General features: G+C 39.9%; 2 protein-coding genes across 16 annotated transcripts in view; both read left to right on the top strand.

The window, feature by feature from the left end:
- Positions 1-16,450, top strand: part of FAM135A (family with sequence similarity 135 member A) — a 146,123-nt gene extending 129,673 nt beyond the window's left edge. For 8 of the 15 annotated variants that reach the window (XM_032275587.1, XM_032275596.1, XM_032275588.1 and 5 more), the window contains 2 exons: positions 12,361-12,474; positions 15,007-16,448. In XM_032275587.1, coding sequence (XP_032131478.1) covers positions 12,361-12,474; positions 15,007-15,212 — 320 coding nt within the window. In that variant the 3' untranslated portion in view covers positions 15,213-16,448. Of the gene's footprint in view, positions 1-2,623; positions 5,254-12,360; positions 12,475-15,006 lie in introns of those variants that run through there. The other 7 variants (XM_032275593.1, XM_032275586.1, XM_032275591.1 and 4 more) reach the window with 2 other exon arrangements.
- Positions 16,451-22,180: 5,730 nt separating this feature from the next.
- On the top strand, positions 22,181-47,366 carry SDHAF4 (succinate dehydrogenase complex assembly factor 4). Its single transcript, XM_032275585.1, has 3 exons — positions 22,181-22,281; positions 38,245-38,397; positions 46,642-47,366. The coding sequence occupies exons 1-3, from the start codon at positions 22,218-22,220 to the stop codon at positions 46,749-46,751; spliced, it is 327 nt and encodes a 108-aa protein (XP_032131476.1). The 5' UTR covers positions 22,181-22,217; the 3' UTR covers positions 46,752-47,366.
- Positions 47,367-72,089: the final 24,723 nt, after the last annotated feature.

Below are 72,089 nucleotides of genomic sequence, written 5' to 3'. Positions count from 1 at the left end.
CACTCATTCTCCATCCAGCCTTGTTCCCTTGCTGGTGAGGAGTTGTGATCCCTTGTAGGAGGAGAGGCATTCTGGTTTTGGGTGTTTTCACCCTTTTTGTGCTGGTTTCTTCCCATCTTTGTGGATTTATCCACCTGTCGTTTTTGTAGTTGTTGACTTTCAGATTGGGTCTCTGAGTGGACATCCAGTTTGTTGATGATGAAGTTATTTCTTTCTTAGTTTTCCTTCTAACAGTCAGGCCCCTCTGCTTTAGGACTGCTGAGGTCCACTCCAGGCCCTGCTTGCCTGGGGATCACCTGCAGCAGCTGCAGAACAGTAAGGGTTGCTGCCAGTTTCTTCTTTTGCTATCTTTGTCCCGAAAGGATACCCACCAGATTTCAGTCTGAGCTCTCCTTTATAAGGTGACTATTTGAATATTCAGGGGGTCAGGGAGCTGCTTGAGGAGACAGTCTGTCCTTTATAGAAGCTCAAGTGCTGAGCTGTGAGCTCCGTTGTTCATTCAGAGCTGCTGGGCAGGTAGGTTTAAGTCTGCTGCAGCAGAACTCATAAACCACCCCCCGTTTTTTTCCCCCAGGTGCTCTGTCCCAGGGAGTTAGGGTTTTATTTATGAGTTTCTGTTGTGCTGCTGCCTTTTTTCAGGACTGCCCTGCCCATTAAGGAGGCAGCCTAGTCATTGTTGCCTGCAGAGGCTTTGCCGAGCTGCTGTGGGCTCTGCCCAGCTGCCATGTGAACTTCCCTGTAGTCCTGTTTATACGGGTGTAGTTAGAACTGCCTCGGCAGTGGTGGCCCACCTCTATAATGGTGTATTCTTTGTAATGGCAGGCTGCCTCAGCAATGGCAAACTACCTCCATAGTGGTGGACTGCCTCGGTAATGGTGGATGCCCCTCCCCAACAGAGCTGGAGCGTCGGAAGTTCAGCTGTGCTTGCTGTGAAACTCTCAATCCAGAGCACTTCCGATTGCTGTTTTTTTGTGGGGGTGGGACCAGCCGAGCCTGATCACCTGGCTCCCTGCCTCAGAGCCCCTTTTTTTTTTTTTGGTTGAACGGTTGTCTCTGTCTCCCAGGTGTTCCAGTCACCTGTTGAACAGGCACCGGGATCTGCTTGATTTCCCGTGCGGCGACCCACTGTGCCGGCTGAAACAGACACAGGGAGATTCATGGCACTTTTTTGCCCAGGAATCTCCTGGCCTGGCTCCCTGTTTCTGTCCCCTTTTTTATCAGTTGAATGGGTGACTCTGTCCCCCAGGAGCTCCAATCGCCAGCTAAAACTGCGCCCGGACTTATGTATTTTGTATGGAGAACCGCCACCCCGGGGTACCAGCAAAACAGCCATGCCAGCAGAAACAGCCGCGCTGGCTAAAACAGCCATTCTGTCGACCCGTAGGGATCCTCCACCTGGGAATCTCCTGGTCTGTGGGCAATAAGAATCCGTCTGGAAATGCGGCGTCCACTCACCCTCAGCGCTTTTGCTGGGAGCTGCAATCTTAAGCTGCTCCTAATTGGCCATCTTGGAACCTCTCAGGAAATTTTTTTAACGGAACTTTTATGTAAATGCTGATATCAGCTATAAAAATTATTTGAGTTACTTAAAATTGTTTTTATGTTTTAAGATTTCTATTTGTACTTATGAGTTTATTAGTTTACTCCTGAATTGAATTAATATCCATTTTGGAAAAAAACATTAAATAGTACTGTTTTCTGGCTGAGTGCAGTGGCTTATGCCTGTAATCCCAGCACTTTGAGAGGTTGAGGTGGGTGGATCACCTGAAGTCAGGAGTTTGAGATCAGTCTGGCCAACATGGTGAAACCGTGTCTCTACTAAAAATACAAAACATTAGGCAGGTATGGTGGGGCACACCTGTAATCCCACTTACTCAGCAGCCTGAGGCAGGAGGATCGCTTGAACCCAGGAGTTGGAGGCTACAGTGAGCTGAGATGCCACTATACTCCAGCCTTGTCGACAGAGCAAGACTCCATCTCAAAAAGCAAAAGGGTACTATTTTTAAATTGTGACAGATGCATTGGTTAATACTGAAATATTGGAAAAATAACAGCTAATACACATGTAACATTTACCATGTTCTAGGTACAATTTAAACACATAGACATATTAGCTTATTTTAACTCACTGGGGTAGGAATATCGTCCCCATTTTGCAGGTGAGGACACCAAAGCACAGAGAGATTGAATGACTTGCCTGAGGTCGCTTAACTTTATGGAAAGTTAGTAAGCATTTTGTGCATGATTCACACTGTATCATGTTCAACCAATAATGTACATTTTCAAGAACTTAAGAAGGTACTTCTAATTGTACTTTTAAATAACAAGTATTTCAATTTATTTTAAAATTATAATGTAGAAATTGAAACAGTTCTCTATTTCATGTGGGGTGTTTGAGTTTTTGGGGAGGTTTTGGGAGGCCATCATCTAGTGAATTGTGAGAAATTAGTAGTCCATCCCTAGAAAGTTGCTATTCCTTTATATTTACATATAATTACTTTATTCACAAAATAGAATCTATAGGTTCACATCAAACAAGTTAAATAAAACAGGAAAACATAGAACAAAGGAAAAGCATATTTAACCAATATGCTCTTCTCAAGTGTTTTAAAACAATAAAAAGTGATTATTTCTTTTTTATATTTTATTCTTTTAAAGCTACATTCTTAGATGCTCTGGTTTGATTATTGCTTCAGTTTCTTCTGAACAGTGAATTTTCCATTCTTTTGAAAAAGCCTAAAATTACTTGTCTAAATCAAAATCCAGCCTTTTTCTCTTTTGCCTTTTTTATTTAAGCAAGGCCTCCTCTGTGGGTCTTCCTTTTAAAACAGTACTTTTCTGTGCAACATATTATTAGTGAATAGCTTTCCTTTATTGAAAGCTGTTCACTATTTTAAAATGAAGAAAGCTTTTTAAAACCTTAAAATAATTTGTAAAACAATTGATAAATACTATATTTTTTAGAAAAATCATAAATTTTTTGGGTGAGAAATTACCTTTTCGGGAACACAATAGAACTGGTAAAGCGTTACAGAAATGTTGCTTTTAAAGGGAAATCATCTGTGTTGATTAAGGAATTACAATTATAAACATTCATTAAATTTTTATAGCAACTTTTGACAAAACCTGTGGTATTCTTCAGATTGGTAATAGAATATGTAAATAATTTGCAGATGGCATATAAGCATCTCAGCATTGAATAGAAGGGGAAAGAAAGATGAAGGAGCTAGAGCAATGTAGAAAGTCAAATAAATGTATAATATGTTGACATTAGATGACACCAGTGTCGAAGTAGTCGAGCTATATTACTAAAGCAGAGAGAGGAATCATGGGCACTCTGGCATTCTGTTGTAAGGACTCAAAATAGCCAAATAAGAATCTATTCATTGTTGGAATTTCAAAAACAAAATATCCTTATTTTAAGACCTTCCTAAAAACACCTGCTTAGAGTCTTTTTGCCAGCTGTTGAATTCTGACAAATAAAGTATAACAATTAAAGAAAGCTCCTGCTGTCCTACTGTGGCACGAAGTACTCTTTGTATCCAGAAGATTACAGAGGGATTTAATCATAGGTGTCACTTTTGATTTGTAAATAATATGTATATTTTGTTTCTGAAAGTGTGGGAAAGAACCAGCATCAGCTAACATTATTTTAGGAAGAAAATTCATTCAAATTTATTTAAAATGAGTAAAAGAATAGTTTAATATTGTTTAGAATATGTTAGTTTTAAAAGCACAGAGTTTTCTTAGCTTCAACACTACTGACATTCTGGGCTGGAGAATTCTATTTTCAGGGGATGTCGTGAACATTGCAGCATGCTTGGCAGCATCTCTGGCCTCTGCCCACTAGATGCCAGTAGCACGTACACCTTTCTACCCTCAGTGGTGACAACCAAAAATAATCTTCAGATGCTGCAGAATATTCCTTGGGGGAAAATCACCAGTTTAGAACCACTGCTCTTGCCAGTTCCACAGGGTAAATACCAAATGACTCAATGTGAATTTCATTAAAACTCTGAAGTTTTAGAACAAATGAGTAGCCAGAAGAATTGGAAAGACTTAAGATTATGAAGATGAAAGTTGCAATTAAGGTGTTCATGTACCAATCATGTTATTATATAGTCCAGAGCGATATGGAGGATTTATTTTAATCTTTTTCTTGGTAAAAAGTAGCAATATAATTACAAATTTTTCTGGTTAAACCATGTCATCCTATAAATGGGGAAATCGTGTCACTTTCTGAAATTAAAGATAACATTCAACAAATAATTATGCACTTCAGGGGCTCAGTAAAGTTAACCCACAACCTAGTTAACTAGGTTGTCTTTGAGAAGCTAGAATCAAGGTAAGTGTAGAAAAGATGAACCTAGAATATTAGCTCCCAAAATAAAGACTTCAAACATTTTTGTTGGCTGAACTTAATTCAGATGAAGTACTACCATAACTCCTACCAGCACTGCCACTCTAGAGTCAGCTGTGCTTCACTTTGAGTTTCTGCCTTCTGTAGCCAACACTGCTAGACAAGAAATTGAAACCAGAAGATTCAAAAAGGGCCATATTATATTTAACTAACTTGGTTCTTTGCTAATATAAAAAGCAAACTTGTGCGAAAGCACAATATTAGTAGTAATAACATTTGTTGAATGACTAGAAAACTGATAACCAAGTTTAAAATGCATTTTTAAAGTACAGTACTGATGTAAGAATCACATTTAGAAGTATAACAACATAGTGTATTTAATCAGTATTAGAATTTTTAAATTTATTTTATGATCATGAAATCTAAGAGTGAATGGGTATCTTTGAAATCCTCTGAATAATCTTTACTGATTTTGCCTACTTCCACTGAGCTGCATGAACATGAGGAGCCATAGACATTTCTTCCAGGGATCTCAGTGTAAATCAGTAATTTCTAACCTTAGTGTTGTTTTTCTGGAGAAATACATCAGAATCTCTATAAAGAGCTATTTTGAAAAATTCTTTAATACAATTTTATTGAGAAAAATATAATGCCTTTTATTCTTACAAATATAGAAATAAAGCTTTTAAAAATCTTGATCAGTGGGAAATATGTGAGGAAGTTTTAATGATCATGTAATTTGGCAAATATATAATTAATTCACAGAGCACACATCTAGAGGTGGTGACATGTAATATTGTTTATGCCTGAGTATTATAATGTGTACTGCTGTTTGTAATACATAACAACCCAACAGAGTTAAAAAAAAAAAAAAAGAGCAAAAGAGAAAAGAGGTCAGCCGAGGTGGCTCACACTTGTAATCACAGCACTTTGGGAGGCTGAGATGGGCAGATCACGAGGTCAGGAGATAGAGACCATCCTGGCCAACATGATGAAACCTCGTCTCTACTAGAAATGCAAAAATTAGCTGGGCATGATGGTTCATGCCTGTAATCCCAACTATTCAGGAGGCTGAGGCAGGAGAATTGCTTGAACCTGGGAGGCGGAGATTGCAGTGAGCCTAGATTGTGCCACTGCACTCCAGCCTGGTGACAGAGCGAGACCCCATCTCAAAAAAGAGAAAGAGAGAGAGCAAGAGAGAAAAAGGCAGTTACCAAAAACTAAAATAAACATTTTTTAAAAAATACATATATATGAAAGGCCAATAAACAATAAGTTAATCATTTTTGTCATTAGGTTGGTAAAATGTAAAAGATGCTATACAGTATTGATGAGTATGTGAAACAGAAACCTTCATATATTAATAATGGAAGGGGAAATTTTATTATCTTTTTGGAGAGTACATTTGTCAGAATTTTAAGAATTTATTCAACAATTTCCTTCAGGGGTTTTTCCTACAGAAATCTCACACAATTAGGTTTAGGCTATTCATTGCAGTGTTCTACTGTTTTTATGTCCCCTCCCCTCTGAAGTGGAATGAATATAAATGTCCTTCACTAGGGAAATAGAAGACATAGTAAACATTAATCCTGGCAATTCCATGTAATAGTTTAAAAAAATGAGGTAAATATATTTGTACAAGCATGAAAAGCTGTCACCAAAATGTTAAGTAAAAAAAAGACAAAATAGTATAACTATAATCCCAGTTACATTTTTTAAATGAAAAATTGTGTGTATACCAAGAAAGGAATTTGTAACAAAATACAGATTTGCGTTGGACATACTGTGGATTTGGTTCCAGATCACCATAAAAAAAAGGTGAGTCACATGAATTTTTTTGGTTTCCCAAAGTGTATAAAAGTTATGTTTACACTATACTGTAGTCAGAATGTGCCATAGCATTATATCTTTAAAAAAAAAAGTATGCATACTTTAATTTAAAAATACTTTATTGTTAAAAATGCTAATGATTGAGCCTTCAGCTAGTCATAATGTTTTTGCCAATCAGGGTAGTGGCTGCTGAAGATTAAAGAGGCTATGGCAATTTCTTAAATTACAATGACAGTGAAGTTTGCTGCGTTAATTGACTTTTTCACAAAAGGTATCTCAGTAGCATGTGATGCTATTTGACAGCATTTTACCTGTAGTAGAACTTCTTTCAAAATTAGTCCTCTCAAACCCTGCCACTGCTTTTTCAACTATGTTTATGTAATATTCCAAATCTTTTGTTATTTCAACAATGTTTATAGCATCTTCACCACAAATTGATTCCATCTCAAGAAACAATTTTCTCTGTTGATCTGTAACAAGCAACTTTTCATCTATTCAAGTTTGATCATGAGATTGCAGCAATTCAGTCACATCTTCAGGTTCCAATTCTAATTCTAGTTCTCTTGCTACTTCCACCACATCTGTGGTTATTTTCTCCACTCAAGTCTTGACTCCCACAGAGTTATCCATGAAGGTTGGAATTAGCCTCTTCCAAATTTTTGTTCATGTAGACATTTTGACCTCCTCCCATAAATCATGAATGTTCTTAATGGTGAATTTTTTCCAAAAAGTTTTCATTTTACTTTGCTCAGCTTCATCAGAGGAATCACTACCTAGGGCAGTTATCACCTTAAAAAATGTATTTCTAAAGTAATAAGACTTGAAAGTCAAAATAATCGTGGATCACATGGGTTGCAGAATAGATTGTGTTAGCAGAATGGAAACATCATTGATCTCCTTGTATATCTCCATGAGAGGTCTTGGTTGAATAGATGCATTGTTAATAAGCAGTAATATTTTGAAAGGAATCTTTTTTTCTGAGTTGTAGGTCTCAACTGTGGACTTAAAATACCCAGTAACGCATGCTGTAAATAGATATCCTATAATCCAGGCTTTGTTGTTCCATTAATAGAATACAGACAGAGTAGGCTTTGTATAATTCTTAAGGGCTCCTGGATTTTAGGAATGATGAGTGTTGGTTTCAAGGTCCCAGCTGCATTAACCCCTAAAAAGGAGTCAGCCTGCCCTTTGAAGCCAGGCTTTGATGCCCCTCTAGCTATAAAGTCATGGATGACATCATCTTTAAATAGAAGGCAGTATTTTTAAGTGTAGCCTCATCATCATATACCTTAGCTAGATCTTCCAGATAATTTGCTGCAGCTTCTTTATCAGCACTTGCTGCCTCACCTTCCACGTTTATGTTATGGAGACAACTTTCTTTCAATTTCTGCTAGCTTCCAACTATTTTCTGCAGCTTCCTCACTTTTCCCAGCCTTGAGAGAATTCAAGAGTTGGGGTCCTGCTCTGGAGTAAGCTTTGGCTAAGGGAATGTTGCAGCAGGTTTGATTTTTTTATCCATGCCATCCAGACTTTGTCCATATCAGCAATAAAGCTGTTTTGCTTTCTCATCATTTGTGTATTCACTGGAGTAGCCCTTTTAATTTCCTTCAAGAACTTTTCCTTTGCATTGACATCTTGACTCACTCTTTGGTACATGAAGCCTGGTTTTTAGCCTGTCTTGGCTTTTGACATGCCTTCCTCACTAAGCTTAATCATTTCAAGCTTTTAATTTAAAGTAAGAAACAGAGCCAGACATGGTGGCTCACGCCTGTAATCCCAGAACTTTGTAAGGCCAAGGCCGGGGATCATTGAAGCCTAGGAGTTTGAGATCAGCCTGGGAAACACAGTGAGATCATATTTCTACAAAAAAATAACAAAAAATTATCCCATGTATTGTCGCATACCTGTCGTTTCAGCTACCTGGGAGGTTGAGGTAGGAGGATCCCTTGAGCCCAAGAGATAAGAGGCTGCAGTGAGTCATGATTACACCTTTGCAGTGTAGCCTGAGTCAGAGTGAATCCCTGTCTTAAAAAATAAAAATAGTTAATATGAGAGACATGTGACTTTACCTTTCACCTAAACATTTAGAGGCCATTGTGGGGTTATTGATTGGCCCAATTTCCATATAGTTGTGTCTCAGGGACTAGACAGGCCCAAGGAGAGAGAGAAACACGGGCAATGGTCAGTTGGTGGAGCAGAGTACAGTCCATAAGTTCACCTTCTTATATGGGCATGGTTCATGGCATTGCAAAACAATTTCAATAGTAACATCAAAGATGACTGATCACAGATTACCATAACAGATACAAGAATCATGAAAAAGGCTGAAATACTGTAAGAATTACCAAAATATGACACAGAGACACAGAGTATGTACTGTTGGAAGAATCGTGCCAGTGGAGTCGCTCAACACAGGGTTGATCCACCCACCTCGGCCTACCAAAGTTCTGGGATTATAGACATGAGCCACCATCCCCAGCCCATTTTTTTTCTTTTAAAGATGGGAATGTTATGGTTTTTGTGGACCTATAAGCCATACAAAAGGGAAAATTGATGATGCAAGAGACAGCTACTAGAGTCATGTTCTTAAATAGGAGAGATTAGGACCAAGTATAACATGAAAGGGCTGGCCTTAGGTGGGAGAATGGTCACTTCGTCAATAGGAACAAGAGTGAAGGTAGAACATAACGGTACAGGTGTGATGGGTGGGCGTGGAAGTTCTTTTAATTTCTTTTTAATTCTTTTAATTCTTCTCAATGAAACAGGAAGCAGATCATAAGCTAAGAGTGAAGAAAGTAGAAAACAGTTTGAGGAAAAACTGTCATTTAGGAAAGTATAAAAATGTACAGAGTTGAACAAGGCTTCCATAGACTCGGCAGCACACAGCTCTGTCTGAAGTGATAGACTGTGGACTAGTTCATGTAGACCTGATATGAACAGCACACCAGGAGTTGTGCAGTATGGTAGTCCTTTATAAAAACATAAATGTATACCTCTTTGAGAAATGAAAAAGCCCGTTGTGCTAATGTTATGTGACTGGTTTCATGGAGCTAGGGATAAAATTTTAGTGGTGTCATACCCAGATTCAAAAAGTACAGTGCCTAAAACAACTTGGGTACAAATGAAGTGGTTTTCACGTTTTTGGCTTGTTTACATCTTCAAAGAATTTTGAAAACCTTTGTGTCTCGTATGATTTTAGGATGACACCTAAAGAAAATGTTCCGTATATTTAAATAGTTGCAAAGGATGTATTTTCTGGCATATTGAGCAGTATATATGTACTTTAATTATATTTCCTTTTTTTTTTTTTGGAGACAGAGTTTTGCCCTGTCACCCAGGCTGGAGTCCAGTGGCATGATCCCACCTCATTACAACCACCACGTCCCGGGTTCAAGCAATTCTCCTGCCTCGGCCTCTGCTGTAGCTGGGACTACAGGCACATGCCACTGCACCTGGCTTAAGTTTTTGTATTTTTAGTAGAGACAGTGTCTCACCACATTGGCCAGGCTGGTCTCTAATTCCTGATCTCAGGTGATCCGCCCGCCTCAGCCTGCCAAAGTGCTAGGATTATAGGCATGAGCCACTGTGCTCAGCCATTAATTGTATTTTCATAAAATAGAAAGTCTCCGCTCATTCTATTGGAGTTACAGATTTAGCTCATCCAAATTATGGGAAACGTGTGCCATAAAATCCAATTGGCAAAGCCATTTCTCACTGTCAAACAGTCAAGTCAAACTGACTTTTTGACGGAAAAAGTTAGACTTTATATTTTGTTTGGTTTTCCAGAGACTCATACCATAGTGCCATATACCTTAAGATGTGAAATAGATTAGAGAAATAATATCTTTCTCTTATAAAGTGAGAGAAAGGCAAGTCACTTTTAGAAAAGAACTCATCTAGAGGTTGGGATCTGGAAGTCAATTTTCTTTTTTTCTTTTTTCTTTTTTTATTTTTAGAGACAAGGTCTTGCTGTCTGTCACTTGGGCTGGAGTGCAGTGCTACAGCCATGGCTCATTGCACCTCCTGGCCTCAAGCAATGCTCCCACCTCAGCCTCCTGAGTAACTAAGACTACAGTCATGAAGTACTACACCTGGCTAATTTCCATATTTTTTGTAGAGACAGGGTCTCACTTTGTTGCCCAGGCTGGTCTCAAACTCCAGGGCTCAGGCAATTTTCCCCCATCCCCATTCCAAAGTTCTGAGATTATAGGCGTGAGCCACCTCACGCAGTCTGGAAATCAGTTTTCTTAAAGCTGTACACACCTATCTACACCATAGAAAGTCTTAGGTGACTCCAGGGGTAAATGTGTGAACACCTGTGCTCTAGGACACATAGATAATTCCCAAAGTAGCACTGATAATGTTGAAAATACTGATGTCAAATTGTGTCATGAGATGAAGGGGGAAAAATCATTTTAATATTTGATATAATATTATTTTAAACGTGTTCAATTGACTTCTGTAGACATTTGATTATTTCATATTTCTCCTTAGGATTGTATACATTCAAAATGCCATCTCCCCCAAAAAAGTGGTATAGTCTCATTAGGAAAAAGGAAGGATGGCCTTATTTTTGGCATAGATAGTATGCCAAAAATAGATAGTATCATATAGTCATACTTGGCTGTGTGTGAATCCATACTCTTCTCAAGATTAATATCCTTAGGTCAGGTGTGGTGGTTCATTCCTGTAATCCCAGCTCTTTGAGAGGCTGAGGCGGGTGGATCACTTTGAAACCAGGAGTTCAAGACCAGCCTGGCCAACATGGTGAAACCCCGTCCCTACTTAAAATACAAAAGTTAACCAGGTGTGGTGGCCCGCCCCTGTAATTCCAGCTACTCAAGAGGCTGAAGCATGAGAATCACTTGAATCCGGGAGGCAGAGGTTGCAGTGAGCCAAGATTGTGCCACTGCACTCCAGGCTGGGCAACAAAGTGAGACTCTGCCTCAAAAAAAAAAAAAAAAAAAAAAAAAAGATCCTTGAGTTTCATGGGAGAAATAAAAAGTCAACAAAGTCCTCCTACATTTTCGATCCATAATAGTTCCCATAATTGCCCTGTCTCCAAAAATCCGAATGGCAGTAGGCATACAGTACCAAAATTTTACTGGAACATTCTAAGACAAAATTTCATGTACTACACACCCACATTATAACATATTACCATTATTGATTTGTGTCATATTTAATAATTACATACTTTTTTACTTACTAGTTCAAGCCAAATAGTAAAATTAGAACATTAGTAGTACTAAAGAGGTCAAGAACATGGTTTTAGTACTTAAATGAGTTAATTTGCAGAATATCTCAACATCCTAACCCCTAAATTCACCTAGTTTACTAAAAATGAAAATAGAGGGACCTGATAAAAATCTGTGGATGAATCACAAAACCTATTGTTATTACTGAAAAATAAAAGCTTATGGCCTGGCATCATACAATCCCAGCACTTTGAGAGGCTTAGGTGGGCAGATCACGAGATCAGGAGTTCAAGACCAGCCTGACCAATATAGTGAAATCCCATCTCAACTGAAAGTACAAAAATTAGCCGGGCATGGTGGCAGGTGCCTGTAGTCCCAGCTACTCGGAAGCTGAGGCAGGAGAATCCCTTGAATTGGGAGGCAAAAGTTACACTGAGCCAAGATTGTACCACTGCACTCTAGCCTAGGCGAAAAAGCAAGGCTACATCTCAAAGAAAGAAAAAAAAATTAAAAAAAGAAAACATAAGACATATTAAGCAATTGTCATAAATGAAAGTAAAAGCTTTAAATGATTTCCTGTGGGGTGTTTTGTTTTAATGAGAGAGTATAATTTTGTTTCTTTTGAAATAGTCCCAAATATTGATGAATACCTTTTAGAAGATAAGAATGTCATGAAATACTTTCAATAGAACATTAGTCCACGTATTCTTTCCCCTCATCTCCACACCACTGAGCAACAGTGCTTGCTCCCAGTGCAAACACACATTCTCATATCAGCACCAAGACTGTGTAACAGTCAAGTGGGTTTCTTCTAGAGGACATATTGAAATTTGGAGAAAAGATTCATCAAGTATTGAAAAACTCAGAAACTCAGTACTGCTAAGGAAATTTATTTTTTGGTCACTTAATATGGTACTAATAACTTGTTTTAAATCTGGTTAACCACTGCATTATAATTTATTCTATTCACAGGGCTTCATTATTTCAAAAATGTTGTCCTAGTGGGATCGCTACAGGATCGATACGTTCCTTATCACTCTGCCCGCATTGAAATGTGTAAAACAGCTTTAAAGGACAAACAATCAGGTAATGCAATGAAAGTATTTCAGAGAGTTACAGCTATTAATGAGCTCTTTCCAAAATTTTTCTTGTGGTCACTTTTTCTCCCGTCACCCTTCTCTTTCCTGTTACTTCCTTTCCACCCACTTACATTAACAGCTATCCTCCTTCCATTTTTCTTCCTTTCTTCTCACCTGCCACGTGAACTGTCTTTACCAATAAAGTAGTTCTTTCATCTGATTACAAATGCCTCTCCATTTTGCTGCCTCAAAAGTAGTTCATACTTTGATTTTCTCTGAATTACTAGGATCGACAATTGTGGTCATCACTGTTGCATGTTCTGCTGTATCTCACTTTTACGCAAAGGTGGCAACAAGGATTTGCCCCTGTTTACTGATAGTAAATGATAAAGACTTTATTTGTTCTTTTGCTATTTGTGAATAACAAATTTAAATTATAGCTATTTGGAGCCAGAAGGAGACTTGAGTCCTGTTTGTTCATTTTATAACTAAGGCACATAGATACTAAGTGGCTTAGCCAAAGTCAGTTAATTACAGGCTTAGGTCAAGAACCTGAGTCTCATACCTCTCTCAGTATTGCCTCAGTTCCGGTTTTGGAATGAGGCTGATTTTAAACTCCTAATCCTTTATTTTTCTACATTGTGGCAGTGAACAGCTCCTTAAGGCAAGAACCCTTTTAAGCACATTTTTATTGGCAGTGCCTAACATGGTTCCTGATACACGGTGAGTATTCTGTTCACTTAAAAAATGTTTATTATACATTTGTGACATCAGAATAACCTTTTCTTCTGTTCTAGTAAAGGCTAGAGTCCACCTAAGGAAAAAATTCAGAAGATGTTTAACCTTCAGATAAATGCCCTTTGTTTTAGCAGTGAGGTTCTGTGCCGTTGGGGGGCAGGGGAAATCAAATGTTGAAGACATGTTTGGACTTCTTCCTGTAATAACATATTTTTAAAATAGCTTGGAACCACAAATCCAACCTGACTCACAATGAAAACTAAGAGGAGAGGTGGGAGTAAAAAGTGTTTTGATGAGTATGTATTATATCAGTCTTTCTCTTAAACACCTCTCTTTTCTAGATCTGATTGTGCTTCTGTGTACTCTTCCTTTCTTGTCATTCCTCAGGCAGCATCCTTCCTGTCCTCTGAAATTTAATATTTACCTCTCCAAAGCTGACAGGTTCCATGGACACTGTTAGTACTCATTTATTAGTGATATAGTAGTACATAAGCGTTATAAACAATGTTTTTCCCCTTATAAGGCAGTTTATACATTTATGTGGATATATTTTAATCTTTACCTTTTATGTGCTTAGTATGACCTCAGTAAATCCATTGTTAGAATTAGCAAAACATAGGTTGGGCACAGTGGCTCATGCCTGTAATCCCAGCACTTTGGGAGGCTGAGGCGGGAGGATCACTTTAGTCCAGGAGTCTGAGACTAGCCTAGGCAACATAGCAAGACCCCATGTCTACCAAAATTAAAAAATTAGCTAGGCTAATTAAAATGGTGGTGCATGCCTGTGTGGTCCCAGCTACCCAGGAGGTTAAGATGGAAGGATTGCTTGCTCCTGGGATGTGGAGGCTGCAGTGAGCTGTGATCATGCTACTGCACTCCAGCCTGGGTAACAGAGTGAGACCCTGTCTCCAAAAAATAAAAAAAAAGAATTAGCCAGAAATAAGGAGAGAGGAGCACGAGTACTAAATAAACTCACAGACTAAACAAAAGATACTGTTTGTTATTTAAGCCAAGCTTACATTGTTCATCTGACTATAGGAGGTTGCTATTCTTTCTTAAAATAATTTGGAAATTTTGACTGCCACAGAAACCTTTTTAAAGTATTTGCTGTAGGCCAAGTTTGTAATTTTGCCTTGTCAAAATGTCTCATCATGGCTAGCTTATTTTCATAATTGTTAAACATTAAAGAAAACTATTTCTTTGTTATAGCCATTGCTTTGAGTTAAAAGTATCAAATTTCAGGGGGCGTGGTGGCTCACGCCTGTAATCCCAACACTTTGGGAGGCCCAGGCAGGTGGATCACTAGGTCAGGCATTCAAGACCAGCCTGGCCAACATGGCTAAACCCCATCTCTACTAAAAATACAAAAATTAACCAAGTGTGGTGGTGCACGCCTGTAATCCCAGCTACTCAGGAGGCTGAAACAGGAGAATCGCTTGAACCCAGGAGGTGGAGGTTGCAGTGAGCTGAGAGTGCACCATTGCACTCCAGCCTGGTCAACAAGAGCGAAACTCCATCTCAAAAAAAAAAAAAAAGAAAAATTAAATTTGAAAAATAATGTATATTAAATCTGTTACTTCCACTTAACTAGATAATGTGATTACTTATATTTTCTATAAACAGTCCCAAAAATGATAGTTGAAGAAAAACTAAACCTTTTTTTAAAAAAGATCCATTTTTCTGCTTTATCTGGAAATAATGTAACTAGATTTTATAACTTACCTAAAAATTGGCATAGTTTTTTTTTTTTTTTCAATTACTCATGTGAACTAATTTTCCTTTTTTTCTGTTTATTCCACAGGACAGATCTATTCAGAAATGATCCACAACTTGCTTCGCCCAGTTCTGCAAAGCAAGGACTGTAATTTAGTTCGCTACAATGTCATCAATGCATTGCCCAATACAGCTGATTCACTCATTGGGAGAGCTGCACATATAGCTGTTCTTGATTCGGAAATATTTTTAGAGAAATTCTTTCTGGTTGCTGCCCTCAAATATTTCCAATAGTATAAAAGCATTGTTAGCAACTGGACAATTACCTCATTCAACAATGTTTCAAATAATGTATTATATTAAAATGTAGATGCTGATAAGTTCTAAGAAATATTTATACCTTTTTATATGGAAGATAATTTATATCATCCATGTTTAGAGCTTTTTAAACATCGACTTTACTTTCTAGGTAATGTGGCTGTGCAATATTTTTTTAATTTTATCTTTTTACTTTTCTATTACTTTTTCATATGTTTTGCTACCTAAGTATTTCAGTGAAACATTAAGCCCATACCTATGTCTGATTTTATTATTGGCTTTCCACAATTCTTACATCAGACTACATTATATTAGAGACCATTATTGCTAGAATAGCATGGGATTTAAAATTTTCTAATACTGGGGTATCATTTAGTTAATTATAAATTTTGCTTCTCACATTTTACTGTGTTTTAACTGGAAATAAAATTATGGCTGCTACAATATATTTTTTGAAATCAACTTCTGTAGTTCTAAAATACACCTTTTATCATACAGTCAAACCAGGTAGTTCATATATGACAGTGTCATAAAAGTTTTCTATAAAGTCATTACTGTTGCTAAGCATATGTCATGCCTATTAAAATACATTTTCTACTGGTGAGTTCAACATTATTTCTCATAATGACTTTTATTACTGGAAATTTCCTGTTCATGTTGGCAGCATATAAAAGATTTTGAATGTTTGAATGCCCTCTGCCTTGATTTGGCTGGAATTTTTGCTAAATTGATAATGTTGCTTGAACTTTCTGACTACATTTTCTTTAACTTTTTTCATGGCCTTCCTTAAATGTACATAATTAAATGTTGAAGTTTATGAAATACTTTTATGAATTTAGATAATTTTTAAATATTAAAATTTATTGAACTAAAAATTAATGTAAATAATTCATGTTAAAAATGGAACAGAATATTTAACTTTACATGTTTGGTGATACAGATGCAAATGTTTTTGATATATGGAGATGTTGAGTCTGACTTTACTAAAGGTGCTGAATAGCATTAAATTCACTATTTTTTTTTTTCTGTTTTACTTGTGAAAATAAAAATGCACTAAGATTGGTAGAAGTTCTGTTTGCACTCACTTATTGTGACAGACAGAGGTTTTTGTAAGTATGTATTGTATAATCAATGCATGTTTATTTTTAGCATTGTGTTATTGCCTCTGGTGTTAATAAATGAGCAAATGGCTATCTGGAGGGACAGCCACAACACTTGTAATCCTTTGCTTATTCTCAGATTACTAGAGGTATATATATTTTATTTCTAATATAGGCCAGCCTATTGTATCATTTGTATAATTTATATCTTTTGTTTATATTATTATAGTTAAAATAATTTTGATTGCTACTGATTATTATTTACTTTTAGAAAGTACTCAAAATTTTCATAAATATCCCAAGTGCATTATAACTAGAAAATGTAAATATATACACTAGCCACAATATATTTTTGCCAAACACATTTTTAATATTTATATATCTTCACTCTGAGTTTGAAATATGCATCTTCTAAGTTTGGATAATTTTCAGATTTGTCAAAGGACTCAATCATATAAACAGTATTTGAGTGGAAATTGCTCTTATCATAATTGGTTGATTAGTTTTTGGCTATTTTAATACAATTTTAAAAGCACATCTGTGTTCATGGTTAAAAATCTAACAAATTTAACCTCTTTAATTTATCTGGGAAACCATCATGCACTATTCACCTCCCAATTCAAATTGTGGGAGATAAGGTGGAGTTCTGGGGGAGAGAGGAAACAATTATCTGAAATGGTATTATTGACGCTTCTTTAGAGAATGAATCTCTTTCAGGTATACCAGTAAGAGTTCTTGGTTGCAAACAACAACAGAGAATTATGATCAACTTAAGCAGAAAAAGAACTTATTGGAAGAGGATCAGGTAACTCAAAGAACTGATGGCTGGAGAGCTGGGTTTGGAAAACAAATAGAAACCAAAGGAAAGTAGATGACCAGAATCATAGCCAAGTTCTGATGACCTCATAAAGAGCTGGATGACCCTGAAAACTGGATTTCAAGTACTTCTTTTACTACTTCAGATTCAAAGTGTGGTAGATTGTCCAAATGACCAAGTTTAAGTCTTGTGCCAGTGCTTGAGCTGTCCAGCATCAAAGACAGCAGGTGTATCTGACCTTGTTTCCGCTGTAGAAAATGGGACCTTTTATTCTACCAAGGTTAACCAAACATGAAATGGGTTTGATGACAGCACCAAATACAAAAACACATCAGATGTACTATAGTCCATCTTATCTTCCCAACATCTGCAAGCACAATTCTCCCCATATTTACACATTTAAAATGCATCTTTCTGACATAGTACTACTATCCCTCTTCCAGTTTTAAGTCCAGGACCTCAGTGTGATGTCCTCTGATTCTGTAATAATCTCATCTCAACAGTTTGCAACTCATAGACTAAATTGTGACCTAACCACCATCCCCATACATATTAACAGCATAATAAGATAGGAAAGAAGCTGAGTATGGTGCTTTATGCTTGCAATCCCAGCATTTTGGGAGGCTGAGGTGAGAGGATGGCTTGAGCTAGGAATTCAAGATCAGCCTGGGCAACATAGCAGGACCCCATCTCTACAAAATAATTTAACTGAGCCTAATGGCATGCTCCTATAGTCCCAGCTACTTGGAAGGCTGAGGTGAGAGGATCACTTGAGTCCAGGAGTTCAAGGCTGCAATGAGCCACTGAACTACAGCCTGGGTGACAGGGATACCCCCAACTCAAATATGTGTAATACATAAGAAATAGAAAATTACATAAACATGCATGAGCCAGTGAGGAAGAAAATAAAATAGAGCAGTACTTTGCAAGTGTCCTTGGCAAGAATTACCTGGACTACTTTTATCAAGACCCTGTTACAGACCAACTGAATCAGAATTTTCAGGATAGTGTAAAGGCAGTGTCATGTTTTATGTCCCAGGCTTCTCTAATAACACATCACAAATACAGTTCTCAGTTCTGTCACCGGTCTTGAATATGGATGGTTATGACTCATCACCACTGCCACCTATTTTCTGTTTTCTTTGTGATAAACCAGCACCTCTGCTGATCAGATTTATTTATCCAGGGGATCTGAGGTGTGGGTGGTCTTGCCTATATATAGTTGTAATAGTCTTATATGTAACTTTTACCATTAAGCATGGTATTTTTTAAAATATTAAAACATGGTATTGTGAGGAGGTATTACAGAAGATCCTCTGACTTCTGGTCATTCTCTTCTCCCTACACTCTCTTCTCCATGGTCATCAGGGCCAATCATTCCAGCTAGCACCATCACCACTTTCTCTAATCTTAACTAGAGGAATGAGGTCAAAATAGCCAGGTGACAAGTCCAGCTAGACACAAAAATTGCTAATACAAACAGAACCTGGACACACAGAGACGGCTGGCAAGAGCATTGAAGAGTCTGAGCTTTTATCCTACTTACAAGATTACAGGCTAGGTTGCTGCAGTTTCATGGATGCTGATAGGATACTCCTGGGTAAAAGATAAAACAGCTTTATACAGCAAAATAGAAGCCAGAGTGTCAACATATTTACATCAGTTCCTATAGCCCAGTTCCCACACTGTGATGCAGAGGGCCAGATGATGTCTGTGCACATGGGGGGGCTGCATTACAGGAAAAGAATCCAGGTTCAAGAATGAAGCAGTTTTTGAGCAGACAACAAACAAGCTAGTCTTTTTTCCCCCAGGGAGAAGCAGTTAAATGGTAGTAATGTTGTGATTGCCTTGACCTACTTAAGTGCCTATGTGACTAGCTACAGAAACTGCTCAGTATCAGGAGATGGATAAGACTTGCAGTCAGGTACACTCAGTAATATACAGGCATGTTCAGGGACCGTGGCAACTTGTCTCTTTTCTCCCACAATGGAAAGCAAAATATATTTTATATCAGTGTATCAGATGCAATAGTAAGATGTTAGCTCCTTTTCTACTCTGATCTCTGTTACTCTGTCAACAGAAGAGATATCACCAAATACTGTTAACTCATTTGGAACACATGACAAATCCTTCAGGGCAGTATCCCAAAGTGTATTTTCTCACCTGGTTCCAACACAACCTTCAATAAATCTGCCCATCGTTCCATAAAACCAGTCGCTCTTGGATGATGGAATACATAAGACTGAATCCTGCAGTCATTAGTCCCCTGCTTTACATCTTTCACAGCAGAATGAGTTCTTTGGTCCAGAAGCAATGTTGTATAGGATACTATATTAAATGCATGGAGTAGTGTGTAAAGGTATTCAATGAGTCTACAGAGGGAGTGAATAATAAGCATGAATCAGGGAAAGGAATCTAAATGCAGAATAATTGTCTGTTCCTATAAGAAGAAATTGCTACCTCCTTCATAATAGTAGGATTTTGCTGTAATCAGACTTGCCACCCAGGCCACAAAAAAGTACATATATCAGGGGATCAAGTTGGTCACTGCAGTTGGCAAATAGTGGTAGTAACCAATCAATCATTACAGAAGAAAGATGATGTTAAAAGTACATGTATGTCTCCATTCTTGCCACCATGGCTACCTTTTTACTGAGTTCACGGCTGCTGGGGGACAGGGAAGGAGGCTGAGTGATGTCCATAGAATGGGTCACTGTTGCAGCCCTTGTGTAATCCCCTTTTGAGAGTGGCCTGGACCTAATGATAGGATACAGCAGAAGTGGCAGGATGGCACTCTTAAGATTACGGAAGGTCAGTGCTTCCATCTTCAGTGGTCTTCCTTGCTCTTTGGTTCATTTGTCCCATGGAAAGCCAGCTGCCATGTTGCAAGATAGCCTTTGGAGAAGCCCACTTAACAAATAACTGAGAAAATTTCCAGTCCAAAGTCCACAAGGAACCAAATCTTGCCAATAATCATGTGAATGAGCTTGGAAGCAGATCTTCTCTTAGTTGTGCATTTATATGAAACTGGGACTCCAGCCAACAGCTTGGCTGCAACCTCATTTAAGACCCAGAAACAAGTGTCACTCTGGCTTCTAGATTCCCGACCCACAAAAACTGTGAAAGAATAACAGTTTATCGTTTCAAGCCAATAAATTTGGAATAATTTGTGAGGCAGCGATAGATAACTAATAATATCCTTGTTCTGATTAAGAGCACTTCTGCAATGGGAGCCTTTTCTTTTTAACATTCAATAGGACCCAAATGTTTTTATGTTTTGAGGCCACTTTGAGAGGTTCTATTCAAAATGCCTATTCCAAAACTTTTATAGTCCCAGTTCCTAGCCACTTGACAAACCAGCCACTGCCTATGAAATGATATCAATTTTTATCTCAAGCCATATCTCTTTTTAGGCAAAGCATACAAGATAAGCTAAATACTGGCCAGTCGCGGTGGCTCACATCATCTGTAATCCCAGCACTTTGGGAGGCCGAGATGGGTGGATCCCTTGAGACCAGGAGTTCAAAACTAGCCTGGCCAACATGGCAAAACCCCATGTCTAAAAATAGAAAAATCAGCCAGGCATGTTGGCGTGTGCCTGTCAAAAAAATAAAATAAGCTAAGTTCTGCATGCTGGAAAGAATTTTTTTTCCCTCTGCTGTTCCTTGAGTGCCTCTGTTAAGAGGCGCTCTAAATATGAAAAGCAGTCAGTTGCCAGCTGGGCCAGTTTATTGAGCAAAGCCATCCTCCAACTTTGAATTTTTTCCTCAGTCAACTAGTCACAAGGAATTCATCATTAAACTAGATATAAGCTAAAAGTCAAAAGCATGAACTTAGGAGTATGAGCTCCCTGCAAATGAAAACTGTTTTGGTTTTTACTCTGGCTCAGTTCTGTGTATCCCACTATCTCTGTTTTTTCTTTTCTTTCTTTCTTTCTTTTTTTTTTTTTTGACATGGAGTCGTGCTCTGTCTCCCAGGCTGGAGTGCAGTGGCATGATCTCTGCTCACTGAAATATCTGCCTCCCAGGTTCAAGCAATTTTTCTACCTCAGCCTCCCAAGTAGCACAGGTGCATGACACCACACCCAGATAATTTTTGTATTTTTACTAGAGACGGGGTTTCATCATGTTGGCCAGAATAGTCTCAAACCCCTGACCTCAGGTGATCCACCTGCCTCAGTCTCCAAAAGTGCTGGGATTATAGAAGTGAGCCACTGTGCCTGGCCCACTTTCTCTTCGTGAAAAGATCTCCTTATCCAGAAGAACCAGATAATTCTTAGTTCATGATGAGAAACTTTGATTGCATAGCCACCTGATGTCACATGGTCAAGACACTACCAAGGCCCAATAGCAAGCCAGAAACTTTTTTTTTTTTTTAAAGAAGACAAAATTCCAGAATTCTGGGGGCCTTCACTGAGATTTTGTAAAGATTTCCACGACTTGCACAAAACATCCAGGTCTGCCACATCCACTCAACACTATTAGAGCTGTTGGAATGTAAGGGTCAAGTGGCAGAGCTCCTTGCAGTGGAGGCTGGCCTGGATGGGGAGAGCCTTCTCTTGATCTGCACCTCACTGAAAACTGTCGCCTTTCATATCATCTGGTTAGTCGGTCAGAACTGTCGAGTTAGGAGCTGACTGAACAAAGGTTTAAAACACAAAACAGAGGGAGAACTAGGTAAAAGACGCATTTTACATGAGTGAGAGAGTAAAAGGTGCTCAGTCTTTGTACACTATAAAAGAAATCTTCCACGGGACCTTTCGGCTCAGACTGACAGGCATGAACGGAATTATTCCCTCATCTAACTTCAGCCACGACTTGGCGTTTTAACAAGCAGTTCCAGGTGGCTTGGGTCTTTCTTGGCGAAAGGGCCGAGCCCTGCCTCTCTCCTTTTCTGCTGGAGCCTGGGACCGGAGAGCGGATTCCTAAAGCCTGCCACAGGGGCCCCGCCCCCGCCCCCGCCCCCGCCCACGGAGGCCCCGCCCCACCCCTCCAGGCCCCAGCCCCGCCATTTGCTCCGCCCCCTACTGCTTTGCGCCTGTGCAGAGCTTGGGGAGTCGGCGCCATGACCCCATCAAGGCTTCACGGGTTCCTTTGCCGAGTCTCGTCCACCGCGTGGAGAACTGCAAGTAAGCACCTTGCCCCGGGGCCACGGCCGCGGGCGGGGTCTTGAAGGTCCATGCGCGGAGAGAGGCGCCTCCGGCGGAGGAAGTCGAGTGTGTCCGGAAGGTTCGATGGCGCCAGGGGCTGTCCAGCTTCTTCCGCTCAGCCGACCACCCCGTGGCCTGGGCAGGTGCCTGCAGCGTCCCGGGTCTCGGGTGGGACTAGAGCGAGAAGATCGCTAAGGCTCTTCCAGCCCGGAGGTCCGCTTCCTGCCGGACACGCGGTGGCCCTGCAGGACCATAAACATTCCTGGTTGTTCCTTTGGGAGCTCGAAGGGCGTACCACACTTTAATATCCCTGAGAAAAATGCAAAAGAAGGCGCTTTAGGAATGGGAGTCATTGATTTACTTATTTACATCCAAAAAAAATTGTTTACATCATTATTAACAGGAATGCATGCTCCTGGTCCAGCCTCCAGCAGAAAAGGATTTGTGGCAGTTTACAGTTTTTAAAATGGGAAAAGTGCAAAAGTGAGTCAAAGGCAAATAAGTATAACGTAAATTAGATGAAGCCAGAATTGTTAGTACAGAAAAAGCATTCATGCTTTCAGTAAAACCAACATTTTTAAACCCATTTTTGTTGGAAATTTTTCTCAAGATACTACAGGTAGCAGCCCAGACTATGCTAAACATAATTTTAATTTATGACACATGGAGAAGTTACGTAAGTTGAAAACAATTATTGCCCTCATTGTAAATGGCACTGGATTTCCATGCAGTTTGTTTTCCTTTGTGCAATCATTTTCCCCAAATACAAACATTTTACTTAATTGTGTAAGTGTTAAATGGTCCAGAAACGAATAATGCAGAAAGTGAAATTCCCACATTATTCAAACCTCAAGGTAATAACGTTAAAATTTTGTAGATTCTTTTAACATCCCCCTTTCACTAGTTTTAAACAATTATGAAGTATTCGATACATATATATATATACATACACACACACGTATATGTAAATATGTAGCACACAGGTAAGCCATGAAGCACAACCAGCATCTATGAACTCATTCTCCAATTTTAGAAATAGTCTCCATTGCCAAGGTCTCTATGTGCTGCTTCCTAACTGTGCAACTGTGTTTTTAGTCTTCATAGAAGTGGTGTCATATTGTTGACTTTTCTTTTTTCAGCTAACACTGTGTTTTGTGATTAATCCACATTGATAGATGAGGTTGTAGTTATTCATTAAATTCAACTGTGTGAACATATGATAACATTTTCCACTCCCTTCTCAAAGGACGTTTGGGTAATTCTAGAAACCCCAAGATTGGCTGCTACACATTCTTGTGTACATTACTTGTGCATTAGTAGAAGGAGTGGAATTCCAGGCGTATGATATAGGTCTTTTGAATTTTACAATATGATGCCAAAGTGTAACCGCATTTTCTAAATCTATAGCAATTTTCACTTCTACCAACAGTATATTAGAGTTCCTGTTGCTCCACAAACTTGCCAAAACTTAGTTTTGTCTTAAATTTTAATTTTTGGCTGCCTAGAGGGTGATGAAATGATATTTCATTGTGATTTGGCTTTTCTGTGATCAAAGAAGGTAAAACATTTTTTCAAATAATAACTTACTGTGAAATATCTTTCTTTTTTTTTTTTTTTTGAGACAGAGTTTCATTCTTGATGTCCAGGCTGGAGTGCAATGACAAGATCTCAGCTTACTAAAACCTCTGCCTCCTGAGTTCAAATGATTCTCCTGCCTCAGCCTTTCGAGTAGCTGGGCTTACAGACACCTGCCGCCATGCCCAGCTAATTTTTTGTATTTTTAATAGAGACGGAATTTCGCCATGACCTCAGGTGATCTACCCACCTCAGCCTCACAAAGTGCTGGGATTACAGGCTTGAGCCACTGTGCATGGCCTTTTTTCTTAACAGATTGTTTCTGATTTACATTCTTTACATGTATTTGTATACTAAACTTTTTTAGTTATGTTAAGTGTCAAATATCTCACTTTGTGGTTTGTTTCTGTCACTGCGAGGCAGAATAGAATAATGGGCCTGCATGTGCAATCATGCAGCTTCAATATAAAAGATATTTTTTAATAAACAGATGTTTAAAAAAAACAGATATTGCTAATTTTATCTGTAAAATTTTGTCTTGATCCTTTTGTTTATTGCTACTTCTTGTGGTCTTGTCTAAGAAACCCTTCTCTACTCTAAAGTCATAGACATAGGCCCCTATATTTTCTTCTCAAAGGTTTATAGTTTTGCTTTTCACATTTAAGCCTTTATTCTACCAGGAATTGATTTTTGTACATGGCGTGAGGCAGGAAACCAGTTTCTTTTTTTTTTTTTCATGTCAATCCCATATCAAAACCTTGTCCCAGGTTCATGCATTTATACGACCTTTCCCCTACTGATATAATGCCAGCCATCATAAAACAACTTTACTTATATATATATGCATACGTTTATTTCTTGGCTCTTTTTTCAATTTCATTGACCTATTTGTCTGTTCCTGTGCTGATACTGCATGTCATGATAACCATAACCATAACTTTGTAATAAATCTTATAATTTTCTGACTGTTGCTTATATATAGAAACATGATGCTTAATGATTTTGTATCTAAATTACCTTATTAATTTAAATAATTTTCTTGCAGATTTTGGGGAGTTTGCTACTCAGACATTCATGTTATCTACAAATAGTGACAGTCTAGTTTCTCCCTGTCTAATCCTTTTTTTTTAAGAAGGAGTCTTGCTCCATCACCCAGGCTGTAGTGCAGTGGCGCAATCTTGGTTCACTACAACCTCCGCCTTCCAGGATCAAGTGATTCTCCTCCCTCAGCCTCCCCAGTACCTGGGATTACAGGTGTGTGCTGCCCTGCCTGGCTAATTTTTATATTTTTTGTAGAGTCAGGGTTTTGCTGTGTTAGCCAGGCTGATCTTGAACTCCTGGCCTCAAATGATCCACCCGCCTCAGCCTCTCAAAGGGGTGGGATTACAGGCTTGAGCCACCACCCCCCTCAGCCTCCCTGTATAATCACTATATCTTTTTCTTTCCTTGCTCAGATTTCCAACACCTTGTTGACTAGAAGTGATGACAGCAAGCATATTTATCTTGTTTGTGATTATAAAGGGAATGCATTTGTATTTTTTCATTAAGGTATGATATTGGAATCATTTAAATCTGCCACATTTTTTTTGAAAGTCACCATCTCCTAATAACTTTTAAGGCATATTTTATAAACGAATCCTCAGGGAAGACTTGTAGCTATCTCCCAAATAACTCTGTTCTTTTAAACAAAAAAAAATTACCTTCTTTTTGTTGTTGTTGTTGGAACTCTTTATTTTGGATTTACATTTACTTACTGGATTTAATGATCCATAACTGGGGGTCTTCAGTCCAAGCCTTCTACGCTCCCTTCCTTCGTGAAATAAAATTTCATGAAATATGAGGAAAAAAAGGTGTGATATTAGCTACAGTTATACACTTTTCTGTTTAAGGAAGTCCCTTTCTACATAGGATTTTGGGATTTTTTTTAAAATTTTGTTTATGTATTTGATTTTGGTTTTGTTTTTTGTGTTTTTGTTTTTGTTTTTGTTTTTGAGATGGAGTCTCCTCTGTCACCCAGGCTGGAGTGCAGTGTCGTTGATCTCAGCTCACTGCAAATTCCACCTCCCAGGTTCAAGCGATTCTCCTGCCTCAGCCTCCTGAGTAGCTGGGATTACAGGTGTGTGCCACCACGCCCAGCTAATTTTTGTATTTTTAATAGAGACGAGGTTTCACCATGTTGGTCAGGCTGGTCTTGAACTCCTGACCTCAAATGATCTGCCCATCTTGGTCTCCCAAAGTGTTGGGATTACAGGCGTGACCCCTGTGCCCAGCCTTGTATTTGTTTCTTAATGATGAGTAAATCTTGAAGTTTACTGAGTTGATTTTTCTCATCTTACTGGGGTGTTTATCATTTTCTGCTTTCATCTGTTGAGGTGGTAAGTTACAGATTTTTCAGGTGGTAAATCACTGGCATTCCTAGAAAATATTCCAAAGAATTATGGTGATTATATTTTTAAATATAATGTTGTGTTTGTTGTGCTTATATTTTGTTTAGAAATTTGCTGTAATTTTCTTCTTTTATACACTGCAACCTCTACCTCCCAGGTTCAAGCGATTCTTCTGCCTCAGCCTCCCGAGCAGCTAGGACTATAGGTGCATACCACCACATCCGGATAATTTTTGTATTTTTAATAGAGACAGGGTTTCACCATATTGGCCAGGCTGGTCTCAAACTCCTGACCACATAATCCGCCTACCTCGGCCTCCCAAAGTCTGGGATTACGGGTGTGAGCCACCGCGCCCGGCCTTTCCTGGTTTAAAATTAAGGTTATTCTAGCCTCATGAAATACATTGGGGATTCTACTCACCCTTTTCCTTTCTTTGTTAAATTTTGTTTAAGATTGTAATTATCTATTCCTCGAGGGTTTGTTACAACTCCCCTGCAAAACTAGACCTGCTCTTCTCTTCGAGGGAAGACTTTAAATTACTTGTTTAATTTCTATATAATTATTATACTTATCAGGTTTCCTCTTCCTAAGTCAGTTTTGGTAAGTTAACTTTTTCTTTTTTTTTTTTGTTTGTTTGTTAAAAAATATGTACTCCTAAAACACAAACAAACGAACAAAAACACTTTGTAAATCAAATTAGTGTAACACTTCTTGATTTAAGGGATTCTTTGGAACCCATTTATAAGACTGAATATGAATGATTTTTGTATTGCAGATACTATTATTCCTGGTAGTAGTGTCTTTGTTAGGAATATTCTTTTTTTTTTTTTTTTTTTTACTGTTAACGAGCTGCTGAGAAAATATAGTTAGAGAAGCATATCTGAAGCTGTGTTTTGAAATAATATAGCAAAAAATATTAACATATCCAATACTTAAAAAGGATTTAATGAAGTAACTTGAGAAAAACCAGGCTAGGTATATATAAATAGGTTTTTTTGAAGGGAGGGAAATTAAATATAAAAATGTAAAAAATATAACAACTCTATGGATCCATAAACAAAAAGTAACTGATTAACAGATTCTTCTAGTATTTCTCAGATAATTTAATATTTACTGTGAATATGAAGATATATACTAATCTGAGTATAACTATGTTCCCTCCCTCCCTTTCTTTTACAAACATCAGGACTTTGAAAAAGTTTCTTTTTTTTTTTTTTTCCCAAAGATGTAGAGCAATAGGAATTCAAAAACAGGGCTAGAAGGAGTGAAAATTTGTATAAACTTTGGAAAAGTGTATCTTCTAATGCACTATATATATATATATATATATATATTTACCCTAAGATGAAGAATTTCACATAGGAATGCAGAAATTCATAGGTATGTGAGTCAAAAGACATGTACCAGCATGTTTATAGAAGCATTATTAATAATTGACAAAAATAGAAATACCCCAAATATGTGCTAACAGCAAAATGGATAAATCAACACAGTCATGTAATGGAATACTCGGTAACCAAAATTATAAAAATATTGCCACATAAAACAGCATGGGTGCATTTTCCAAATGTCTTATTGGGTGAAAGAAATTTTAAAAACACACACATACGATAGAACACACAGTGAGACTGTAACCATTATTATTTTTTTTTTCTAACATATATCCCAAAGATCAAAGCTTATGAACCTAAACTATTTGACAAACAAAGCACTGATGACAGGTCTTGTGATTAGATTTAGTGAGCCTTTGTTTAATATTTGAGAAAAGAATAGTTAAAAATTTAGTATGTTATATATATATATTTTTTTTTTTTTTTAGTTCTTGCGCAACAGTTCTCTGATTTAAGCAGTATGTAAGAGGATTAGTCACTCACATTAGAGGCCTACCTGTTTTTGTCTTTTTTTTTTTTTCTTAGAAGTTATTTATTTATTTATTTATTTTAAGAAAGAGAGAAAGGAAGAAAGAGAAAGAATAAAAAAAAAGAAAAAAAATGAAGGAGAGGAAGAATGAGGAAGAGGGAGAGGGAGAGAGAACTGGGGTGTTGCTTTATTGCCCGGGCTAGAATGCAGTCCAAAAATGGGCATGCCTGTAATTGTGTTTAGTAATAGAGACGGGAAAAAAAAAATGAGGGAAGAAAATAACTAACAAGCAGCCAACCAATATTTCATTTAAACCTGTAAAGAGGTGTGATGTGGTACTGATAAGAGTGTATATTTTGTATATTTAAAGTGGAGAGTTCTATAAATGTTAATTAAGTCTACTTGTTCCCGATCTGAGTTCAAATCATGGATACTGATGTTAACTTTCTGTCTCATTGATCTGTCTGATATTGATGTTGAAGTCTCCTACTATTATTGTGTGGGAGTCTAAGTCTCTTTATAAGTCTTATATATCTGGGTATTCCTGTATTGGGCACGTATATATTTAGGATCTTTAGCTCTTCTTGTTACATTGATCCTTTTATCATTATGTAATATCCTTCTTTGCTTCTTTTGATCTTCGTTGCTTTAAAGTCTATTTTATCAGCAAAAATTGCAACTCCTGCTTTCTATTTATTTATTACTTTTGCTCTCCATTTGGTTGGTAAATTTTTCTCCATCCCTTTGTTTTGAGTCTTTGTGTATCCTTGCATGTGAGATGGGTCTGGATGTAGCATACCAATGGGTTTTGGCTTTTTTTGCCTGCCTGTGACTTTGGATTGGGGGATTTAGTTGAATTAATAATAATATATGTGAGTTTGATATTGCCTTTTAATGTTAGCTGGCTGTTTTTCCCATTAGTTGATACAAGTTCTTAATTATGTTGATGTTCTTTATTTTTTGGTATTTTTTAGAAAGACTGATACTGGTTGTTCCTTTCTGTTTGTAGTGGTTTTTTCAGAAGCCCTTGTAAAGCAGGCCTGGTGGTGATGAAATCTATGAGGGCTTGCTTGTTCACAAAAGATTTTATTTTTCCTTCGCTTATGAAACTTAGTTTGGCTGGATGTAAAATTCTGGGTTGAAAGTTCTTTTCTTTAAGAATGTTGAATATTGGCTCCCACTCTCTTCTGGCTTGTAGGGTTTCTGCTGAGAAATCTGCTTTGAGTCTGATAGGCTTCCCTTTATGGGTAACCTGACCTTTCTCTCTGGCTGCCCTCAGTATTTTCTCCTTCATTTCAACCCTGGTGAATCTGGTGATTATGTGCCTTGAGGTTGGTCTTCTTGAGGAATATCTTTGTGGTGTTCTCTGTATTACCTGGAGTTGAATATTGTCCTGCCTTGCTAGGTTGGGAAGGTTTTCCTGAATAATATCCTGAAGCATATTTTCCAGCTTGGATTGATTTTCTGCATCACATTCAGGTACACCTATCAAACGTAGATTAGGTCTTTTCACAGAGTCCCATATTTCTTGGAGACTTTGCTCGTTTCTTTTTATCCTTTTTTCTCTAATCTTGTCTTCACATCTTATTTCATTAAGTTGGTCTTCGACCTCTGATATCCTTTCTTCTGCTTGATCAATTCGGCTGTTAAAACTTGTGCATACTTTGCGAAGTTCTCGTGTTGTGTTTTTCAGCTCCATTAATTCACTTATATTTCTCTCTAAATTGTGTATTATTGTCAACATTTCGTCAAGTCTTTCTTCGAAGTTCTTAGTTTCTTTGCATTGGGTTAGAACAAGTTCTTTTAATTCCCAGAAGTGTCTTATCATCCACTTTTTAAAGCCTTCTTCTGATAATGGAACACAGTCTTTTCTCCATCAGGCCTTGTTCTGTTGCTGATGAGGAACTGTGATCCCCTGTAGAGGGAGAGGCGTTCTGATTTTGGGTATTCTCAGCCTTTTTAGGCTGGTTTCTTCCCTTCGTTATAGATTTATCCATCTGTGGTCTTTATAATTACCGTCTTTATAGTTGGGTTTCTGAATGGACGTCCAACTTGTTGATTCCCGGCGCTAAAATCTGAGCAACCCACTCTGCCGGCCAAAACAGCGGCTTTAAGATTGATGGTGCTTTTACTCTGCACCAAGAACCGCCTCACCGGCCACAAGAGTCGCGCTGGCGACACGTGGGGCTCCTCCGCTGGGAATCACCTGGTGCCTGAGCAGCAAAAATTGATCTGGAAGTGTGGAGTCCTCTCGTTCTCTGCGCTTTCAGTGGGAGCTACAATCCCGAGCTGCTAGTGATCAGCCATCTTGGATCTCTCTCTCCAGTAAGTTAACTTTTTCTGGGAACGTTTCATTTTTTATTGTTTCAATATATAGGCATAAAGTTTGTGTGTTGTTTTTTTTTTTTTTTTTTTTTTTTTTTTTTGTTTTTTTTGAGACAGAGTTTCGCTCTTGTTACCCAGGCTGGAGTGCAATGGCGCGATCTCGGCTCACCGCAACCTCCGCCTCCCGGGTTCAGGCAATTCTCCTGCCTCAGCCTCCTGAGTAGCTGGGATTACAGGCACGCACCACCATGCCCAGCTAATGTTTTGTATTTTTAGTAGAGACGGGGTTTTACCATGTTGACCAGGATGGTCTCGATCTCTTGACCTCGTGATCCACCCGCCTCAGCCTCCCAAAGTGCTGGGATTACAGGCGTGAGCCACCGCGCCCGGCCCCAAGTTTGTGTTTTTTTTTTTAAATTTCCTGCTCTCCATGTAATTATGTACTCTCTTTTTCTCACATTATTTATTTCACCTTCCCTCATTTTTTCGTAGTAGCCTTACCAAAGGCTTTACAACACTTCCAGCCTTTTTTTTTGAGACAGAATCTCACTGTGTCGCCAGGCGCCAGGCTGGAGTGCGGTGGCACAATCTTGGCTCACTGCAAACTCTGCCTCCTGGGTTCAAGCACTTCTCCTGCCTCAGTCTCCCAAGTAGCTGGGACTACAGGCATATGCCACCACACCCAGCTAATTTTTGTATTTTTAGTAGAGATGGGGTTTCACCATGTTGGCCAGGATGGTCTCGATCTCTTCACCTTGTGATCCGCCTGCCTCGGCCTCCCAAAGTGCGGGGGTTACAGGCGTGAGCCACCACGCCTGACCACACTTTCAGTCTTTTTTTTTTCTTTCTGAGACAGAGCCTTGTTTTGTCACCTAGGCTGGAGGGCAGTGGCATACTGCAACCTTCACCTCCTGGGTTCAAGTGATTCTCCTGCCTCAGCCTCCTGAGTAGCTGGGATTACAGGCATACGCTACCACACCCGACTGATTTTTGTGTTTTTAGTAGAGACGAGGTCTCACCATGTTGGCCAGGCTGGTCTTGAACCCCTGACCTCAGGTGATCCACCCACCTCAGCTTCCCAAAGTGCTAGGATTACAGGCATGAGCCACTATGCCCAAACAGCTACTTGGCCTTTTTATTTTTAGATTTGTTATTTCTGAATTTCCATTTTTTTTTTCTTTTTTTTTTTGGCCTAATCATTTTTCTTTTCTTTGAGATGGAGTCTTGCTCTTGTCACCCAGGCTGGAGTGCAATGGCAACATCTCAGCTCACTGCAACCTCTGCCTCTCAGGTTCAAGCGATTTTCATGCCTCAGCCTTCCAAGTAGATGGAATTACAGGCGCCCACCACCTCACCTGGCTAATTTTTGTATTTTTGGTAGATACTGGGATTCGCAATGTTGGCCAGGCTGGTCTCCAACTCCTAACCTCGTGATCTGCTCACCTCAGCCTCCCAAAGTGCTGGGATTACAGGGGTCAGCCACCGTGCTCGGTAGCCTAATCATTTTTGTTTTTCTTTTTTTCTTTCTTTCTTTTTTTTTTTTTTTTTGTTGAGACAGAGCCTTGCTCTGTCACCCAGCCTGGAGTGCAGTGGCATGATCTCAGCTCACTGCAACCTCTGCCTCCAGGGTTCAAGTGATTCTCCTGCCTCAGCCTCCCAAGCTGCTGGGATTACAGGCACCTGCCACCATGCCCAGCTAATTTTTTCTATTTTTAGTAGAGACAGGGCTTCACCTTGTTGGCTAGGCTGATCTGGAACTCCTGACCTCAAATGATCTGCCTGCCTCAGCCTCCCAAAGTACTGGAATTACAGGCGTGAGTCACCACGCCTGGCCTAAAAAAAAAAAAAACTTTCACAAAGCCAAAAATATGTAAGCAATAAGAGAACGATGAAAAATGATTAGGCTAGCCGGACACAGTTGGCTCACACCTGTAATCCCAGCACTTTGCGGGGCCGAGGCAGGTGGATCACCTGAGGTCAGGAGTTTGAGACCAGACTGGTCTGCATGGCAAAACCCCATCTCTATTAAAAGTACAAAAATTAGCCAGGCATGGTGGCACATGCCTGAAATCCCAGCTACTCAGGAGGCTAAGGCAGGAAAATCGCTTAAACTCGGCAGGCAGAGGTTGCAATGAGCTGAGATCATGCCACTCACTACACTCCAGCCTGGTCAACAGAGTGCAACTCTGTCTAGGGGAAAAAAAAAAAAAAGAATTAAAAAAAATTTACCAGTTATTTTGTATTCTGAATTCTGTATACAAAATCTTTGGTGTCCCACTGTTACTTTGTACATTGATTCTACTGACTTGTTTGTGGTGGCTTTGTTTCCTTGAATGTTTTTTTGGAATTCTCTCTGTGAGACCGCCATGAGACATGGGTGGAGAGTTCTATCTCTTGAGAGGATTTGCATCTACCTCTGCCATGTGTCTGGGAACACTTCAGCTTTAGACTTGGGTCCACTTTATAATAAGATGTGTGGGGGTGGCCAGGCGCAGTGGCTCACAGCTATAATCCCAGCACTTCGGGAGGCCAAGGCAGATGAATCACCTGAGGTCAGGAGTTCAAGACCAGCCTGGCCTATATGGTGAAACCCTATCTCTACTAAAAATACAGAAATTAGTCAGGCATGATGGTGCACACGTGTAATCCCAGCTACTCTAGAGGCTGAGGCAGGAGAATCGCTGGAAAGTGGGAGGTGGAGGTTGCAGTAAGCTGAGATCAAATCACTGCACTCCAGCCTGGGTGACAGAGCAAGACTCCATCTCAAAAAAAAAAAAATGATTAGGGATTTCTGGGAGATGCAGAAGATGCAGATAGTGTGTAGTTAGGCCTAAACACAGATGTGGGTCAGCCAGTGGCTTCAGAATCTCAGAGGGGCTTCTTTTTTTCACATCTTCACTCAGAACCAAGGTTAAAGTGGATGCTTTTCCTTCTTTAACTGTCTTCTAGTTCCTTGGTATTTGGAACAGTGTCATAAGCATCACCTGGGAGCTTGTTAAAAATTCAAGAATCACAAGTCCCACCTAAAACTACTCAATGTACGTTTTAACAAAATCCCCAGGTGGTTTTTTTAATCTATGTTTTAAATCTTTCAGCTGGGTGCGGTGGCTCACACCTGTGATCCCAGCACTTTGGGAGGCTGAGGCAAGAGGATTGCTTGAGCTCAGGAGTTAAAAACCAGTCTGGGCAACATAGTGAGACTCCCCCTGTGCCCCCATCTCTACAAAAAATAAAAAAATTAGCTGGGCATGGTGGAGCATAGCTGTAATCCCAGCTACTGAGGAGGGTGAGGCAGGAAGATGTCTTAGCCCAGAAGTTCAAGGCTGCTGTGAGCCATGATTATGCCACTATACTCAAGCCTGGGCAACAGAGCAAGACCTTGTCTCAAAAAATAACAAAAATCTTCCAGTTTACTTTGTTTTCTCAGTATGTGAGCCCCCTTGAGTCCTGGCCTCTAATATGCTTTCTGTTTTGCCTGAGCTTAAGAGACTGTCATCTCCCTGCTGTCCCCAAAGCTCTATATCCCAAACTATAGTCAAGAAAGACACAAGAAGGCGGGGTGCCATGGCTCACACCTATAATCCCGGTACCTTGGGAGGCCAAAGCAGGTGGATCACTTGAGGTCAGGAGTTTGATACCAGCCTGGCCAACATGGCAAAACCCTATCTACTAAAAATACAAAAATTATCCTGGCGCATTGGTGGGTGCCTGTAATCCCATCTACTTGAGAGGTGAGGCACAAGAATCACTTGAATCTGGAAAGTGGAGGTTGCAATGAGCTGAGATCGTGCCACTGCCCTCCAGCCTGTGGGACAGAGCGAGACTCTGAAAAAAAAAAAAAAAAGACTAGCCTGGTCAACATGATGGAACCCCATCTCTACTAAAAATATAAAAAATTAACTGGGCGTGGTGGCTAATATTTTTACTTTGTCTCAAGAAAAAAAAAGACAGGAAATGTAGCTTTTTGTTTGTTTACCTCACTGGACTGTCTTTTCGGTTTATCATCATTTACTTTCATAAAGCTTCTGTCTTTGATTTAGAAGGGATTTTGTTTTACCTTTTTAGGTATTTTATGGCTGTGGGGTTTTGGCATTTCTGATTTCTCAAATTGCCAGAGACAAAAGCTTAGAGTTGTGTGTTGTTTTTGTATATGTGTATGTATGTGTGAGAGAGTCATTCTTTTGCTTTTATTATTTCTTATTTTAGAAGGTTTTCTTCTTGTTTATTTTGTCCATGTAAACACAATTCTAAGTAGGTTTGGATAAAGTCAAACCACCCCTTGAAGTGGAAGACCTGGGCTTTATGGTTGTTATTTCCTTACACTGTTAAAAGATGGCTTTTACTTTAAGTTTGTCAGCTATTTCCTGTGTGGCCGAGGTAGTCAGAAGTCTGCTGATAGCCAAAATGAAATACGAACATTAATACAGTTACTATTGCTGAACACATACTATTTAATAGGCAGAATTAATAGGAGTGGTCCTTGGGCTTAGCTCCTCATCTGACACGTCTTTGTTTCTTATGATCTCCCTTTGAAACTACTTGTATGTGCTTCACTACCAGCACCCCTGGCAGGCTGATGTGCACACACTGTGTCCAAAGCTGTAAAACCTGCAGGTACCAAGGAGCACAGTGTCCCTTCTTATCTTGTACTATACAGGAATGAGGGGCATTATCTTCCCCCGTATTCTGTCACAGCTACTTGACTACAAAAATAGTTCTGTTTATGTTTCCAATGGCCTGAGTCCCTTGAGAAACCTGGTCTTTCAACTATTCCTTGTAAACCCTCTTTCTACAGATAAAGTCTTTAAGAAGTCTGCAAGGTCATATTAGGGACCAGTTTTGCAAACTTAGAGTTTGCCATTCTTCCCTTTTCCCAGGATACAGTTTTCTGTTCTTCACCAGAAACCCTTATGCAAATTAACTTATGCATCCCAGAGTTAGGCTCAAGTTATTGATGTCCTTACTCACTGTGTACGCATACACAGACATACACATATTCATTTATCTTAACTGTATGCATATGTATTTGTGTCTATTTCTTTAAACGAGGTAGGGTTATGTAGTGATGGCTAGAATATGAGAAAGATATGTGAAATGAAAAAGCATTCTAATTATATGTAGTGCTGTCAAGAGCTTACAAATAATTCCATCAAAATAACAATAGATACTGTTTGTCACTACACTAAATGCATAAATTTTCCCATTCATTCAGCAATCTCATGTGATAGGTACTGTGATTTTCTATTTAGAGGGAAGGAAACAGACAGGGAAACTTGACCAATGTCAAACCCCTAGTAAGTGGTTGCATTTGTTTCCTATTGCTGCTATAACATATTATCACAAATTTAGTGGCTTAACACATTTTACAGTTTTGGAGATCAGGAGTCTGAAAGGGGTCTCACTGAGCCAAAACCAGCTGTGTTCCTTCTGGAGGCTGCATCCATTTCTTTCTTTCTTTAAGCTTCTGGAGGCTGCCCACATTCCTTAGCTTGCCCCCTTCCTCCATCTTCAAAGCCAGCAACATTGGGTCAGGTCTGTCTTCCAACTCCCTCTTCCATTTTAAAGGACCCTTGTGGTTACGTTGACCCACCCTGTAATCCTGAATAATATCCCTATTTTAAGGTCATCTGATTAGCATCCTTAATTCTGTCTGCTACCAAAATTCTTCACGATGTAACCAAACCTATTCACAGATTCTGGGTATTGGATTCTGATTATCTTTGAGGCCACTATTGTGCTTGCCACAGGGCTGTAGCTGGAACTTGTTCCCAAATTTTTCTGCTTCTAAAGCAATTTCTTTAGCAGGCCGAAAACCCTTAACACTGAGATCACTTTTTTCCCTGTGGTTTTGCCCTTATTGAACATTATCTCAAGAAGGGTTTGGATAACTTTGATAGCACTGAAAGTTTAACTCTCTTTACAAACTACAGAGAAAATGATCTCATTTACACATTTCAAACACCCAGTGTATTCTAAAATTCCAAGTTTTATTTTAGATTCGGGGGATACATGTATAGATTTGTTACCTAGGTGTATGTGTGATGCTGAGATTTGGGATACAAATAATCCCACCATCAAGGTAATGACCCAAAAGTCAGTTTTTCAACCCTTGTACTCCCTCCTTCCCTCCCCCATAGTAGTACCCAGTTTCTAATGTTGCCTTCTTTATGTTCCAGAGTATCCAGTGTTTCACTCTGTAGAACTATACATGAGAATATGCGATATTTGGTTTTCCATTCCTGCATTAGTTCCCTTAGGATAATGGCCTCCAGCTGCATGCATGTTGCCACAAAGGACATTATTTCATTATTTTTATGGTTGCATCGTATTTGATGGTGTATATATACAACATTTTCTTTATCCAGTCCACCATTGATGGGCACCTAGGCTGATTCTGTGTCTTTGCTCTTGTGAACATGGATGTGTCTTTTTGGAATGAAAAATGAGTTGCTTTCATCTGGGTTTATACCCAGTAACAGGACTGCTGGGTGAAATGATAGTTCTATTTTAATTACTTTGAGAACTCTCCAAACTGCTTTCCACAATGGCTGAACTAAGGTACATTCCCACTAGCAGTATATAAGCATTCCGTCTTCTCTACAGCCTCACCAGCATCTGTTGTTTTTTTAACTTTTTAATAATAGACATTCTGACTGATGTGACATGGTCTGTCACTGTGGTTTTAATTTGCATTCATCTAATAATTGTGATGTGGAGCATTTTTTAATATGTTTGTTGGCTGCTTGTATGTTTTCTTTTGAGAAGTGTCTCTTCATGTCTTTTGTCTATGTTTTAGTTTTGTGGTTGTTTGCTTGTTAAGTTCCTTATGGATTCTGGATATGAGACTTTTCTCGGATGTGTAGTTTGCAAATATTTTCTCCCGTCCTGTAAGTTGTATGTTTACTTCACTCTGTTGATAGTTTTTTTTTGGTTTCCTTTTTTTTTTTTTTTTTTAACTGTACAGAAGCTTTCAGTTTAATTAGGTCCCATTTGGCAATTTTTGTTTCTGTTGCAATTGCTTTTGAGGACTTAGGTATAAATTCTTTCCCAAGGCTAATGTCCAGAATAGTGTTTCCTAGGTTTTCTTGTAGGATTCTAGCAGCTTGAGGTCTTACATTTAAAGCTTTAATCCGTCTCAAGTTAATTTTTGTATGTGATGACAGATAGGGGTCTAGTTTCATTGATCTGCATATAGCTGCCAACTATCCCAGCACCATTTATCAAATAGGGAGTTCTTTCCCCATAAAACGATGTTTTTTTTAGAGACATGGTCTCACTATGTTACCCAGACTAGAGTTGAACTCCTGGACTCAGGCAATCCTCCCTCTTCAACCTCCTGCATAACTAAGACTACAGGTGCATGCCACTGTGCCCAACTTGATGTATTCTTAAAGTTTTAGTTGACAGAAAAAGAGGACCATAATTAGGATTTAAATATAGCCACTTGTGACTTTTAAAGATTTGAATCCTAAATATTGTCCTTGAAAAGTTTGTACCACTAAGTTACTCTTAATATTCAAACTCCTTTTTTTTTTTTTTTGGCATTGCTTCAGATAGGTATTAATGTTTTAATACAAGTTTCTGCAGTGTTGATAATGGTTAACTAATTTATTTCATAGCCCTTCTTTTCAGACTGGTGGTCATCCAGGAAGGGAAATGGCTGCCTAAGGAAGAATTTCCACTCTGTATCTTTTTGTACTTTGAGAAATGTGAATGTATAAACTAAAAACAAATAAATAAAATTTATAAATGTTTGAAGTGGAATAATATTTTTCTGTTATCTCAACTTTTCTAGGATCACCCTTTTTGTGTCATTCTCTGAGGAAAAGAAGTTCTTCTCAAGGAGGAAAGTCTGAACTTGTCAAACAGTCCCTTAAGAAGCCAAAGTTACCAGAAGGTCGTTTTGATGCACCAGAGGGTTCCCACTTAGAGAAAGAACCACTGGAAAGTAAGTATAGCTAAGCACCTCTCAATTTTTAAAGTATCAAGGAAAATGTTTTAGTTATTGAGAAAATGAATGAAAGAAAAGAAATATGTTATTGCTTAAATTCTTTAGTAATAAAGCATATTTCAACAATGAGTAAAATCACCATATTGACCAACAATACATGTGGGTTTCTTAATAAAAAAGATTTTCAAGACTCTAACAGGTATTTGATTATGTTTGTTTTATTTATTTTACTTCATTATTCACATAAAATTTACAAGTTCACATAACAAAATATATATAACTATATTTGTTGATACAGATGACATCATGTTATTTGTATAATATACACATTATATATATAAAGTGGCTGTATTTATTGTTCCTTATTCACATAAGTTAAGACCTTTGATACAAATAACATCAACATCATGTTATTTGTGTCAAAGAAGGTCTTAACTTATGTGAATAATGAGGTATAATAAATATAGCCACTTTATATATCTATAACGTGTATATTATATATATAAAGAACTTCAATAACTCAACAAAAAATCAAAAATAGCAAAGCACTTGAGTCTCAACTTATATATTTTGTTATATGAATAATGAGGTATGATAAATAACAAATATATAGTATGTGTATATTATATATATATGTGTGTGTGTGAACTCCAATAATTGACAAAAAAAAAAATCAAACATAGCAAAGTACTTGATTAGACATTTCTCCAAAGAAGGTATACAAATGTACAAGTGGTCAGCAAACACATGGAAAGAAGTTCAGCATCATTATCATTAGGGAAATGCAAATGAAAACTATGAGATATTACTTCACACCCACTAGGATGGCTATAATAGTTAAAAGTGGAAAATAACAGGTGTTGGGAAGGATGTGGAGAAATTGAAACCTTCATGCGTTTCTGCTGGGAATGTAAAATGTTGCGGCCACTGTGGAAAACAGTATAGCTATTCCTCAAAAAGTCACACATAGAACTACCTTTTGACCCAGCAATTCCACTCTTAGTTGTGTATCTAAAGGAATTGAAAGCAGGGACTTGAACAGATATCTCTATACCTATGTTCATCGTATTATTAACAGTAGCCAAAAGGTGGAAACAACCCGATGTTCATGAACAAATGAATGGTTAAGCAAAATGTAGCATATATAGACAGTGGAAAACCATTCAGTCATAAAAAGCAATTAAATTTTAATGTATGCTACAACATGGATGGACCCTGAAAACATTATGCTTAGTGAAATAAGCTGGACCCAGAAGGGCAAATATTAAATGATTCCACTTATATAAAGTACCTAGAATAGACAAGTCCATAGAGACAGAAAGTAGAATAGAGGTTATCAGAGACTCAGGGGACTAAGGGGGAAGTTACTGTTTAGTGGGTACAGAGTTCATTGTGGGGATGATGAAAACATTTTAGGAATAGATAGTGGTGACGGTTGTACAACCCTGTGAATATATTTTTGTTGTTGCTTTTGTTTTTGAGATAGAGTCTCATTCTTCACCTAGGCTGGAGTGCAGTGGCGGCATGATCTTGGCTCACTGCAACCTCTGCCTCCTGGGTTCATGCAGTTCTCCTGTCTCAGCCTCCTGAGTAGCTGGGATTACAGGTACACCACCACGCTGGCTCATTGTTGTACTTGTAATAGAAATGGAGTTTCACCATGTTGGCCAGGCTGGTCTTGAACTCCTGACCTCAGGTGATCCACCTGCTTCAGCTTCCCAAAGTGCTGGGATTACAGGCATGAGCCATTGCACCTAGCCGTGAATGTATTTGATACTGCTGAATTGTATGCTTACAAATGGTTAAGTGATAAGTACTATGTTGTATATATTTTACCACAATGAAAATAGAAGAAAGCAAAAAGCAACACATTTTATAAGCTAATCATCTATTGGACATAATGGTAGGCAGGCATTCAATGTAAGTTTTGTATCACTAGGGAAATATGAAATCTCCCTAGAAATGCTTAGGGGGCTAAGAACAGAGGCCTGGCAAATACACTTAGGTGTTGGACAGAAGCAGAGGATCTTTAAAAGGGGCCCAGGAAGAAATGGTTGAAGAAACAGAGTGAGAAACTAGATAAAGCATGCCAGGTATGGTGGCTCACATTTGTAATCCCAGCACTTTGGGAGGCCGAGGCAGGAGGACTGCTTGAGCCCAGGAGTTGAGGCCAGCCTGGGTAACATGGCGAGACCTCATCTCTACAAAAAAGTTTTTAAAATTGGCTGGGCATGGTGGTATGTGCCTGTGGTCTCAGTTACTCAGGAGACTAAAGCAGGAGGATAGTTTGAGCCAGGAAGGTTGAGGCTGCATTGAGCCATGTGTTCATGCCACTGAACTTTAGCCTGGGTAACAGAGCAAAACCCTGTCTCAAAAAACAAAACAAAATAAAACAAAACACACACACACACACACACACACACACACACACACACACACACACACACAAAATGAAACTAAGGAAAGCATAATGGAAATCAAGGCAGGAGACTTCCAGAAGGAAATGTTAACACTGTCAAAGACTGTGGATTGTTCAAATAAAACAAGGATTGAAGAGCACCTGCTGTATTTGGTGATGTTTGTGAGTACAGTTTCTAAGCAATGCTAGGTTCAACATTAACTTCACTTCTGCCTCTTCCTGTCTCTTGTGACAGATCTCTAACCAAGTCCTGTTACTTCTACCCTCTTAACACCTCTCAAATGTATTCCCTCTTACTCATCCTGCTAATAAGGCCCAAATTCAAGCTGTCAGTCGCTCACTGGTCTCCTAACAAGCCTCTCTGCTTCCTTGTTTCCTTCCTTCTAGTCTTGTCTCCCTGCCTCTAGTATCTACTTAATTCTAAGAAAACTGTGTAGGTTGTCTCCTTGAAAAGAGTAGATTATTAAGATGATAAAGGACAATGTAGCTAGGCACCCTGCTTGATATAAAGATGAATAAGAAGGGAAGATGATATAAATAACTATGAGCAGGACATCATCTGCTAACTCGCGTGAGAGATACACAAAAAGATCAGAGAAAAGTAGACTAGAGAGCTGGGGTCTAGGGAAAATAATTTTTTTTTTTTTTTTTGAGATGGAGTCTTGCTCTGTCACCCAGGCTGGAGTACCATGGTGCGATCTCAGTGTACTGTAACCTCTGCCTCCTGGGTTCAAGCGATTCTCCTGCCTCAGCCTTCCAAGTAGCTGGGATTACAGGCACCTGCCACCATGCATGACCTAATTTTTGTATTTTTAGTAGAGACAGGATTTCACCATGTTGGTCAGGATGGTCTCGAACTCCTGACCTCAGGTGATCCACCTGCCTTGGCCTCCCAAAGTGCTGGGGTTACAGGCGTGAGCCACCATGACCGGCCAGAAAACTAAAATTTTTATAAGTAGATAAGGTATGGTAAAGAGAATTAATAAGTAGATAAGGTATGGTAAGGAGAATACCTCAGAATACCTGGAGAAAGAGGCTGCAGAACATTAACACTTGCAAGTCACAGCTAATGGGCCTCTTTGGCTTCAGCATAAATTATGTATATATTCAATTAATACAGGGGTGTCCAATCTTTTGGCTTTCCTGGGCCACGTTGGAAGAAAAATTGTCTTAGGCCACACATAAAATACACTAACACAATAGCTGATTCACTAAAAAAAAATTACACAAAAAAAATGTTTTAAGAAAGCTCATGAATTTGTGTTAGGCCACTTTTCAAAGCCATCCTGGGCCACATGCAGCCCGTGGACTGTAAGTTGGATAGGCTTGAATTAATCGAATATAAAGCTGGAAATGCAGGTTCAGCTCGAATCTGGGAGGGCCTGAACTGCCAGGTTACAGTGTAAGGGCTTTATGCAGTGAGCAGTAAGGAAATGTATTTGAATAGAGATTGTTTTAATTAGCTTTATTAAATATAATCTGCATATAATAAAATTCACCCATGTTAAACATATGGTTGAGTAAGATGTTTTTTGGTTGGTTGGTTGGTTGGGTTTTTTTTGTTTGTTTTTGTTTTTGTTTTTGAGACAGAGTCTTGCCTTGCCCCGTTGCCCCAGTCTGGATTACAGTCAGTGGTGCAGTCTCAGCTTACTGCAACCTCTGCCTTCCAGGTTCAAGCCATTCTCCTGTGTCTGCCTCCCGAGTAGCTGGGATTACAGGCACCCACCAACATGCCTGAATTTTTGTATTTGTAGTAGAGATGGGGTTTCACCATGCTGGTCTCCAACTCCTGACCTTGTGATCCACCTGCCTCAACCTCCCAAAGTGCTGGGATTACAGGCGTGAGCAACTGTGCCCTGCTAGTGAGTTTGAACAAATGTTTACAGTCACGGAGACCACACAAAGTATAACATAGTTCTGTCCCCTAAAGAGGCACCACGCAATTCATCCTCTCTCCACCTCCTCCCAGCAACCATTGATCTGTTCTCTTGTCATTGTAGTTTTGCTCTTTCTAGGATTTTATATAAATCAAACTCTACAATATATAATCTTTGGTGTCTGGTTCCTTTCACTTAGTATAATGTGGAAGAGGGATTCTGTTGCATTAGTCTAAAATGCGACACCGAGAGCAGGAACCAGGGTGCTAATGGTGAGAACAAAAAGTTTCAGAAAACTGTAGGTTATTATAAGGGCAAAAAATTAGGTTAAACAAATGTGAGGAAGAAGAGACATGGAAATACAGGAGTTTGTGGTCAGAAGAGTGCTCACAAGAGTCTGGGATTTGGAGAAGGAACATACTCGAAAAATAATAAACTCCAGTGGACGGCAGAACTAGATATGAAAGTCATCAGGAAAGGGATTGGTGACCTCTGTAGCCTTGGTATGTGATGATTCATTAATGTGAATGTTGATATTAGGGATGATGGGGAGAGAGAGATGAAACTATGAACCAGATATTGATCCCATCCAAAAAGATAGAAGAATCTTTGAGTTTATTGTAAGACTGGAGAAAAGCATTGGATAAGTAAATGTTACAGAATTCCAAAAAGAAAGGCTGTAGAGGTGGAGCACTGGAATGAAAGGCTGGAAATAGCGGTGAGGAGGAGGGACATCTTGACCTGCTCTTTCTTCCCCAGTGCTATGGACTGAATTATGTCCCCCCAAAATTCATTTGTTGGAGCTCTAACCCCCCATGTGATGGTATATGGAGATGGGGCCTTTGGGAGATTATTAGGTTTAGATCTTGAGAGTAGGGTAACCCTTTAAGGGTTGGAACTGTTTTACACTTTGTGTTATTTACTTGACTGTAAACATTTGTTAAAATTTACTGAACTGCGTACTTAAAATGGGTGAATTTTATTATAAGCAGACAATACTTTAATAAAGCTGATGGTAGTCTCCTGATGGTGGGAATAATGCCCTTATACGAAGAGATACCAGAGAGCTTGCTGCCTCTCTTTCTCTGCCACGTGAGGACACAGCAAGAGGCAACCATCTGTAAGCCAGGAAGAAAGCACTCACGAGAACCACCCATGCTAGCACCCTGATTTCAGCCTACCAGCCTCCAGAACTGTGAGAAAATAAATTTCTGTTGTTTACCTAGGGTATGATATTTTGTTATGGCAGCTTGAGCTAAGACCTCCAGTGAGCCACAGAGATGAGTGAGAAAGAAGAACTTCCATTAGACCTTCGGGGGGAGTCATAGAGTAGGAAAAAGCCAACTTGCATTGCAGTTAAAGCATGGAATTCTTTAGAAAACAGAGTGATGATGAGTATGAGGAAGAGTTTATTCACAATATAACAATAATAAAAGAATGAATATTTGAAAAATTTTCAGGGTAAAATCTGTATCCTTTTTCTTTTGCCTAGAGAGGGGCTTTATGATTTTGGTGAAGATCATTTAGTTTTCAAAGAGATATAGTTTGGGTAATCATTCTCTTGCAGTTCCCCCGTGCTATGCAGGATAAAATAAAATCCATATACCTTTTCTTCTATTAATCTGTCTTTTATCAGTTGATTTTCAGCAAACCTTCCGATTTGTTGTTCAAGGGTTGTTGAACAAGGGTGTTGTTCCTTGGCCCCTACACCTTCCAGAGTCCAAGCAGTGTGGTTCCTCAATAGAATAGGTTCAAACATCTGGGCTTACTGTAAGTAGCTACAATGATGACCTCAGCAGAGAATACACACCTTGAGGGAGTGTGACACCCATACCCCCAAAAGTCTAGTTGTCTTTTGGTGTGTGTGGCTCAGGAGTATAACTGATTTCTCCAGGGATTGAATGTAAACGAGACCTAAGTGACCCTGGGGTTTGGATGAAGCAGATCTGGGTTTGAACTGGAGCTCTCAGAGGCTTCTGCTCTCTGGGCTTCAGTTTCCTTCTAACACCTGTCTTAGGATGACCTTGTGAGAAGAAACTGAGATGATGGAGCACTTTGTACTTTCCCTTTCTAGCCTGGCCAGAGTTTGTTATTCTTGTACGTATTTGTTTGTTTGCCCTTTTTCTGGCCTGCTTCAGTACTCTGTAAACCCTGTGAAAGAAGGGGCCTTGTATTTCATGGTCACTACTGTATCCCTTACCCCATCTTTACATAGCATAGGGCCTGGCAGAGTAAGAGTGGAATAAAGAATGAAACTGTCTGCTTACAGGATTGCCGTGAAGATAAGAGGAAATCTCTTCATTCATATGTTATGTATTAAGTATCCTCTGTTGGGCCAGACACTGAAACAGCGATGGATAAACAGACAAATTTTACCATAGCGAAGCTTAACATTTTAGTGGGAGAGACAGACAATAATCAATTTTTTAAATATACTAAATTAGTGATAATTGCTGAAGAGAATTCAAATGTGGGAAGGAATGGGAAGTGTTGGGAGGGTGGCCACAATAAATAAATAAATAAATAGATAGATACAGTTAAAGAATTAAGGGCCAGGTGCAGTGGCTCACGCCTGTAATCTCGCACTGTGGGAGGCTGAAGTGGGCAGATCATTTAGGGTCAGGAGATTGATACCAGCTTGTCCAACATAGTGAAACCCCATCTCTACTAAAAATACAATAATTAGCTGGGCATGGTGGTGTGTGCCTATAGTCCCAGTTACTCAGGAGGCTGAGGCAGGAAAATTGCTTGAACCCAGGAGGTGGAGGCTGCAGTGGGCCAAGATCACACCACTGCACTACTCCAGCCTGGGCGAGAGAGCTAGACTCCATCTCAAAAAACAGGACAAAGCAGAGAATTAGAGCTCTGTCTGATAGTTGATTCCTCTCCTGTTTTTTCCATATGCAGAGCAGTACAGTGTATGGGCTGAGAACAAGATTGCAGCCAGGATGTCTGAATTCAAATTCAGTTTTATCATTTAGAAGCTGTGTGATACAGAGCAACTTTCTTAACCCTTTTTGCCTTATTTTCTTCATCTATAAAATTGGAACAATAATTGTTCTTGTCGCCTAGGTTATTAGGAAGATTAAATGAATTTGCATGCATAAAGTGCTGAGAATTGAGCCTGGCTTATGATGGGGAGTCCTACTACGGACACATGGTATTAGGAATAATAATTACTATTATGCTTATAAATGGCAGTATCAGCCAGCCAGTTGCTGAAGCCAAAACCCTGTGATGAGGAACAGTAATTATCTAGTTAAGATTAATTGGCATTCCTATGCACCAGGCACCATGCTAAACCCTTTACATGGATTACCTTGTTTAATTATCAACACAGTGAGGAAAGTATGATTGTTCTCCCCATTTTACTGTTCAGAAAACTGGCATTAGGTCAAAGGACTCCTTCAAAGTAATCTTATTTCAAGACCTTTCGGGTCTTATGAATTTGTAGTTTGTATTCTCTTCTCAAGCTCAGGAAAAAGAATCACATTTACAGTTCATTTAAAGCCTATATGGTAACCTGGTTACTAAGATCTAGCCTATCATGCAACCCTGTCTTTAAAATTGACCATAGGCTGGGCTCAGTGACTCTCACCTGTATCCCAGCACTTTGGGAGGCCGAGGTGGGTGGATCACTTGAGGTCAGGAGCTCAAGACCAGCCTGGTCAACATGGTGAAACCCCATCTCTACTAAAAATACAAAAACTAGCAAGGCTGCTGTAACACACCTGTAATCCCAGCTACTCAGGAGGCTGAGGCAGAAAGATCACTTCAACCCAGAAGGCAGAGGTTGCCGTGAGCCCAGATCACGCCATTGCAATCCAGCCTGGGCGACAGAATGAGACTCTATCTCAAAAATAATAATAAATAAATAAAATAAAATAGACTATAATCCTTTTCCTACCTCCATTGACTGCTTTATTTATATCTTATTTTCCTTAGAATTTCCAGATGATGTTAATCCAGTGACCAAAGAAAAAGGTGGACCCAGGGGCCCAGAACCTACACGATATGGAGATTGGGAACGAAAAGGACGCTGTATTGATTTTTAAGTCACATATTCTTTAACCTCAGTATTGTTTTCTGAATACGTACATCTGAATTAACTTATTTCTGATTATTTTCTTTCTTTATGTCCTTCATGTCATGTAGTTTCCATAATGTGTTTAAATATATATACGATGGCTTTAGAAGAAAATATGCTGCTATAAATTAGGAAAGGGAAAATATTTTTCCATTAACATATGTTAATTTAATAAGTGTAGAAATATATATATATATTTTTTTTTATTTTATTTTTTGAGACATGGCCTCGCTGTGTTGCCCAGGCTGGAGTGGAATGGCACTATCCCAGCTGCAGCAACCACCCCACCAGGTTCAAGCAATTTTCCTGCCTCAGCCTCCTGAGTACTGGGATTACAGGAACCCACCACCATGCGTGGCTAATTTTTGTATTTTAAGTAGTGACAGGGTTTTGCCATGTTAGCCAGGCTGATCTCGAACTCCTGACCTCAGGTGATCCACCTGCCTCGGCCTCCCAAAGTGCTAGGATTACAGGAATGAGTCACCATGCCCATCCTAGAAATGATTCTTAGAGCTGTAGGCCTTTACTTCATCATTTTTCAGTTTAAATTAGTTGCTTACAAAATGCACAAATAAAATAATTTTTTAAAAATGATTGTGTTGCTGTGTACTAGGGGATAGTGGCTTTTAAAATGAGAGTTAAATAATGCATTATAGTTTGAGACCACAAAAATAACAGAAAATCTTTAACTTGGAGCCAGTTAATTACTTACTCAGTTACTTGAGCTCAAATTTTGACTCTACCTCTTACTAGCTATGTGACCTTGGATAACTTATTTAACTTCTCTGTGCTTCAATATCTTATGTATAAGCGGAAATAATAATACTTCTGATGCTGGTAGGCTGGAGGAGGTCCCCCAACACTGGTGGGACCTCAACTCCAGCCGATATCCAGGCTTTTGACACCATGATGAGAAGGAGTTCAAGGACAAGTCGGAAAATAGTGAAAGTACGGAGATTTATTGCAAAGTGAAAAAGTACACATTCTGCTGGGTGCGGTGACACATCTGTAATACCAACACTTTGGGAGGCCAAGGTGTGTGGATCACTTGAGGCCAGGAGTTTGAGACCAGCCTGGCCAACATGGCAAAACCGCATCTTTACTAAAAATACAAAAATTAGCTGGGTATGGTGGTGCGGGCCTTTAGTCCCAGCTGTTTGGGAGGCTGAGGCATGAGATTCGCTTGAACCCAGGAGGCGGAGATTGTAGTGAGCTGAGATTATGACACTGTACTCGAGCTTGGGCAACAGAATGAGACTCTGTCTCAAAAAAAAAAAACAAACAAACAAAAAAAAAAACCAAAAAACTACACATTCAAGAAAGAGGAGTGTGGGCATACTCAAGAGAGTCACTCTGGAGTTTAGAGCTTCTACCTTTACGTGTTTCTGTAATCAAGAGGTAGAATATTCATGAGGATTCCTGGAAAAAGGTGAAGATTTCTTGGAATTGTGGTGCCATCGATTTTTACACCAAATGCCAGTGTTCCCAGAATAGTCATGGCACTGGTCTGTGTGTGCTTTAGTATGTTAATGAGCATATAACGAGGTACTAGGTGAAACCCAGGTCAAATCCAGTGCCGTGCTGGGTCCAGTAGGTCTTCGCCAACTTGGCTCACATTCTGGTTTTTCAGGATCTCATCAGCCCCTAGTTTATACAACTATTTTGGCAGTTTCCTTTTTGCTAGTCATGTAAAACTGCTGCCTGGAATTTTCTGTTCTCCTGCGACCACCCCATATTATTCCTGTCTTACTTTTACTTCACAGGGAAGTTGAGAAGATTAAATGAATAAATAACATTAGTCAGGATTCTTCAATAGGAGAGAGAGAGATTATATGGAATTGACTCATGCAGTTCTGGAGGCTGAGAAGTCCCATAATAGTGCCATCTGCAAGCTGAAGACCTGAAGACCCAAAAAAGCAGTGGTGTGATTCAGTCTGAGTCCAAAGGCCTGAGAACCAGGGGAGTTGTGATGTAAATCCAGTCTGAGGGCAAAGAAGTGAGATGAGATGTCCCAGCTCAAGCAGTGAGGCAAGAAAAAAGGAGTGAATTCCTCCGTCGTCTACCTTTTGTCCTATTCATGCCTTCAGTGTATCGGATAATGCGCAGCTACATTGGGAAGGACAGCCTACTGAGGTCACCAGTTCCAATGCTAATCCCATTCAGAAACAGCCTTACAGACACATCCAGAAACAATGTTTAAACTGGTACAACACAACATGTTAGCCACTTGGAGCAGTGTGTAGTATAGTACATACTTCTCAGTAAGTGTTAACTATCCTCAAATTATGAATGTATTTTTCCAAGTCTCTAGGCATTGTGGGAGGAAAGATTTTAAAAAATGAAATTTCAAATACTTGAAATTGTTTTATACAACATTTAAAATGTTATTAGTTGGAAATGGTGATTATTTACATGAGTGAACTGAAGTATATATATTTTAGTTTGTGGAACATAAAATTCACATAGGTGCTATGGTTTGCAAGTTTGTCCCCTCCAAAACTTATGTTGAAACTTAATCCCCAATGTGGCAGTATTGAGAGGTGAGACCTTTAAGAGGTGATTGGCCTTTAAGAGGGCAAAGCCTTCATGAAGATTAATTCATTTATGGGTTAATGGCCAAATAGGTTATGATAGAAGTGGAGCTGGTGCTTTATGAGAAGAGGAAGAGAGACCTAAGCTAGCATGTTAGCATCTGAGCACACTCGGCCCACTTGCCCTGTGATGCCTTGTGCTGCCTTAGGACTCTGCAGAGAGCTTTCACCAGCTTCAAGGCCCTGGCCAGATGTGCCCCTTGACCTTGGACTTTCTGGCCTCCAAAACCATAAGAAATAAACTTCTTTTCTTTCAAAATTATCCAGTATCAGGTATTCAGTCATAGCAAAAGAAAATGGGCTAAGAAAACTGGCCCTGGAAGTGAGGTTTTGGTATAAAGTTATCCGAAAATGCTTCCACAAGCTTCATTGGAACAGGATAATGAGCAAAATTGGAAGAGTTTGAAGGAGCAGGATAGAAAAAGCCTAGATTCTGATGAGGGAGACAAGAAGACTAGGGAAAGTTTAGAACTTCCTAGAGATTATTTAAGTGGTTGCGACCAGAATGCTGATAGAAATATGGACAGTAAAGGCCATTCTGACGAGGTTTCAGATGGAACTGAAGACCAGGGTATTGGAAATGGGAGTAAAAGCCTTTCTTAGAAACCGGCAAGGAATTTGGCTGGATTATGTCCATGCCCAAGGCTAGGTGTTTTATAGCAACACCCTACTCCCATCCAGTTCCAAGGAATGCTGAACTTAAGAACGATGAATTCGAATATTTGATGGAAGAAATATCTAAGCAACAAAGCATTCAGGCTATTGTATGGCTACTTTTAACCACTTACATTAAACTGCAAGAAGGAATAAGTGACTTAAAGACAGAATTTTTAATCAAAAGGGAAGCAAAGCAGAAAGATTTGGGAAACTCTAAGCCTAGACATGTGGTAGAGAATGAAAGAGCATTTTCAGCAGAGAAAAGCAAGAGTATGACCAAGCCACTTTTTGCTAAAGAGATTAATATGGCTAGAAAGGAGCCAGAGATTATTCATCAGGACAATGGGAGAAAGATCCCAAAGGCATTTCAGAAATCTTTGAAGCTGCCCCTCCCATCATGGTCCCAGAGGCCTAAAATGGCAAAATGGTTTAAAGGGACAGGCCTAGGGCACTCTCTTAAGGGCTTGCTGCCTTGGGCCTCTGCTCCTGGCATTCTGGCTGCTCAGGCAGCTCTAGCTCAAGCGGCCCCTGGTGTGGCTCGACCTGCCATTCCAAAAGGTCCAAGCTGTAAATCTTGGCAGCACTATCCAGTGCTGCAAGTGGTTTCAGATGCTGCTTGCTGGTGCCCCCATTTCAGAGGGCACAAGCAGTAAGCCCTGGTGGCCTCCACATGGTGCTAATTCTGCAGGCACATAGCAAGAGCTATGAGACATAGCAGCTTCCACCTAGATTTCAAAGGATGTTTCAGACAGCCAGTGGGCCCATGCAGAGACTTATTGCAGAGGCAGAGCCACTGCAGAAAGCCCCTCTACTAGGGCACTGCTGAGTGGAAATGTGGGACCAGAGCTGCTACAGAAAGTTTCTACCAGGAGTGTACTCTGAGCCACAGGGGCAGGACCACCCTGGGACCCCAGAACTGTAGAGCTACTGGCATGCAACACCAGCCTGGAAAAGCTGCAGGCACCTGACTCCAACCTGTGAGAGTAGCCACGTGGACTACAACAAGCAAAGCCATAGGCATGAGATTGGCCAATGTTTTGGAGGCCCACTCCCTACCTCAGTGTTCACAGGATGCCTGCATGGAGTCACAAGAGATTATTCTCCACCTTCAGGGTTTTTTTGTTTTATTTTTTTCCCCCCGAGATGGAGTCTCATTCTTTTTTCTGTCACCCTGGCTGGAGTGCAATGGCATGGTCTCCGCTCCCTGCAACCTCTGCCTCCCAGGTTCAAGCAATTCTCTTGCCTTAGCCTCCTGAGTAGCTGGAATTACGGGCACCCACCACCATGCCTGGCTAATTTTTTTGTATTTTTAATAGAAACGGGGTTTCACCATGTTGGCCAGGCTGATATTGAATTTCTGACCTCAAGGGATCCTCCCGCGTCAGCCTCCCAAAGTGCTGGGATTACACGTGTGAGCTGCCGTGCCCAGCTGAGCTTCAGGTTTTAACGTCTGCCCTGCTAGGTTTCTAACTTGTTAGGGGCCTATTACTTCATTTTTCTTTCCTATTTTCCCCTTCCCTTTTGGAATGGAAATGTATATCCTATGCCCTTGTATCTTGGAAGTAGATAAATTATTTTCACAGGCTCACAGGTAAGACTTTGGACTTTTGAGTTGTTGCTGAAATGAGTTTAGACTTTGGGGCTATGAGGGTAGAATGAATGTATTTGTATGTGATAAGAGCATTAGTTTTGGGAGGACAGTGCCAGTGCCAGAATGCTATGGTTTGAATGTTTGTCTCCAAAACTCATGTTAAACTTAAGCCCCATTGTAATACTATTAGTGAGGTGGGAACTCCAACTATGCTACTTGATAGGTAGGACCTCTGGGAGGTAATTAGGATGTAATGAGGTCATAAGGATGAGGCATTAGTGGCTTTGTAAGAGAAAGACCTGAACTAGCACATTTGGCCACCTAACCATATCATACTCTGTGATGCCTCAGGACTTTATTATAGAGAATCTAGTCTCCACCAGCAAGACCCCTTGAACTTTGCCCACGTGTCGCCCTTGAACTTGGACTTACCAGCCTTCAGAACTTTAAGAAATAAATATATTTTAGCCGGGCGCAGTGGCTCACATCTGTAATTCCAGCACTTTGGGCGGCCAAGGCAGGTGTATCACCTGAGGCCAGGAGTTCGAGACTGGCCTGAACAACATGGTAAAACCCCGTCTCTACTAAAAATACAAAATTAGGTGGATGTGGTGGTGCGTGCCTGTAATCCCAGCTACTTTGGAGGCTGAGGCAGGATCACATCATTGCACTCCAGCCTGGGCAACAAGAGTGAAACTCTGTCTCAGAAAAAAAGAAAAGAGAAAGAGAAAGAAAGGGAGAAAGCAAGAAAGCAAGCAAGCAAGCAAGCAAGATCATTTTTTGATAAATTACCCAGTTTCAGCTATTCTGTTATATGCAACAGAAAACAGACTAAGACAGTAGGTGTAGAGGGCAAATATAAAAAGGCAGGGGATAAAATGGACTAGCTCAGTCAGTTTGGATGACTCAAAACCTCCTACCCTGTGGCCTTTTGATAACTGGGTCAGGAAAAGTCAAGTCCAGTTTACAGATCTGGAATAATGGAAGGACAGGAACTTCTGGGCTCCCCTAAGGTATCCTTTGCTGCATGTCATCTGGCCTCACTTGCTCTCAGAGGTTGGGCCTTCAGCTCCCAGGCTACACTTGAATTAGAAAGGTTTTGCAAAGCCTGTAGAAGATAGAATTCAGTAGGCTGATAACTGTGTGCTATGATTTACAAGTGCAATATTATTTGAGAAGATTGTACAGAGACTCATTTAAAAGAATAAAAATTATTATCTCAGAAACAAATTAACTAGTGTGTAATTGGGACTAGTCATCTGGTCTTTATATCAGCTTTCTCTCTCAGTCAACATTCATTCTTCTAGTTGCAATTACTATGTATGCTGCAACGTAATAACTACATTTTTTTAGAAATAGTCTATAATTTAGTCAACCTCCAACTGCCCAAGTTAATAAAGGTTTTTATTAAATTAACATTATGTTAGACTGGGCATGGTGGCTCACTCCTGTAATCCCAGCACTCTGGGAGGCCAAGGCAGGTGGATCACTTGAGGTCAGAAGTTCGAGACCAGCCTGGACAACATGGTGAAACTCCATCTCTACTAAAAAATACAACAATTAGCTGGGCATGGTGGCGCACGCCTATAACTCCAGCTACTTGGGAGGCTGAGGCAGGAGAATCATATCAACCCAGGAGATGGAGCTTGTAGTGAGCAAAGTTTGTGCCACTGCACTCCAGCCTGGGCAACAGAGCAAGACTCTGTCTTGAAAAAGAAAAGGAAGAAAGAAAGAAAAATCATATGTTAAATTTTTGTTGTATAGTTTTGCTTGTGTTCTACGCTATGATGTACAATAGAAAAAAGACAGTTTATATACTTCAAAAGCTAAAATATATAACAAAGTGTTGTGTTAAGATAATATAATTCTTAACCTCTGTTAATCGTAACATATTTCACTACAGTTCTCAAATATATGGGTGAAATTTGGCAGCATGAAAACACTTGTAGTCTGTATGTCTATCAAACATTTATGAAAAACCTTGAAGACTATCAATTTGGTACCTACAAAAGATGATGTAGTAGCCTTGGAAATGCATCACCCAGATCTCCTGTGAGAAGGAGAGTTGATTGAGAACCGTAGCTGCTACCCCATAGGATATACCGCCGTGTTCCTGCTGTTCCCAGCCAATGAATGAGAATGGCAGGGCTATTAACACTGGCCCACTCCCCTGGTGGGCAACATTGGCTCGAGGACTTCCCATTAGATTGCCCAGAATTTTCTTAGAAACATGCTAATGTCTGAGATTCTTCCTACCCCATGACGCCTTTCCTTCACTCTCTCCTTCACAGGTGTCAAACCCTACCTACTCCCCTCCTTCATAATTCACAGATATCTCCTCCAATAAATCTCTTTCAAACTTAATGCCATCTTGCCATCTGTTTTGTAGAGAACCCAAATTAACATGGATTTTTTTAAAAAAAATAACTGAAAGAGTTTTTCAGAAAATGCCATACAATGCTTGTGATTCTTTTTAGTATAATCATAGTTTAAACACTTTTACATTGTTTGGGAGATTTCTGGGAAATTATATGTTGATCTTTTATGTACAAGGCTCATACCATGGAGTGTTGTACATATTGAATGTTTGGTTAGATTGAATTATGTCCCGTAGGTCCAGTTGCTGAGACCTACAATGAGTCTATCTATCTATCTATCTATCTATCTATCTATCTATCTATCTATCTGTCTATCTATCTATCTATCTATCTATCTATATATGTTACCTATTATTAAACGTGTAAGAGCAAGCATAAAGTCATATTCTGCTAGTAAATAACAAATGTTCGTTGGATAAATAGAATAGTTTGCAGTGAGAAAACTTTCATAGCAATTGTTAATGATAGATATATCAGCAATTTGAATTGGATTTCAGAACAGGACAGTAATTTTTCTAAATACAAGGTAAGAATGGCAGTGAGATATTAGTTCATGAGTGCTGATTGGTCAATTAGAAGGGAAAATAAAATGAAGAGTGCCTGATGAGTTCATCCATTAACTGAATTGATTCATTCTTTTAATCAGTGTTGATTGCCTACTATGTGCTCGATGTCCTGCTAGGCTCTTTCTGGTTTGGTTTGGTTTTGTTTTGAGATGGAGCCTTGCTCTGTCACCCAGGCTGAAGTGCAGTGGTGTGATCTCAGCTCACTGCAACCTCCACCTCTGGTTTCAAGAGATTCTCCTGCCTTAGCCTCCTGAGTAGCTGGGATTACAGGCACCTGCCACCATGCCAAGCTAATTTTTTTTTTTATTTTTTATTTTTAGTAGAGACGGGTTTCACCATGTTGGCCAAGCTGATCTCTAACTCCTGAACTCCAGTGATCCACCTGCTTCTGCTCCCAAAGTGCTGGGATTACAGGCATGAGGTACCCCACCAGGCCACTGATAGGCTCTTTCTATTTGGTGATTAATGAAACAGAGCTGCTGCCACCCTAGTGTAAAGTCTGGTATGTTTTGATTTGTGCATGCAAACAGTTCCAGAAGACAACTGACTGAAGACTAAAGGATTTCAGGTGACTGTACTTCACCCCAACCAAACCAAAGAGAACTTCCTAAATTTAATGAGACTATCACTTTCTGAACTTTTGGTGCTAGATGACTCTTCAGAGATGTGGATTTTGACCTTTTAAAATCTAAACAGGCTCTGTGGAATATTTATTAATTAAATATTCATTTTATAATCAACTGTGTTCTGACTTTGCCATATATAAGCCTCCATGGACATTGATGAAGAAGATATGGAGTAAGCAGAGTGATAAAATTAAGATTCCTGGATATATAAAATTCTTTAAGTCCTTTCTGGTCCAAGAAGAACATTTTTGGTGGCCACAACCTCTGGAACTAAGCTCCTCTCAACTTCCCTAAGACTGGTTGCTATAAACGAGTTACAAAAGATTATTGAACTAACAATGAATATGAAGATGTGTGAAATTAAGAAATATTTATGATTAAGAAATATTCAGTTTCAGTTCATTTTCCTGTGGGCACTTCGTTCTGTCTTCTTTAAGATCTTTCATCTGCAGGCTGAGCGCGGTGGCTCATGCCTGTAATCCCAGCACTTTGGGAGGCCGAGGTGGGCAGATCCCTGAAGGTCAGGTTCACGTGGTAAAAACCCTGTCTCTACTAACAATACAAAAAAATTACCCAGGCGTGCTGGCAGGCACCTGTAATCCCAGCTACTTGGGAGGCGGAAGCAGGAGAATTGCTTGAACCTAGGAGGCAGAGGTTGCAGTGAGCCGAGATCGAGCTACTGCACTCCAGCCTGGGCAACAGAGTGAGGATTCTGTGTCAAAAAATAAAAATAAAAATAAATGTTAAAAAAAATCTTTCATTTGTAGAAACAGATACTCTCCATAATACTCCTATTGACCACTGGTTCAATATAATAACATATATTGCCTCCTGCTTCTCCCTCTCCTTCTCTTTAGGGAGGAAATATATATTGTCTCTAAACCAACTTCTCTCTTATATTCACCCAAATCTAGGTGGCAAATTAAAGAAAAATATAGCTGTTTCTATTCAAGACTTTTAGATGAAGATGGCATAATCTATTTCAATGGTGATTAAACTTTTTGGTTTTGGGACACTTTACTCTTTTTTTTTTTTTAGACAGAGTCTCGCTCTGTTGCCCAGGCTGGAGTGCAATGGCACAGTCTCGGCTCACTGCAATCTCCACTTCTTGGGAACAAGCGATTCTCTTGCCTCAGCCTCCTGAGTAGCTGGGATTACAGGCACCCACCACCACGCCCAGCTAATTTTTGTATTTTTAAAATAGAGACGGGGTTTCACCATGTTGGCCAGGCTGGTCTTGACCTCCTGACCTCATGATCCTCTCCCCTTGACCTTCCAAAGTGCTGGGATTACAGGCATGAGTCACCACACCCTCCTGGGACACTTTACTCTTAGAAGCTTTTGAGGTCCCTAAATTGCTTAGAACCCCAAGGAACATTGTTTTGTGTACGACACCTATCCACACTTAACTGTATTAGGAATTAAAGCTAAGTAATATTTAATATACTTAACTCATTAAAAATAACCCAGTACCAAACCTATTACATGTTAACATAAAATGAAATGTTTTGAAAAAATCTTCTCCAAAACAACAACAAAAAAGAAATTGTGAAGATACTATGTTATTCTCTTCAAGGTGTAACTTAATAGAAGGCAGCTGTGTTCTGCTATCATCGTCTGAATTCGATCTGCTGTGGTATTTTGACTGAGTATGATGAAGAAAACCTGGCTTCACATAGTTATGTAGTTGGAAAAGGGAAGCTCTCACAGATCCACTGAGAGTTTGGTAGAGGCTGAGGATCCTGCGACTACACTTCCAAGAACTGCCGAGCTGATTTAAGTAGGAATGGAGATACTAAATAAGAATCTTTGGAACGGCTAGCGGAACCACACCCCATTACAGCACCGGCTAGAGAAGAAGGCAGCTGCCGCCTTTAAGGTAAGTTACTTTTACCTCTGCAGGAAGGAACCTGCAGCCACACCAAATGGGCCCCAGAACCCCTGTCTTCCAATGACTTCCTTTTCACCACATTTAACCCATATCTGAATGACTGTCTTATGCAGATATATCGGCTTGATGAACACTAAAGTCAGATGGTTGCACTCTAGCAGAGGCTGGAAGGTGTGCTTTTACTGAACTCTGTGGGTAACGCAGACTTCACACAGAGGAATGATCAGATATAGAGATGGTGTTCAAAAGATTTTAGATACAAATGTTACTTGTCCATTATCATCATCTAAGAAAACTAGTTGAGAATCACTTTCATTGGGGCATACAATATAGATGGGTGAAATATATAAAATGTATTGCAGAAATGTAAAAATAAGATTTAAATAATTTCAGGCTGGGCACAGTGGCTCATGCCTGTAATCCCAATACTTTGGGAGATCAAGGTGGGTAGATCATGAGGTCAGGAGTTCAAAACCAGCCTGACCAACATGGCGAAACCCCATCACTACTAAAAATACAAAAATTAGCCAGGCGTGGTGGCACACACCTGTAATCCCAGCTACTTAGGAGGCTACAGCAGAAGAATCACTTGAACCAGGAAGGCAGAGGTTACATCATGACCCTGTACTCCAGCCTGGGTGACAGAACGAGAGACTCTGTCTCAAAAAATAAAATTAAAAAATCCCTAAAGCATGTTCAATGTCCATTCCTGTTCTTTTGAAGAATACTTCCTTAGAGATTAGTCATTGAGCCTATAATTTATTTTTGTGCCTTACATGTTAAGCACGCTCTGAATGAAGAGACCACCTAAACCAGGTTTTGTGTGACCACCTAAACCAGGCTTTGTGTGTTTATTCACTCGGGTGCAAGCAAGCTGAGTCCGAAAAGAGAGTCAGCAGAGGATGGTGGGTTAGTAGCTGGTTTTATAGGTTTGGGGTAGGCAGTGGAAAGTTACAGTTCAGAGTGGTTTTTGCAAGTCAGGGGTGTCACAGGGTCTGAGTCACAAGGTTGGCTTATCAGTTGAGGCAGGAACAATGGCAGAATGTTACAAGGTCAGTTAATTAGGCACTGCAGGAGCTAGCTATTCTTCTTTTGCGGTTTTCCTATTACCTCAAACTTTCTGACTCCAGGAGGTCATCTGGAGGTGTACATGCAGGTCACTGGGGTCACCATTGCTTGACAACAGTGCTGCCATCTTTGGGGAACCTAACATTACATAGCATTGGTTAATGAATATGAAGATTACTTAATAATCAATAACATTAACATTACTTAAGATTCTGTAACAGCGTATATTCTTTTAGATTAAAATTTATATATATTTAGGCCATGTATTTCTAACTTGGTTTTACCAAATGGAACCTTGTCTGATGCCTTGAAACCAGAAATACTCCTAATTAACTGTTGCTCATTAAAAGGAAACATGGACAGATTGAGAATGGAGTTTGTTATTGATGCAGGTGTGACAAGGAGATGAAAAACAAAGAGCTTTTAGAAGCAACTTATAATACTGGAAGTTGAAAACAAGCACAAGGGAAAAACTAGTAATGTGTTTTTGCAGGGTTTATCTTTTTGTAGCTCCTCTGGAAAGATTTGAATTTATAAACAGATGTTATAGACTGTGGCCTTTTACACTGTATTTTCCTTAGCAGAGTAGATCACTATATTCAAATTGGCATCTGAAACTTCAGTGGGATATAAAATTTGGATTCTTTGCCAGAGGATTTTTATATTTTGTCTCATCCTGACGTCAATGACTCAGCTAGATTCCTTATTTTTAAAGGTGCTTACATGAGATGTTGTTTTGATAGTTTCCCTCATTTTCATTCTGCTGCTCAGAAATGTCAGGATTTCTGAGTAGATCGTCTCATATCAAAGCTGAGCCCTTGATTACATGAGCCACAGCCCTCTGTCATCCTCTACACCTACCTACTAAATGATTCAACTAGGCAAAACAATCCAAATATTTTTATTGCCCTGTTTTATATAGGCTAATGCTGACTAGAATGTCCCCTTTCTTTTTCTACCAACACATATCTCTTCTCTCCTCTTTCAGTTTTTCCTAGAATAGGATAGGTATAAATTAGATACATAAAGTGCCTTTTTTTACTTCAAAAAAGAAAAAAAAAAAAGTATGACTCATGTCATGCATTTAATGCTCTTCCAGCTAATTAATCCTGACTATGATGGTTAATTTTAGGTATCAACTTTACTAAGTTAAGGAATGCCTAGATAGTGGGTAAAACATTATTTCTGGCTGTGTCTGTGAGGGTGTCCTGAAGCAATTAGCATTTGAATCAATAGGCTGAATTAAGACGATCGCCCTCACCAATGTGGGCATATATCATCATCCAACTGTTGAGAGCCTAGACAAGACAAAAGGAGAGAAAGGATGAGTTTGCTGCCTCTTCTGGATCTGGGACATCCATCTTCTCCTGCCCTCAGACATCAGAGCTCTGGGTTCTCAGGCCTCTGGACTCTGGCACTTGCACCAGTGGCCTCCCAGCTTTTCAGGCCTTCAAACTCAGAATTACATCACCTGCTTCTCTGGTTCTCCAGTTTACAAATAGCATATGTGGTACTTCTTGGCTTCTATAATCTTTTGAGCCAATTCCTATAATAAAGCATCCCTTATAGATTATATCTATCCTATTGGTTCTGTTTCTCTGGAGCACTCTGATACACTGACCATGCCTGGTCATCCTGTCATTGCAGCAACCTCTTATCACTCATGTAGATGCCAGGGCTGGCATGCAGAACACTTCCCTTCCACACATCTGACTTTGCTCTCCATTCTGACCTTTTGGGGAGCATTTTCATTCTGAAGGGGTTAGAATGCGAGAAATTACATTTCTAGTGAGTTATGTGTGCAAATTGAGTTCTGCCAATTAGATGCACTTACTGTAATTTGAAAGGGAATGTGAGGGAAGGTCACTTTCTCACTGCTGGCTTTTCTGGCTGGCTGGTACAGTTGTGGAGACTTAGAATTTCCCTGCAGCAACACACCATTGTCTAGTTACTAGTCTTATGGGGATAGTCATTTCCTTGATTAGGCTACATTACATGGCAAAGGTGATGGGATAGTCACTCCAGGGATCATGTTACCTTTTTTCCTTTTGAGACGAAGTTTCACTTTTGTTGCCCAAGCTGGAGTGCAATGGCACAATCTTAGCTCACCACAAGCTCTGCCTCCCGGGTTCAAGTGATTCTCCTGCCTTAGCCTCCTGAGTAACTGGGATTACAGGCATGCACCACCATGCCTGGCTAATTTTTTGTAGAGACAGGGTTTCTTCTTGTTGGTCAGGCTGGTCTCGAACTCCCGACCTCAGGTGATCCACCTGCCTCAACTTACCAAAGTGCTGGGATTACAGGTGTGAGCCACTGTGCCCGTCCCATGTTACCTTTTATAAGACTCTGCTGTAGCCAACTGGAGGCAGATTTTCCTGCTGCCTTTGAAGGAGTAAACTGCCATCTTGTGAGAGCACCGTTGGCTGGGACCTGAGGGTGGCTTGTAAGAGCTGAGAAAGATCTGTAGCTGATAGCCAGCAAGAAAACAAGGAACTCAGTCCTACCCGCTTAAGACTCTGAATTTTGCCAGCCATCTAAATGAGGTTCAGAGAGGACTCCAAACCTCAGGTGAGGTCCCAGCCCTGTTCAACACTTTGATTTCAGTCTAGTAAGACCCTGAGCAGAAGACCCTACTAACTGATTCCCATTCTTCTAACCTGTGGAAAAGAAACTGTGAACTAATAAACATATGCTGTGCTAAGTCACTACATTTGTGGTAACTTCTTAGACAACTGTAGAAAAGTGTTACAGTATTCAAGTTGCTATTACTAGGATGTTGACCTCCAAAGCAATGACTGGGCAGGCTTTAAGGACCTTGTCCTCCCCTTTCTTGTAATTTGGGGAACTGGATCCTTATTCTGATTATTTATACACAAAATCCCTCTAAGATTTATTCTGCTAAACTCTTGCCATTGCCTCTCTCAAGAGAAATGAAGCTCTACTACCTACAGACATTCTTCCTTATGCCAACTTCCTGTTGATCAACAAAATAGTTACTGCTCTTGGATTCCTTCTTGCCATGTCTGCCTATGTAAACTATACTGCTCTTGTTACTTAACAGTGGGTCTTCTTTCCCTATGAGCTATGAGCCCCATATGTGTGAGCTAACACCTACTACTTACTGTGATAACATTTATATAATATCATATATATCTATAATATAATATGTAATATGTATGTACAGTGTTAGGCCTGCTGGACTGAACTTACTTCAGCTGCATACAGCCTGATCATTGTCACCACCCAGAGGGTAGATGTGTTTCCTTCTCAAACAGTCCCCTCTGATAATAGTTATGTAGCTCAACATTCTGGAATTGGGCTCAGAATACTAGAAATAGGCCAGTTAGGCCTTATGAGTGATATAGAATAATTAATCTTATTCAGTCATTCAAAAAACATCTATAATGCTATGTGAGTTTTTTTGGGTTTTTGTTTTGTTTTGTTTTTTTGAGATAGAGTCTTGCTCTGTTACCCAGGCTGGAGTGCAATGGCATGATCTTGACTCACTGCAGCCTCTGCCTCCCAGATTCAAGCAATTCTCCTGCCTCAGCCTCCCGAGTAGCTGGGATTACAGGCACCTGTCACCATGCCCAGCTAATTTTTATATTTTTTAGTACAGATGGGGTTTTACTGTGTTGGTCAGACTGGTCTTGAACTCCTGACCTCAGGTGATCCACCCACCTTGCAAAGTGCTGGGTTTACAGGAGTGAGTCACCACGCCTGGCCCACTATTTGTTTTAATTTAGAAAATATGAGAAGAATTTTTAAGACTTTAAATTACTATAAAATGTGTTATACTAAATTCTTTTAGATATTTATTAGATAAAATGCACTATTTTTCAAAATCACTCAAAATACTAAAAGATTTGGACTCTCCTAAGATTTCTAATATCAATATAAGAAAGCTAGCAAAAAGTTCCACCTTGAAGTGCAGAGGGCAAGTAATGATTTACAAAGATGGGAGGTGTTTGAGGAAGATGAGGCTGGGAGATGTTAAGCTAATTGATATGGTTTGGATTTGTGTCCCTGCCCAAATCTCATGTTGAATTGTAATGATTTGGATTTGTGTCCCTGCCCAAATCTCATGTTGAATTGTAATCCCCAATGTTGGAAGCGAGTCTTGGTAGAAGTAATTGGATCATAGGGGTAGACTTCCTCCTTGCTGTTCCTCGTGATAGTGAGTGAGTTTTCAAGGGATCTGTATGTTTAAGTGTGTAGCAGGAGAGAGGATCATCATGATGGATGGGAGGCAGGACTAGGTTGCAGCTCTGGACACAGCAGTGTACAGAGGCTCGCATTTTGAATTTAAGCTCCAGATCAACTACAAGAACAAACCAGCAATCCCCAGAGGACCCACAGACCCTCTGAAGCAAGCAAACTGCTCTTGCAGGACCCAGGAGACACCCCAAATACTGTGAGTGCTCCAACTCTGGAAGTGAGAAAGGGAGACCCTCATTTCCCGAACACACACCCCCACTGGAGAAACTGAAGGTCTGTTTGCAAGATGTTTCTGACCTCACCTGGAGCTGAGTCAGTTTAGAGAACCAAGCAAAATACAGGAGTAGAGGAAGCAGCAGAAAGGTCCTGGGAGTTTGCTGGGTCCGCAAGCAGCCCATTCCTGCCTGGCACCACAGGGATCCATCAGGAGGGTGGCCAGAGGAGCAAGGGGTAAAACTCCATGGGGAAAAGGAAAGCTCTAGCTGAACTTTGTTATAGTTTGAATGGGCATGAAACCTCATGGCCAAAACCTGGGGGAGGGCACAAATCTGGTGTGCAGATTCCACAGGTCAGGGAAGAACCAAGCTCTTTTCTTTTTTGAGACAGAGTCTTGCTCTGTTGCCAGGCACCAGGCTGGAGTGGAGTGATACAATCTCGGCTCACTGCAATCTCTGCCTCCTGGGTTCAAACAATTCTTCTGCCTCAGCCTCCCGTGTAGCTGGGACTACAGGCGTGTGCCACCACGCCCAGCTAATTTTTCTATTTTTTAGTAGCAATCTCTTGACCTCATGATCTGCCTGCCTGGCCTCCCAAAGTGCTGGGATTACAGGCGTGAGCAACCACGCCCAGCCCCAAGCTCTTTTCTTTCACAGCTGGGAAGTGGGCCTGGGGCAAGTTTTTATGCCCATTTCGCCCACTACCTGGTAACAGACTCAGGGCTTTTGGGAGGGGGGGGACATGATGGGTATAAGATCCACCCTTTAATTTGCGTGGGAGCTGGGTGAGGACTGTGACTGCTGGCTTTCCCCCATATTCCTGACAACCTGAATGACTCAGCACAGGCAGCCATAATCTTCCTAGGTACACAACTTCAGTGACCTGGGAATCTCACCCCCATCCCCAACAGCAGCAAGACTCATCCAAGGAGAGTCTGAGCTCAGACATACCTACCCCTGCCCCCACCTGATGGACCTTCCCTCCTCACCCTGGTAGCTGAAGACAAAGGGCATATAGTCTTAGGAGTTCCAGGGCCCTGCTTACCACCAGTACCTCTCCATACAACCACAGCTGATGCTCTCTGGAAAGTACCACCTCCTGGCAGGAGGCCAACCAGCACAAAAATAGAGCATTAAAGCACCAAAGTGGCTAGGTGTGGTAGCTCACACCTGTAATCTCAGCATTTTGGGAGGCCAAGATGGGTGGATCACCTGAGGCCGGGAGTTCCAGACCAGCCTGGCCAACATGGCGAAAACCCATCTCTACTAAAACTACAAAAATTAGCCAGACATGGTGATGGGCACCTGTAATCCCAGCTACTCAGGAGATTGAGGCAGGAGAATCACTTGAACCCAGGAGGCTGAGGTTGCAGTGAGCCAAGACGTGCCACTGCACTGTGGCCTGGCTACAGATTGAGACTCCATCTCTCCCCACCAAAAAAAGAAAGAGAGACAAAGAAGGATATTATGTAATGGTAAAAGGCCTTGTTCAACAGGAAAATATCATAATCCTAAACACCTAAACATATATACACCTAACACTGGAGCTCCGAAATTCGTAAAACAATTACTAGTAGACATAAGAAATGAGATAGACAGCAACACAATAATAGTGGGGGACTTCAATACTCCACCGACAGCACTAGACAGGTCAGCAAGACAGAAAGTCAACAAAGAAACAATGGATTTAAACTGTACCTTGGAACAAATGGACTTAACAGAGATATACAGAACATTCCATCCAACAACTGCAGAATACACATTCTATTCAACAGTGCATGGAACTTTCTCCAAGATAGACCATATGATAGGCCGTAAAACAAGCCTCAATAAATTTAAGAAAATTGAAATCCTGTCAAGCACTCAGATCACAGTAAAATAAAACTGGAAATCAAGTCCAACAGGAGCCTTCAAAACCATGCAAATACATGGAAATTAAATAACTTGCTCCTGAATGAGCATTGGGTCAAAAACAAAATCAAGATGGAAATTTAAAAATTCTTCAAACAGCAATGACACAACATACCAAAACTTCTGGGATACAGCAAAGGTGGTGCTAAGAGGAAAGCACATAGCCCGAAACACTTCCATCAAAAAGACTGAAAGAGCACAAACTGACATTCTAAGGTCACACCTCGAGGAACTAGGGAAACAAGAACAAACCACACCCAAACCCAGCTGAAGAAAGGAAATAACCAAGATCAGAAGAGAACTAAATGAAACTGAAACAAACAAGCAAACAAAAGATAAATGAAACAAAAAGCTGGTTCTTTGAAAAGATAAATAAAATTGATAGACCATTAGCAAGATTAACCAAGAAAAGAAGAGAGAAAATCCAAATGACCTCACTAAGAAATGAAACAGGAGATATTACAGCTGACACCACAGAAATACAAAAGATCATTCATGGCTACTATAAACACCTTTACACACATAAAGTAGAAAAAGTAGAAGAGACAGATAAATTCCTGGAAAAATACAACACTCCTACCTTAAATCAGGAAGCATTAGATACCCTGAACAGACCAATAACAAGTGGCAAGATTGAAATAGTAATTTAAAAAGTTACCAACAAAAAAATCCAAGACCAGGCAGATTCACAGCAGAATTCTACTGGACATTCAAAGAAGAATTGGAACCAATCCTTTTGACACTGTTCCATAAGATAGAGAAAGAAAAAACCCTCCCTAATTCATTCTATGAAGCCAGCATCACCCTAATACCAAACCAGGGAAGGACATAACCAAAAAAGAAAACTACAGACTGATACTGCTGCTGAATATAGATGCTAAAATCCTTAACTAAATACTATCTAACTGACTCCAACAACATGTCAAAAAGTAATCCACCGTGATCAAGTGAGTTGTATACCAGGGGCACAGAGATGGTTTAACATACACAGGTCAATAAATGTGATATACCACATAAACAGAATTAAAAACCAAAATCACATGATCGTCCCAATAGATGCAGAAAAAGCATTCCACAAAATTCAGCATCACTCTATGATTAAAACCTTAGCAAAACTGGCATACAACGGACATACCTTAATGTAATAAAAGCCATCTATGACAAACCCACAGCCAACATAATACTGAATGGGGAAAAGCTGAAAGCATTCCCTCTAAGAACTGGAACAAGACAAGAATGCCCTCTCTTACCTCTCCTCTTCAACATAGTACTGGAAATCCTAGTCAGTGCAACCAGACAAGAGAAGGAAATAAAGGGCATCCAAATCAGTAAAGAGGAAGTCAAACTGTCACTGCCGACAATATGATCGTTTATCTTGAAAACTCTAAAGACTCCTCCAGAAAGTTCCTAGAACTGATAAAAGAATTCAGCAAAATTTCTGGATGCAGAATTAATGTACACAAACCAATAGGTCTTCTATACACCAACAGCGACCAAGTGGAGAATCAAATCAAGAACTCAACCCCTTTTACAATAGCTGCAAAAAATAAATAAATAAAATACTTAAGAATATACCCAACAAAGGAGTTGAAAGACCTCTACAAGGAAAACTACGAAACACTGCTGAAAGAAGTCACAGATGACACAAACCAATGGAAACACATCACATGCTCATGGATTAGTAGAATCAGTATTGTGAAAATAACCATACTGCCAAAAGCAATCTACAAATTCAATGCAATCCCCATCAAAATACCACCATCATTCTTCACAGAATTAGAAAAACAATTATAAAATTCATGTAGAACCAAAAAAGAGCCCACACAGCCAAAGCAAGACTAAGCAAAAAGAACAAATCTGGAGGCATCACACTACCTGGTTTTGTTGTTGTTGTTGTTGTTGTGTGTGTAGTTTTGTGTGTGTGTGTGTGTGTGTGTGTGTGTGTGTGTTTTGTTTTGTTTTTTTTTTTTTTTTTTTTTTTTTTTTTTTTGGTATAGTGCAGTGCTGTAGTCTCGGCTCACTGCAACATCCACCTCCCAGGTTCAAGAGATTCTTCTGCCTCAGCCTCCCGCGTACCTGGGTTTACAGGCACCTGCCATCACACCTGGCTACTTTTTTGTATTTTCAGTAGAGACGAGGTTTCACCATGTTGGCCAGGCTGGTCTCAAACTCCTGACCTCATGATCTGCCCACCTTGGCCTCCCAAAGCACTGGGATTACCAGCATGAGCCACCACACCCAGCCCTCATTTCAAACTATCTATAAGGCTATCGTCACCAAAACAGCATGATATTGGAATAAAAATAGGCACATAGACCAATGGAACAGAATAGAGAACCCAGAAATAAGCCTAAATACTTACAGCCAACTGATCTTCGACAAAGCAAACAAAAACATGAAGTGGGGAAAGGACACCTTTTTCAACAAGTGGTGCTGGGATAATTGGCTAGCCACATGTAGGAGAATGAAACTGAATCCTCATCTCTCACCTTATACAAAAATCAATGCAAGATGGATTAAGGACTTAAACCTAAGACTTAAAACTGTAAAAATTATAGTAGATAACATTGGAAAAACCCTTGTAGACATTGGCTTGGGCAAGGTTTTCATGACCAAGAACCAATAAGCAAATGCAGTAAAAACAAAGATAAAGAGCTGGGACCTAATTAAACTAAAGAATTTTTGCATGGCACAAGGAAGAGTCGGCAGAGTAAGCGGACAACCCATTGAGTGGGAGAAAATCTCCACAATCTACACATCTGAGAAAGGACTAATATCCAGAATCTACAACAAACTCAAGCACATCAGTAAGAAAAAACAATCCCATCAAAAAGAGGACTAAGGACATGAATAGACAATTCTCAAAAGAGGATATTCAAATGGCCAACAAACATAAGAAAAAAATGTTCAACTTTTCACAATTCATAGAACACTCCAGATTATTTGTGTTCAGTTTCTATTGAGAATATCTGAAAATAATTGATTAGAAATGGGAATCAATCTATGAGTGTAGCCAGCCCCAAAATATCAGAATAAAAACTCTCACCGTGTTCAGATACTTTCCAAAATTTAAAATAATTAAAATGTAAAAGGCAAAAATAGTCTCCGAGAAGAATAAGACTGACATTTTCAGATGTTCTGGCAAAGCAAAGCTGCCTCTTCTGTCATGTAGCAGACTGACAGGCATGATCACCCATGGACAAATGAGCTGCCCTTGATTTCCAGCCCTGTATCCACCTCCACACCACCCCCTCTGCAGGTGGTCAGGGAAACTAAGACACCACTCCAGTCAGGTCATTGGAAAGATGCTTAGGCATGAAATGTCATAGCTATTCCAGTAATTGAAGCATAAGACATATCCTATTTTTCCCTTCAAAATGTGACTGCTAGATACATTTTTAGGGCACACTCAGAACCAGTTTAAGACCTACGTATCATGATTTAATTTAAGCCCTCTCAGAAAACTTTCTTTTCTCCAAACTTTTCCCCACTGAACTTTACAATATTCCTCACATTAGAGGCACGCTCAGCTTGCCTCTAGATGTACACCTGTCACAGTTTAAGGTATTAAAGGGCAAGAGAATTTGTGTAACTTATGAGAAAGTGCTAATTGTATTTTACATATTTATTGCCACTTTGGCCTTAAGCAATCTCTTGTGGAAAGAGATCAGACATGTCATCTTTTTTTATTGTTGATTAAGCTTTTATTATGACAATTTTCAAAATACAGAAAGGTAGAATAGTATACTGTGCGTCCCCATGTACCCATCACCCCAATTTAATGGTTATCAATGTTTACCAACAGTTATTCATTTTGTTTAATTTATCCCCTTACAGATACATTTTTCCCCCTTTGAGATATTTTAAGGCAAACGATTTCAGACTGGATGTGTAAATTTTGACGTGGAGATATATATATATATATTTTGACATGGAGTCTTGTTCTTTTGCCCAGGCTAGAGTGCAGTGTGATCTCAGCTCACTGCAGCCTCCAGTTCCGGAGTTCAAGTGATTCTCATGCCTTAGCCTCCAAAGTACCTGGGATTACAGGCGCCCATCACCATGCCTGACTAATTTATATATATTTTTTAGTAGAGACAGGGTTTTACCATGTTGGCCAGGTTGGTCTCAAACTCCTGACCTCAAAGGATCCGCCTGCCTCGACCTCCCAAAGTTCTGGGATTACAGGTGTGAGCCACCATGCCAGGCCAAACTGTAGCAAATGCATTCAAAAGTTTCATCATCTTTTACATTCAGGAATTATTATTAGTGGTTCAGTCTTCTATTATGTAGTTTATTTCCAGTTCTTGGAAAAGTGGAGATTAGGTTCTTTGAGGACAGCTTTATTCCTTAAACAAATCTCTCACAGTTTTTCTTTCTTTTTTTCCTCCCTCCCTCGCTCCCTCCCTCCCTCCCTTCCTTCCTTCCTTCCCTTCCTTTCCTTCCTTTCCTCCCTCCCTCCCTCTGTCCTTCCCTCCCTCTTTTGTTCCTTCCTTCCTTCCCTTTCTCCCTCTCTCTTTCTCTCTCCTTCCTTGCTTCCTCTCTCCCTCCCTCCTTCTCTCTCTCCCTTCCTTCCTTCCTTCCTTCCTTCCTTCCTTCCTTCCTTTTTCCTTCTTTCCTTCCTTCCTTCCTTCCCTCTTTCTTTCTCTTTCTTTCTTTCTTTCTTTTTTCTTTCTTTCTTTCCTTTCTTTTCTTTCTTTCCTTTCTTTCTTTCCTTCTTTCCTTCCTTCCTTTCTTCCTTTCTTTCTTTATTTCTTTCTTTCATTCCTTTTCTTTCCTTTTCTTTCCTTTCTCTTTCTTCTCTGGGCTCACTGCAATCTTTGCCTCCCAGGTTCAAGACACTCCCCTGCCTTAGCCTCCCAAGTAGCTGGGATTACAGGTGCCCATCAACCATGCCTGGCTAATTTTTGTGTTTTTAGTAGAGACAGCGTTTTGCCATGTTGGCCAGACTGGCCTCAAACTCCTGACCTCAAGTGATCTGCTCCCATCAGCCTACCAAAGTACTGGGATTACATACGTGTCAGCTCCCAGCCCAAATCTCTCACAGTTTCTAACTCTTCAGTATACAGTCTCTCAGCGAATCCCCTGTCTATTGCAAAATGAAACTGTAATCCAAATGAATACCTTCTTCTTCCTGCCAAGGGTCGCCATTCACTAGCGAGCTTGGAAAGGGGGTTTGTCGCTAGATGGTGTGTGAGTTAGTCACCAATGCAGACATGTCCCTCTTGCTCCTCTGCAGCTCACAGCCCTGCCCGTGTCCCTTCAGTGGGATACTGATGTCACCACGCTGGCCACAACCTAGAGGACGGTGACAGGAGGCCATGCCTCCCTGTACTTCTGTGCTCCTGATACCCCCTGTTTCTCCTGCTAGCTTCTCACTGAAGGTCGGGGTGACTGAGATTGTGCTTAAGACAGCACAGAACAGGAAACAATTGCACACTAACATGACAGGGTAAGCTATTAAGGAAAAAAAAAAAATCAGTGGGCCATTTCTGGATGTTATCGGTTGATGTGGCCTCATCAGGAAAGAATAGTTTCTCTGTCCCTCCCACCAATCCAAGAAAGAGAGGCCGGTATTGTTTTTAAGGTCCCACTTCCCTTTTTTTTTTTTTTTTTACTTCTCTTGCTCCACCAAGGAAGTAAATAGCTGTTGTGACTCATGTCCTTTGAGAGGGCTTTAAGCTAGACCACCTCTGAAGCCGAGGGGAAGAGGACTCAGGGTTTAGCTTGAAGAGGGGCTGTGGCCCATTTGTACCTCATGCTCAGGTGGAATCCCTGGTAGAATCGCCTTCAAGGGGATAGGGTAGGTATTCCTGGGGACTAAATGCCAAGTGCCACAACCTTGAAAGCTGTATTCGTTTTCTAGGGCTGCTGTACCACAAATTGAGTGACTTAAAACAACAGAAATTGATGTCTCATAGTTGTGGAGGCTAGAACTCCAAAAATGCCAGCAGAGCCATGCTCCCTCTGAAGCTTGAAAGAGAATCCTTTGTTCCTTCCTGGCCTCTGACGGTGTGCCAGCAATCTCTGGCATTCCTTGGTTTGCAGGCATGCAACTCCCATTTGTAGTCACTGGTGCTCTCCCTGAGTGTTTCTGTCTTCACATGCACACCTGCTTATAAGGACTCCAGTCATATTGTGTTAGAGGCCCACCCTATTCCAGTATGACCTCAGCTTAACAAATGACATCTGCAATGAGCCTATTTCCAAATAAGGTCACATACTGAGGTACTAGAATTTAGAGCCACAAAATACCTTTTCTGGAGAGGTACACAACTCAACCCACCAAGAGCCTTAGCACAAGGTCCCTGTACCAAGCCTGATATGGAGAAGGCAGCCGCCAGCCTTGGAATGGGCCAAGCAGGCTTGGATAACGACTGTGCCTAGCAGTGATTAATGGTGGACCAGAAGCCCTCCCCCAAATTTCTACATTGTGTAAGCTTCCAGTTATGTAAAAATCAAAGAAGTGCTCCATTTCTGCTCAAATGCATTTGAGATATCATCACTGATAATTTCTTAGTTTTAAAACTAAAATCTGTCTGCAATATTTTAAATACTATAAATAGCATCCTCCTACTCAGAGACAAAATGGAAACCTTGGTATACTGTTCTGTAATCAGAGCATCTTCACAGTAGCCCAGAGGAAAAATAAAAGAAATAAGGTAACAACAGACAAACTATATCTGTAAAGCTATATAAATTATATAAATGCATATAATTTGTATTTGACAACACAACTAATTATCAATAACATACTGCTAAACCACTGTATTTATTGAATTTTTTAAATTCTCCTTTTAAACAGTGAGAAGATGGGGCTGTAGGAAATGGACCTTCACCCCCATTTTAATAGAAAGCCATCAAGGCAGTTTTAGCAATCTGAATTGAGGATCAATTTACAAAGAGAACATCAATTTATGTTTAAATGTGTGTGTATAGACTCATAGCTGTGTATCTCATGGATATTCCCACACCCTCCCTGAGGGCTTTGAGTGATCCAGTGCCTGAAAATATCCATACCTAACTAAGGGAAAATTACCGTGATTCATTGACTCACTTACTCAAACCTTTATTAGCAATAACTTGTTAACTTATTAAATGCATCAAAAGACATGTTGGAAGCCAAGATAGGAGACAGGCTTGGTAATTTCAGCATTTTGGGAGGCTGAGACAGGCGGATTACTTGAGGTCAGGAGTTCCAGACCAGCCTGGCCAACGTGGTGAAACCCTGTCTCTACAAAAGTACAAAAATTAGCTGGGCATGCTGGCGTGTGCCTTAATCCCAGCTGCTCAGGAGGCTGAGGCAGGAAACTCACTTGAACGTGCGAGGCAGAGGCTGCAGTGAGCTGAGATGGTGCCATTGCACTACAGCCTGGGCAACAGACGGAGCCTCTGCCTCTAAATAAATAAATAAATATATAAATAGAATAAAGCCAAGATTGGCTGAAACTAGGCCTCTTGTGCCAAAGAGTTAGCCAAGATGTAAATGCAAAGGAAATTAAAATGCAGTAAATACAAAAAAAAAAAGGATTAGAAAGCAAAACAACCTATTGCTGATATGGAGAAAGTTTGAGTGGCCTAGATAGAACAACCC

The sequence above is a fragment of the Sapajus apella genome, unplaced genomic scaffold (assembly GCF_009761245.1).
Source record: "Sapajus apella isolate SASKATOON/1434 unplaced genomic scaffold, GSC_monkey_1.0 scaffold6, whole genome shotgun sequence".
In the NCBI taxonomy this organism is placed as follows: Eukaryota; Metazoa; Chordata; class Mammalia; order Primates; family Cebidae; genus Sapajus; species Sapajus apella.
The sequence above is the reverse complement of the archived record's forward strand: the minus strand, read 5'-3'. Positions and strand labels throughout refer to the sequence as shown.

Excerpts from the sequence above, each read along its gene's own strand:
- SDHAF4 (XM_032275585.1), top strand. The coding sequence starts at position 22,218 with ATGACCCCATCAAGGCTTCACGGGTTCCTTTGCCGAGTCTCGTCCACC. Across the intron at positions 22,282-38,244 it reads CACCGCGTGGAGAACTGCAA|GATCACCCTTTTTGTGTCAT; the intron begins GTAAGCACCTTG and ends CAACTTTTCTAG. Across the intron at positions 38,398-46,641 it reads AGAGAAAGAACCACTGGAAA|AATTTCCAGATGATGTTAAT; the intron begins GTAAGTATAGCT and ends TATTTTCCTTAG.